Raw genomic sequence first — 58,032 nt, 5'->3', positions numbered from 1 at the left:
CTTAAGTAAATTTTACCAAGTTCAATTTCAGTGGGATGGTTTATTGTTAATCTCATTAAAATCAAAATTCAACAATAGTAATTTGACTCATTAGCTTATTTCAAAGCATCAGACTTTCCCAAGAATGTGCAGCAGCATGTACTGCACAGTTAAATAATAAGAACAAACATGATTGTTGTCTTCTTTCCTGGAATTCTTGTTCAGTTTGGCCAACCACAAACACCTTTTGTTCCTCAGACAGTTTTTTGCACTCTTCTCCTTGATTTGTTATAACTTTTGGCAGTCTGTAGTACTCCAAATGTTTTTTTCCGGTCCGCCCGATTAGTACATTCGATTAGTAATCAGCTAAATATGCAAGATTCGTTCGGTTCAGTGGCATGTTTACATTCAGTGCTGCCAATATGGCCGCTTGATGACGCCTTGTGAAAACACTCTATAATCAAGGAAAATCTGATTTGTTCTGTTGAACGGGTCCACCCTAAACGCTTCTCTCTCTCAAAGTGTAAAAAGACAGAATGAATCGTTTGAATAATTCATTTAAACAAACAATTCACACGAATGATTCATCAATTCAAGTCCCTGCACTATGCTGTGAGATTACGGTGAGACGTCTTTTGAGGGAGCAAAAAGTACACCTAAATTAATCTGCTAAAATGATGAATTATATAATTGAACACTTACATTTTTAATTATTAAATTGATTCCCATTTAACTGTGGTTTAACTATCCAATAAATAAATCAATTCCTTATTTCCCCTGGTGAAAAAACCAGCATATGCTGGTAGGTGTGTTTTGATGCTGGAATGCTGGTTAGGTAGGTTTTGATGCTGGTTTAAGCTGGTCCTTTGCTGGTTTATGCTGGTCCTTAGCTGGTTTAAGATGGTCCTTTGCTGGTTTTTGCTGGTCAAGCTGGTCCTTTGCTGGTTTTTGCTGGTCATGTTGCTGGTCAAGGACCAGCATAAACCAGCAAAGGACCAGCTTAAACCAGCATCAAAACCTACCTAACCAGCATTCCAGCATCAAAACATACCTACCAGCATATGCTGTTTTTTTTTCACCAGGGTCCTCGTTTTAAAAAAACACTGGGATATTGGAAGCAAGACTGAATATATTGTGCCTTTATAAAATTACAAGACATGTTCTTACAATGAATCTCTTAGTCATAATTAGTGTTAAATGCCTTATGTTGCATATAACTCAATTCTGTTTTATTGGTCTAAAAATAGCTCCTTTTATATTCAGTCTGTCTGGCAAAAAATGAGTCTTTAAAATACATTTTCAGGGTAAAGCAGATTTCTTCCGTCACACAGAATCAGTGTTTCTTTTCTTAAATCACCTTAAACAACATTTTATTGAAGTCCAGAGTTGAAAATTTTCCTGACAAACCTGTCTTGCTTTTGTACTTCCCATAGCCTGACAGAAAAGAACAAACAGTCCTTGCTGACAGTATATATTGAAATATATAGAATGAGAGCATCAGGAGGAGTAATCGCACAACAATTTGGCTTCATGGTAGGATTACGCCAGCATTTCGATTTTTGTCTATGGAGGGTTTCCCTTTTTTTGGAGCGTGAAAAAGTACCGAGGGAGACAATGCAGAATTAGGACACTTCCTCCGGTGGAGGATGAGAGAGGGTGCACTGAAGGGAAACAGAGGCTGGTTTTGTCTGAGCCCAGTACCGGCATCCAAACAACACAAAGCCTGCCTAACCAGCCATTCACTTTAACTAGGCCTCTGTGCATAGCTAATGCACTGAGAACAGCCTCCCTCAAACGGCACAAAACAGACAGTGGGGGAAGTGGGGTGAGGAGAATTTGAAGGAGTTAATAACAGTTTCATCATGTGATCAGCTGTGCCCTTCTGTCTTCATGTCTACCTTGTATTCTTCATATAATACCAGGAAACGATAAACTCTTATCTGAGAACTATTTGGGCTTCTGTCTTTCCTTGAACTCTGAAGGATGTGGTAGTTTTCAGGCATATTATACTAAACACTGCTGTTTTAAATGTGGGGTTGATAAGATATTTTTAAACCGAGATTTACCAAGACTGCATTTATATAATCAACAGTATATATTGAATATATTTTATAATTAATATTTATAATGAAAATGTGTATATATTAAAATGTAATTTGTTCCTGTGATGGCAAAGCTGATTTTTTAGCAGCCATTACTCCAGTCTACAGTTTCACATAATCCTTTAGAAATATCATGATACATTTTTAAAAGACTCTTTGTTGTATAGTTCAGAAGAACATCATTTTTAGTTTTAAAGTCTTTCGGAACATTATAAATGCCTTAGTTGTCCCTTTTGACCAATTTAATGTGTCTTTCCTGAATAGAAGTTCTAATTAAAAAAAAAAAAAAAAACTTACTGAACGTTTTGTTTTGACCACTCTTGGTTTGAAGGAGCTCTCTCAAGATAACTTTTTAAGAGCAAGTGATGAACTCGGTTTGCTTGGGGAAGTCCATAACATGCCAGAAAGTATGCACTAATCCGACAATTCAGTCTTGTTCCTCAAAGTGCATATGTGACATTTTCATGACCCTAAGGCTAGAAACATGCTCTCACAAGTACGCAAACAATGCTTGGCCATCACATTCCAATCGCAGAGTTTCTTTTACTGTACATCATTACAGTGAATGAACATAGCTGCCTTTAAAAAAATTTGTCATTATGCATGTTTATAATCAAACTTGCTTAGCAAGATTTTTTCACACGGTTGCTTCACCACAATAGTACTTGACCTGAAAAAGAAAACTGACTGTAGAAGCAGACAACTAATACAATTTATAGCACCCCTAGTGGTAACACTGAGAATGCAACATAAACACATGCATGTGTAGGTACGTTCCAGGTCTAAGAAATAGTAGAAATTGAAAACAAGTATTAAAAAGAGATCTGAACAAGACACAAACAATGAGAGTAAGGGAGAAAGATCTCACCCCTAACATTTATTTAACTCTATTTACAGGTCTGCAGAAATATCAATCCGAGTAGAGATATTGGTCGTCTACAAAAAAGACTGCTACAGAAAACTGAAAGTGATTTCAGTGTCAGAAAGAATTGAATGAAGAACAATTCAACAATGTTGGCAACTCAACATAGCAATAAATCACACAGCTGTAACAGAAACTATGTACACATTTAGTATTTTATCATTCAAGAAGATATACTGAAGTTTCATCTGGGATAAATTAATCCTTTCTTAGGATTATATTACACAATTACATACGTAACATATGATACCGTAGCTTTAAAAAAATGGAAGTGATGTCATGGTGACAAACAGGAAGTCATCTGCGTAGCTACACATTGTTGAATTGCATTTCGTAAGAATACGATGGAAAAAAAGGGAAAAAAACTTTGAGGTCTCCAAGATTGAAATATAGAAATGTGAGGTCATGAGGAGTTACTGAAGACTCTTTGTCAATATGTAGGTTTCATGGACAGGTTCATGGAAGGCACACTACTGTAAGAGGTAAGGCGAGGCCTCTGTCGTACTAAAACCGATTGTGCTTGTTTATGTTTTAATCCAAGTGTGTATTCACATCATTTGAAGAATTTCTGAACTGATAAATATATTCGAATCGAGGGTGCTTCTCACCTCAAACACTCCACGTCTGGTATGTAGTTTATATTTAGTGTCGAAGAATTATCACATGTTTAGTTCAGTCACTTGTGGCTCCTGTTAAGGCCATCCTGTGATCAGCCAGAGGGCAGAGATATGCAGAAGACGAGCAAGATCACTTCAGTTCACTACTGACCTCAAATCAGTCCGACTGGCTACAATAATTCTATTGTTTCTCTCAGTGGAAAAAGAAAAGCTGTGAAAGTTAATGATTGTCAAGATTGTTTGTGGCTAGTTGTTTTAAAACACTTTCAGGGGAACTGTCAAATGCATTGTAGGTAGAAGTCTCTTTTCGATTCTTCATTAAAGTGCTTAAAGGGTGTCAAATGTACATGGGAAGGAGGTGGTTTTGCCAGGGTTTGGCACAGGGCTTACGATGAGGAACACAGCAAATCCACAGCACTCAGAAATCACACACATCTTCAGGAGGTGAGGATAACACATGCGAGCGTAGTTTGTTCACACAGGAGAGGTACCTGATCGAGCCCAGCTGTCCTGGTAAGTGTCCTCCCTCAGGAGGTGCAGTCGGTCTGGGGAGAGAGGGAGAGGCACGGGGGCTGGTGAAGGAGAGAGCTGTTAGGGCTTGTGATGTCGCCTTCGGCGACAAATGTCAGGTCCGTGCCGCTCTCCTCTTCCTCCAGCGCCTGGACCCCTCCGTCACTCCTCCAGTCTGTGATCCCGGACGAGCCCCCTTTTACTGAGTGTGGGATTGGGGATAGTGAGGAACTAAACGGTGCTGGATTTCGGCCTGCTGCGTTTCTGAGAGCGCTATTGGGAGGCATCAGGGCACGTCTAGGCACTGTGCCTTCCACTGCTGAATCTAAGCTCTGCGTTTGGTGGCTGGCACTGAGCGCAGAGCCGTTCTCCTTGGATCGGGGCCGGTTCTTGTGGGAGACAGGGGTGGAGCTGAGGTTGCAGTCGTCTGCTTCCGTGTCGAGGCGCAGGAAGTCAGGTAGGACGAGGTCGGATTTGTTCAGCAAACCCCGCTGGTCGTCAGCTCTGTTGCTCTGTGCTTTGGATATGAGCTCGAAGAATTCTGGTCGAACAACAAACACAGTTTTAAACCATTTTATTCGTTGGAATGCAAATGCACATCTGACATGTTACAGAGGGCGTGAGATAGAAAGCATTCTGGCAAGACATCTGCAAAGTGTGCTTGTGTTAGCATTAGCTACATCAGCCAGTGTTGCTACAGAGAATGGTTAGCGTAAGAACAACTTCGGCGCTTAACTAGGTGAAAGAAAGAGAGATCATTCAAGAAAGTGAATAGGGGAATAGTTTTTTTTACCTTCAGCTTCATCTATATTAAGCTTTTTCTGTTTGCGCTTTTCCACCTGGGCCCTGGTTTTCACAGCCGAAGCCTTTCCTGCCGCTTTGTCCTCCCCCTGGGTAGCGACAATGAGAATGGGGCACATTAAGGGTGCGTGGATGAGAACCGCCTCTTCTACAAGGCTTTCTCTGGGGCGCAGGGCTACAACTACAGGGGCCTCCTAGGGGCACTGAGCGGGCTTCTAGTCACTATCACTAAAGCTAGTGTACATACTCACACTGCTTGTGCAAGCATACTAAAATCAATCTCCATTCAGCACAGCAAGTCATCGCAGAAAAACCACCACCAGCACAGCATGCCACCACAACACCCAACGTCAGTGAACATCCACGCTCGACTTGTTTTTGAACCATTTCTCTCAAGCTACTAGTAACTATTAAGACAAGAGAAACCGTACAAGGGATGAACCCTTGAACCAAGGAACTCATGGCGGACAGAGTCTGCTATCCCCTCACAACGTTGTGGTGTGTTGAAGGAAAGGAAGTGGTAAAGAGGTGGGTTGCTGTGATCCGAGAAGTAGGGTTAGATCATCCACAGGCCCAGAAATGCACAGATACACATAGCCTTCAGACCGGAGAAAAGAATAGGGGAGCCAGCCATGCACAGACTCCCCACACACAGGCCAAAAAACACACAAAGAAAGAAAGAGAGGGAAGGAGATGAATATGAACGATCTTGGAGATCGAGGTCTTACTGTGGTGGACTGGCTTCGCGTAGACAGAGGTGGATTGTGACTTTTAGATGAGACCAGCTTTTGTTTGTCTGTTTAGAGAAGGAGAGAATTAAATCATTCTGTTCAAGAGCAAGCATCTATGTACATTTTACTTTCATAATACAATGTGATGTGTTGACTAACATTCTAAAGCATATGAACTTCATTATATTTTTTACAATAGTGTGACCATATTTCAAAATGAACAGAAGTAATCCTAAAATGTATACATTTTCATTTAATTCATTTAAGTGCCTACAACACTGCTCTTGGCCTCTATGCTATTGTTTCACAGTGGATGAATTCAGAGAATCAGATTGGATAATTGGAATGATGTCTGTCCTGTATGTGTGCGTGCATCTTGCCTTTTCCTGGAACGTGGTCTCCAGCTTCCAGAACCACCCTTAGTCCATCTAGATTAGATATGGGAAGCCCAAGATCCAGCGGTTCTTTCTCTCCACTCTACCCACGCAAAAACAACATATGTAATGAATAGCCAGTTTATAAAATCACAAAAATGCATATAATTCACATTTTATGGTACAGTAGTCCATTTTCCTCCCATACTGTATATCTACATACAGCAAAGTGCTACAAAACCAAACCCGCTAAACAGGCAAGATGATGGAAACTGCATGCACTAATGTGAAACCTGATAACCCAACATGATACTTAACCCAAAAACATATTGTCATCATGTTTTTGGTAAGAATTTTAGAACACAATATTGTGGATAAAACATTTTCTAAGTTTCATGCCAATACATCCAATAAATCCAAGATATTAGAAACTACATTACCCACACTCTTTTTTAAAAAAAAAAAAGTTTGACTCACTATCCTGGCCACCAGGTCTCCTAAGTTCAGGCCATATTTGGCCACCACCGGCCTCAGCACTTCTGTAACCGGCTTAGTGGGTTTGGCTTTCAACCCAACAGAACGGTTTATGGGCACCAGATCCAATCTATGAGGGAGAGATAAAGAAAGAGAGAGAAGTTAAGGAAAATAAACCTTAAGAAACAGAATCCTGATGACTGTTTGATAATGAATGACTTCAGTTAGGTTTAAAAGGTCTAAAATAAACAGAAAAGAGGCCTGATGAATACATAAAGACAGACAAAATGAAATATCGAGGGATGAATGTATGGATAAACAGAGATAAACAGATAAACAGGTGTGTACCGGAATAGCGTACGTTTCTCCAGTCGCAGATCTCTGGAGCACAAGGTCATGCAGTCCTGGTCCAACACTAAAGGCTTTACACAAGGACAGTACATGCTATTATAGTCCATTACAGCACTGCAGTATCAAATGATGCAGATGTGCACACATGCACACACACTCGCACGTAAATGCAGCACTCATCACAAACACACACATACTGAAACCACCTTGTAACCTTTGAAGGTGGACAAGACAAAAACAAAAGCAAAACTGAAGGTGCCTTATTATTCTATAGGTCACTATTATACTATAGTTTTACCACCATACACAGTTCTGAGCTGCACTATGATAGGCAAGTTACCTTTTCTCCTCCTACTAGGAAGAGATCCACAGCAGCCAGATTAATGCCGAGCTTCTCGCACAAGCCTAAGAGCACCTCTCTGATGGAGATGCCAGGCCTGATGGGTACCGAGCAGCATGAGCCATCCGGAAGGTTAATGTTACAGTGACGCACAGCACGCTCAGACAATGACATGGAGTTACGTGATGGCTCACCCTGTTGGACAACCACAAAATAACCACAAAAATGTAATTGAGTTATACTGGAGATAAAATTCTTAAATCAAATGAATAATAACAATAATATTAATAAATATAGCTGCAAGAAGCAAATAAGGGGCCAATTAGGGTTAGGGCTGAAGCTGAACTCTACAGTATGACCCGTAGGTGGCACTGTGGCGAAACTACTAATGTGCCTGGGAGACAATTTTTGTGAAACTCAGACAAACCATCTAGGATGAGTTTGAAAATGTAGACTCGGAACTGAGAGAAATATTGACCGTAGAAATTTACATTTTGCAGTAATATGACTGCAAATCTGGCCTATTGGTGGTGCTAAAGAGTTTGAGATAGAGACTCCAAAATTGCTATGGTTAATATTGAGACTGTTCTCTATCTGTGTGCCAAATTTCATAACTTCCCTGCAAACAGTTCTATGGGCTGCCATAGATTCCCAGAGCCAAAGAAAAAGAAGTAAGTATATGCCTAAACGCCTTCAGTCTTTGGCCCTAATAATAATAACTACATCATATAAATTATTTATTAATATTTCTTATTTAATAATAATATAATCATCATTATTATTAATTGATTGGGTTGTTTTAATACAATATATAATATATAGTAATTATGACAAAATCCTAATAAACCTAGACAGATTAATATCTGCTTGAGTAAGATGTTTTTCACCCACCTCATTTTTTCCAGAACCAGAGGTGGCAAGTTCCAAACTCGCACCAGACGACAAAGAGCCCTGTGATTCTCTTCGTCCGTTACTACCTGTAAAGCCTGTGGTGAGAGACAAACAACATTTGGTACTTACAAACTGGAAAATGGAGGGAATTGGAGAAACAATAAATATATTCAAGGAGACAAGAAGCATGTGAACAAAAATGCAGACATGAAAAGTATCAATCAATGTAAAAAAAAAAAAAAACTAACAAAACTAATTAAAAACAGAATCAACACTGATGTCCTCCACTCACTGTAGTCTCCAAGATCCCTCTTCTTAGATCCTTTTCCAAAACTTCTATTTCTGGACCAGGAGAAGAAAATGCTTTTCTTTTTATCACCATGTTCATCTCTGCTGTCTTCATTCAGTGACCTTCCCGATTTACTCTTCTTGTCATCCTGGACCTTCAAAAAAATTATAGATTATTTTCCATACTCTAAAACAAAGGCATTACACAAAGATCTCTGTGGTGGCCAATGAGCCATTGATATGCAGAATAAAAATGAGATGCATAGCTGGTCAGGAATTTACTGCGTTTAATTAGATTTGACTGGACGGCATGGTGGGATGTTATCTGAGATGACTGTCTCTCTTTTTTGAAAGCTTGTGTGATAACTATGCTAACACTTGACAATGTAAACAAGAACAGAATGCTGACACTTCAGTCTCACCCCAATTAAATACTCAATTGCATTTAAATACTTTGAAGTGTGAAGGCATTTTTACATACATAGGTCCCAAATACCTTTAAAAAACAGTAAAAGTGAGATACTTTAGTCAACTTATTTGAAACATTACATTCTACAATGCTAAACAGATCACATTTCAACAGTTACAAAGGCCAGCAATTCATAATTCATAAACGCTCATACATAATCACATACAAAGGTACATAAACTACTGAAGGTGTTACTAAACCTTCCACTGAGAGGTAATTGGGGATATTGTCCTTTGATGTGCTTCACAGGCTGTTTGCTTTTGTGATTATGTTTCAAAGGAAGTCAATGTGTCAAATACAAATAGACTGTCATCATTCTAATGAAGGGCGTAAGATATAAAGTATACACAACAGTGTGTGTGTGTTACCTTTTTAGGTGTGGAGAGGTTGGAGCGGTCAGAGCTAGTGCTATGTTTGGACGTGGGGCTGCTGGGGACCTGGTAGGGGTCTGGAAGAGGACGCCCCTCAACTTCTGCAAGCATACATTCCTGATACAGGTAGGACTTGAGGAAGCGTGTGTAACTGTCAAACTTCATCAGGTTAAAGATCTATTGAGAAAAAAAAGAAGAGTGGCACTGTTAAACAAGCTGCTTACAAAACTGGCACGAATCTTGATACTGGTCCAGCGTAACCATATTTTTTGTTTTAGTCTCGCTGGTAAAGCAGCTTTAGCAAACCGGTGGGGGCACCAGCATTTCATGCTGGGACCAGCATCCTAACAACAACATATACTGATGACCACCAATGTGGGTCTTATCAGCTGGGATAACATACAATTCCTTTCAAATTGACAGGAGGTCAGTCTTTCTTTCTTTTTTTTTTTTTAAAGAAACAAACACTTTTATTCACTAAGCATGAATAAAGTTACAGTACAAATACAGTGTTACAATTTTTCTCATTTTTTAATATCTTCTGACAAGTAGGTGGCACTGGGCCAAAACTACTCATGTGTCCTCAGGTTATGCTTGTTATAACACATACCAAGCTTGGTCTGTATCCACTAAAGTGTTCGTTAACATGCTTTACAAAAACAGTTTGGTATATGAAAAAGCTTTTGGTAATTTTTGGCCAGCATTGTCTGAAGATGATCTGAGCCAATTTTGGTGAAACTTGGACAAACCATCTAGGACAAGGTAGATTTTTCGCAAAATTCAAAACTGCGAAAAATATTTACCTGTAGAAATGTAAATTTTGCAGTAATATGATTGCAAATTTGGCCTATTGGTGGCGCTAGAGAGTTTGAGATAGAGACTCCAAATTCACGGTTCATGGTTAATATTGAGACGGTTCTCTATCTGTGTGCCAAATTTCATGAACTTCCTGCAAACGGTTCTATGAGCTGGAATAATAATAAAAAAACTGATACAATGATACAACATATAAATTATTTTTTATTATTTATTATTTAATAATAATATGATCATCGTTATTATTAATTGATTGGGTTGTTTTAACACAATAAATAATATTTGCTAAGCATGACTAAATCCTGGGATAATGCAAATAAATGCAACGTTGTTCATCATATGAGACGTCTTTCAACCAATTGTAAACTTGATTAAAAACAGTTTTTATGGCACCAGATACACAGTTTTTGAATGACAGAAATCCAGAAAGATAAAAAATAGGGTTAGGGAAAAAAAGGATTGGCCTGGTTTGGGGGAGTTCTGACAGATTTGCATTACACCACTGATCAGCTACAGTTTTGATATTGTAAAATGTGGCCGACACAATATTTATGTGATTTACACAGATCCTGGATAAGGAAGTGACAGCAAGACAGGAGCCTTCAAATGCAGCTACGTGATTCTCCACCCTAAAAGACACTTTAAAAGAACACATTTTCTGCTGCTACATGCACAAAGGTTGCCTGCAGGTTTCCTCACGGATATCATGGGGTTGGAGTCTACAGGATGCTACATTCATGATCTTATGACGTCACAGAGCTTCAAAATACTTTATTTTTTCACGTCTTGCCTACAGCCCTCAAAGTCAGTGTTTTTATGGTAACCCCTTACAGACAGGAATAGAGGGTACACAGTAATATAAAAATAGCAATTGTTGATGAGTACACAGCCTTTTGGGATCCGTTATTTAATTGTATTTTACTGTCATGAAAAACAACTGAAATAATTTGATTACTCTATATCAATTGGTCTGGGAAAGGTATCAAGTACAACCACATAAATAGACAGGTTAAGGCATGTAAAGAGATTTTCCAACATTTCAAAATCTCTAGGATGGGCCTGACACCGACGCAGCCTGAGGTACGTAGGGAACGTTTAGGCTCTGTTAATTCTGTACTGAATCTTTCTTATTTAGAAATACAGTGCCGTACCCCCAGGGTTACAGTAAACAACTCAGAATTCATATTCGAGCACTTCCTGCCTTACCTGTAGTTGTTGCTCTTTAAACATGTCTGGCCTTGGAGCGTTGAGGATGTCGTCAGCCAGCTGAGCCTGACTATCAATGTTGACGGGTGTGGTGGCCTTACTCGACAGGAAGCTGTTGTAGATCTCTCTAGCCCTCTGGGACAGCTGGGGGCCAAAAGTTATGACAAGGTCACAATCAAACAGCAAATGAAAAACAATGTTTATTTCATCCTGTCCACACAAAGGGTGTATTTACTATACTAAATGGACTGCTTTGAACAAAACAGATCTGTTTTGTGATCAAGTACCCAAGTTTTAAAAATAACCTTAATAAATCAAACTGAATTTACTTAAATTCAGCTGGTAAATATATGGGTTTTATACCTGCTTCTTGTCTGTTTCAGGAACATGACTGAAATATTCACATGCTTGCCAAAATAAAATATTCTCCTCACTGAACTCCTTCTTCAGAAACTCCTGCAGGATGAAGAGAAAAATATATCAATTAAAGATTATTGGTTATTCTGTTTATTTCACCTTTAAACTAGAAAATTACTAACTACTCATTGGCTGAACTAAATTCCCTAGGCATTCTTTGCTTTTACAAATAGCAAAATCCTTTCCAAGAACTTCCTGGTGGTTTTGTTTGAGACCTTGAATTCATTGAGTTCCTCATGCAACCTTGATGAGAAAGCCTTATGCAAGTTCTGATAAAACTAAAAAAGTAATTGAGGTCTTCATATTTTCAATGAAATTGCAATCTCGATCAAGGATACTGTAACAGTGCAGCCGCTGTGCAAACGGATAACTTGGACCGATTCAACATACCGAGAAATATCGGACACCGACGGGATCCTGTAGTAGCCGCTCGAAGCAGACGGCCCATGATGCAACGCGCCGTTCAGTGTGGCGTCTATGGCATTGCACGCTAGGGAGGCTGGCATTGCTGTTCAGACTGTTATCACTGCCGCAGCCTTTTAGGTCCACACTGTTCAACTCTAAGCACAGAAAATGATATAACAAGGTTATTCTTATTCATGCCAAACAGTGTCAGAATTATTTTTGTTAAAGAAGACATTTATAGTAACATGAGCTATTTGTAGTCATTCCATTTATCACGTTGCATATGACAAAATTACACAAAAATCCCTGTGAAACAACTCTTTCAAATCAGGAAATGCCCAACGGGACCTGAATTTTGTAATCCTGATGGCTGATCAAGGAGGATGCTCTAAATTAAAACCAAACTCTTAAAATACACCCGCTTCTGAAAATGAACAACAAAACAGAGCTACAGCACCAGAAATTATACTCAAATTTATTGACAAATTCAAGATGTTTTGCCTTCGTCAGTCCTTAATCTGATTTCTTAAACCATCTGATACTTTTTTCTGCTACTGCTATGGCTGTTAGAAGCTCTTTTTTTTAGCTTCTGGGTGATTCTCATTGGTTGGTGAGCTCTTGTAATCAAATACTATAGATTGAAGTTACAAAGCAAATCCTTCTTTAAAGGCACCGTTCACACAAAAATAAAAATAGTCATTATTTACGTGCCCACATGCTGTTCTAAACTCATATGCTGTATGAAAAATCACAAAGTTCATAGTGAACAGGAGCTGCCAAGCTGCATAAAGGACAAAAATAGCATAAAAGTGGTTGATATGACTATATTTCATGTTACTATGTTGTATGGCAAGAGCAACATAACATTTACTTTTATGTTCTGTGTGTGTTTTGGAACAACATAAGACTAACTATTCCTTAAAGTAATCCTCAAAAACACTCAAATAAACAGAAGACAGATTTACTGCAAAGGCTATGCAAGACAAAAACAACTTTAGCCCAGCTATACACAAAACGCATGCTAAAAACTAGAAATCCAAAGGTTAATGTTCAGATAGACCACCTCTGAAGAACCTCAGCAGACTGTGGGTAACTCAGCACAAGCTCTTACCTGGGTAAAGCTGGTACGAGCCTGTGTGATGCCACTTCACCAGGTATTTCATGCCAATTGGACGCCAGGCTTTGACATCCATCACCCCACATTACAAACACACACTGCCACGGAGCAGAGGGTGAACAGCCATCAAACTGGCTATACAGCTAATATACATGCTGGCCGCAAACATCATAGGCAACTAGAAACTAACTAAACAACACAGACACTGCGACGAGACTACATGCATGTATAGAGGTAAACAGATAGAGTGGCCTGCGCACAAAGCTCTGAACGGGCAGATGATAAATTATTGAAAGTAGAGAGAGGAGGGAAACTTAGACGGTAGAGGTAACAAGAACCTGCAATATTAATGCTGGACCAGCACAGCCATCCAGTAGCACTATAACCAAAGACGAACTGCACACACAAACAGATGGGACGATTTAATTTTGACTGCGTTGCATAAAATGTCCACCTGCCCTGTTGTAATAGGGGTCATCCATTATGAGAATGCACGCATCCTAGTTCATTTTCAAGATAGAAACATTTTTATAACATAAATATAAATTTATGTTATGTATTAAAGGCTTAGTTCACCCAAAAATGAAAATTCTGTCATTAATTACACCCTCATGTCATTCCAAACTGTCTATGCAGGGTCAGAAAGCTTTTGGATTTCATCAAAAATATCTTAATTTGTGTTCTGAAGATAAATTAAGATCTTACGGGTTTGGAACAACATGAAGGTGAGTAATTAATGACAGAATCTTTTTGTAATTATTTTTTTTAGCTATATAATTATATGTTAATATGAAATTTTGTATATATAATATATTATATATATACAAAAGTCACACCACATGACATTTCACAACCTAAACTACCCTTGTCTTGTGATAAAAAGGTCAAATTATCTGAGATGTACAGACTCTGACACATAGTCATAAGGGTCTGGATATGGTCTGGATATGTCCTATGATATAATTTCCTGTTAATGTTTTTACTCTCTCTCTCTACATGATTGTAGGCTGCACCACATGATTTTGATTTAGTAGGCAATTTTTTTGGTTCATGTTTTTTTTTTTTTTTTGCCACTATAATGCCACTTAAGGTTTTCTTTTCAAAAATGTACATTGTTATTTATTGTGATGTCAATCTATCACCTTGACAGTTTTTATTTGCTCCCCAAAAATATAAAAATACATAAAACTTTAATCATAGAAGAGGTGGATTCATGTGACTGCATTTATAATGCATTTTAAATAAATTAATGTATACAGACTGAAAAAAAACAAGCATCATCTTATAGAGGTTCACTTCCAGAACAAATATTTAGAGATAATTTACTCACCCTCTTGTCATCCAAGATGTTCATGTCTTTCTTTCTTTTTATGATTCTTGAGGAAAACATTCCAGATTTTTTCTCCATGTAGTAGACTTCTATATTGGCCGCAAATTTAAACTTCCAAAATACAATTTTAATGCAGCTTCAAAGGGCATTCAAAGGAGAAAATGAGATGGGAGTTTTTCGACATACCCTAACTGTATTGACCCGGATTACACAAAATTCTCATGCGCATCACAGAGCTAGACAAGACGGGCATTTGAGGTTAAAAAGTATATAAATTGTACATTTTTGGGGGAAATAACTGATCGTTTTGCTAGATAAGACCCTTCTCCCTCGACTGGAAGTCCACTATATGGAAAAGAATTCTGGAATGTTTTCCTCACGACTGAAGAAAAAAAGACATGAACATCTTGGATGACAAAGGGGTGAGTAAATTATCTCTAAATATTCGTTCTGGAAGTGAACTTCTCCTTTATGGATCCCAAGATGCAGACGTCCTGTAAACAAACTATTAGACAAAGAGAGGTCCAAACTGTAAAACTCACGCCGAGACGTCTACAAGAACACGGCTCAAGTCTAAAGACAGCAGAATAATGAAGAAAATGAAAGGTTGCTGAGATTTGCACTTTGATCCATGGGTGTTACTAATGTTACAAGTGGTCCTTAACTCACTCTCTCTGCTTTCACAGGCAGATTTACGACATCCTACAATGACTTTAATTGATCCTGGAACAGTTTCTAGGGGATAAAACTGGCTCCGGCATCTGAACACTGATCCAGCTGGGCTGATCTCAATTCAGATACTCTAATGGTGGTTGTGTTTAAAGGGCAACTCGATGAGGCCACAAACTATTGTGTGCCCATTCGCAACACACACATTAAAAATGATACCACAGGATCGTAAAATAAACAGCCTGGTGACACTTTATTTCAATAGTCCAAGTTAAACATTCTACTAACAATTAGATTGCAACTACAAGTCAGCTACCAGTCATTAAGAGTATTAGTGGAAGCATCTGCTAACACTTCATTTTGACTGTACTAACCCTAACCATAACCTAACAGTAATACTCTAATGAGAGATGTCCAAAGTAGACTATCAAAATAACATGTAAGCGTAGGTTCCTCACAATTTTGTATGCATACATTTGTCTCTCCATGCCTTTTGTTATGCATAAGGGTGAAAGATCTATGGCTCTGACTGGCAACGTTAAGCAAACATTCACAGAAACCCTAGCACATTCACACATGTTAATTGAGGGATTGAGGCGGGGGGAGACGGGAGATAGTTAGGGCATGTTCACTCCTAGTGCAGTTGGATTTGAAATACAGAGATTTAGACCAAAACAGTATCTCGCTCTGCCCTGATGAATCAGACAACATATTACTTACTGTACAATCACTGGTGTTCTTCCTCATGAATAGTTTTGTATGAAAAGAGGAAGTTGGACTGAAGGTTTAAAACAGCACAATTTGTTTTGGCACATTATAAGATTATGCAAGAGCAAATTTGTGATTTCAAAGAAAAACTGATGACAAATACTGTTTCAACTGACCTCATAAAGAACCAAATGAACTTAAATTACACAGTTTCCTCCCTCAAAATGACCCAGAGACTTAAAAACGCTAGTCTGTATAGAGCAAAAACTGCTCTATGAGAGCTGGATTTGGAGGGAAGGATGGATGGATGGCAGAAGGAACAGAAAGCCAATCTTATCGAGCGATCAGGCAAATAAAAGACAGCCAAAATGGTGTTTGCTTTCTGCTTAATTTAGGTAGAGCTCTATCCATTTTAGATCTACATATATAAACTACATTAACATTGAAAACACAGCATAGAAACAACATTGAGCCTGATACAAGATATCAGAAACGAGAAGTGAAAAAGGAGTAGAGTAGGAAAAGGACACAAGAAGGTGAAAGTAATGTATATATGAGAAATGTAGACGTAATTAGAGTACAAAAGAAGTGAAACTAATGGAAGAAAACCGTCACAGAAAAACAACTGAGAGGAACAAAAGTAAGACATCATAACAAAGATTTAAACAAGAGGCTCAGATGTGATTTAAGGTTACTTACCACCATCGGAGACAGCCGCAGACTGTAAGAGAACACAGAAAGACATGTGTGAGTGACTCTCTTCACCAACACATACACACACTGAAGTCTGTAACATAGCAGGGTACTCTGGTGGCATGATACACACACCAGCTCTTCCTGTTTTACTGGTACAGTCTTTCACACACACACGCCTCCTAACTCATTCAGAGATAATGAGATGCATCAGGTACATTCCAGCAGTCTTGATACTGCAGACCCCGCCCACTGTGACACATTAGCACCGCCCAGTTTTTGATTTGCCTGTGCATGTCATTTAATGGTTTAGTAAGAGATTAAGGAAGAGGATGACATTTTTATCCCAAATGACAAATATTGAGTCACAGATTTGAAAATATAAAAAAGGGAATGAAAACAGTGTTAAATGCATTAAAACTTTATTTCAAATTCATCAGTGATTTATTCAAAGTGATGACCCATTTATTGCAGGGTCAAATGATGCATGCTACAGTCATAACAGTGGCATTCAGGTGAGTGGATGTGTAAAGTGTTTGTATGGGATGGGTGCCAAATGAGTGATTTCCTTTAAATGTGGGCTCAAAGGTCAGTAAGTGATGAAATTCTCAGGGTGTGAGCTTAAATAGTGTAGTTTTTCTACAAATAGCACTTTTACGCAGTAAAGACTTTAGATTTATGACTTCTAAGTAGTATACACTACTGTTCGAAAGGTTTGGATCAGTAAAATTGTTTTAAAAGAAATTAATACTTTTCTTCAGCAAGAACGCATTTTAATTTAAACGAGACAGTAAAGGCATCTACAATGTTTCAAAAGATTTATATTTAAAAATGAGTGACATCTTTCAAAAACATGACCTCAATGACCTTAAACGATTGAATGGTGACACATACACTGCCGTTCAAAAGTTTTAGATCAGTAAGATATTTCATGTTTTTTTTTTTTTTTTTTTTAAAGATGCTCATCAGTGGCTGCATTTACTTGATCAAAAATACAGAAAAAAATGCAATATTGTGAAATATTATTACAGTTTGAAATAATGTAGTTCTATTTTAATATATTTTAAAAATACTTTATCCCTGTGATGCAAAGCTGAAATTTTATCAGTCATTACTCCAGTCTTCTGTGTCATGTAATCCTTCAGAAATCATTCTACTATGCGGATTTATTACTTTTATTATCAATGCTGGAAACAGCTGTGCTGCCATATTTTTTGGAACCTATGATTATTTTTTCAGAATTCTTTAATTAATAAAATGTTAAAAACAATCTAACAATATAAGTCTTTGCTATCTTTTTTTTTTTTTTATCAATTTAACACATCCTTCCTTAATAAAAATATTAATTTCTTTGAAAAAAAAATGTTTAGGTGGTAGTTTATATTGTTACAAACGATTTCTATTTTAAATAAATGCTGTTTTAAATGTTTAAATGCTTTCAAATTTATATTTTTTTAAATCCTGAAAAAAGCATCACAACAAAACATTAAGCAGCACACATGTTTTCAAAATTGATAATAAAATTTGCATAATATAAAGATTTCTGAAGGATCATGTGACACTGAGAACTGGAGTAATGATGCTGAACATTCAGCTTAAATTACATTTTAAAGTATATTCACAAAGAAAAGAGCTATTATACACTGAAATAATATTACTGGGCTTTTTTTCTAGATTTTTGATCAAATAAATGCAGCCTTGATGAGCAGAATAAGCTTATTTAAAAAAAAAAAATCATACTGATCCCAAACTTTTGAATGGAAGAGTACATTTAAATAAATTCTACGTCATTAATATAAAAATATATTGTACCTCATGTATTGAACTCAGTTAGGTAGAACCCATGAAATAATAACAAAAGTAAGGATTATAATGAATCTATAAAAAAAAAAAAAAAAAATCCACATTTTATATAAAAATGGTGAATGGAAATCTGCTAAATTATAATGAATGGATGTAAATAAGGCTAAAAGTAGTACACAATAGATGAAAAAATTATAAAAGTGACCATAAATATTCCAATTTTATTTTTTATTCAAACAACACAGTTTAAAACACTTTTAAAATGGGCCTAAACAGACTATATTCAAATTACGACCTCAAATCGCAAAGAAAATTGCAGTTCCAAAAGAACTGAATCACACATTGTTTACTTTCTCGAACTATATTTGCAACAAGAATTTTTATTCCACACAGGCCTAGAAATTATTAGTAAAAGCAATAAAAACAGTGAAAGGGGAGTCTGATCATTCACAATCCAGAAACAGTCATGGGGAAAAGAAATAAAAAATAACCACATGTCAGGCGGCTGGTACCAGGACGGATAGAGTTTCCATTGAACAGCCTATACAAACACGCTGGAACTACAACAATTTCTTTCCTTACATGACCTTGTATAAGCCCTAACTGACCCTGATGTTATTCAATACTGCATTTGGAAAAAGGTCTGAAAACTATCAATTGAAACATTTCCAGGAAATGTGAAGTATGTGGAAGACTCTTTATAATGATAATTTGGCTCAAAAGTTGACTATGTCCTTGGTTAGCATGTTTGAGATGACATCAGCACAGCCTATAACTTCATTATATTGGTCCAGTGACATCAGGGACACATTCTACATGGTCCCACATCAACTATATAACCAATCACAGATGACTGTGAGGTGTAAATCATTGACTGACTGACATTGAGGCTTGCTGAAGGCTAGATACCTTTACTATATAAACACAATAGCGTTAAAAGTCTGTATAGGTTCACACTATACAGTTTATCACCTAACATCGATTTATGTCAATGTCAATCCATGATCCTTCTCTCACATAAAGGTCCTATACCACATTCAGGTGAAACTCTTTGTAAAACAAAGAGCCTGTTAATGGTTGAGCTATTTTTAGCATGTTGACAAGAACTACATAAGCCATTTACAATTCCATGAGCAATTTTTAACACAATTTCAAAGGTAATAAAAGTAAAGTCTATTTTTATGCAAATTTAAACAACCCAAAGCCACTGACCAAACAGTTAATTTACATCTGGTGCATTATTGGAAAAATAAAATCAGCTATTTTAACTTGAATATCTGTCAGTGATGTTACGGTCAATGGTGCTTTTGCTTCCCATTATCTCTAAATAGGAAAAACACCACTGAGAAAAGCCACTGGTAAATTCATCCCAAATGCGGTTGTAAACTATCCCAGCCGAGGAAGGGTCTTATCTAGCAAAACGATCGGTTATTCTCATAAAAATAATACAATTTATATATGTTTTAATCTCAAACGCTCGCCTTGTCTTACTCTGCCTGAACTCTGTATTCTGGCTCAAGACAGTTAGGGTATGTCAAAAAACTCCAATCGTATTTTCTCTCTCAACTTTAAAAATGATTTCAAAATCATCCTACATCGCTGCAGAAGTACCGACCCAGTCTTTACAAAGTAAACATGCAAAGAAGATCAAACACCCCTAACAAAAAAGGTAAAACAGCGATATAGGGCAATTTTGAAGTGGAGTGAGAACATGAGATGGGAGTATTTCAACATACCCTAACCGTCATGAACCAGAAAAAATAAACTGCATTATTTTGATGAAAATAACCAATTGTTTCGCTGGATAAGACCCTTCTTCCTTGGCTGGGATTGTTTACAACTGCATTTGGGACTGTTTGAAGCCGCATTTAAACTTCATTTTGGAAGTTTAAACTCAGGGCACCTTAGAAGTCCGCTACATGGAGAAAAATGCTGAAATGTTTTCCTCAAAAACATAATTTCTTTACGACTGAAGAAAGAAAGACATGAACATCTTGGATGACAAGGGGGTGAGTACATTATCTGTAAATCTTTGTTCTGGAAATGAACTTCTTTAATTCTACAATCATGTAGTGTGACCTTGAATGAAATGAGCGAGAAAAATAAAGAATAAATTAAACACTGTTTAACGCATTATTGAAATGTTTAATTCTTGAAAAACTTTCAGATGAGAATGCCACAGCAACTTTAGGAAAGAGCTGCTTCTATACTAACCTGTTAAAAACCACATACTAATTCATGTGGAAAAAAGCAGGCTATACGTCTAGCATTAGGAAGACTATGACTGCAGATTGAGTCAGAATGACGCTGAACATCCAATATATTGATCATTCTTCAAAACCTGACGGAATGAAACGTCTTGAAAGCATTATATGACTTACAGAGAAACCAAAACTCTTTTCTTTTATGTTCTCTCGTCATCTTGCCCCCTCTAACCCCTTCTGTTCCCCTCCTTCCTCTTTTCATTCCAGTGGGTTCCCTGCATTTTTTGGCAGCGGAGCTGCTTGTAACCACATATTGAAATATAAGTGGCCTTTTCCAAGCCCCCATATTCCAACCTCTCCACCTCTCACATTCCTGACTCTTTCTACCCCAAATCCCTTTCTGTCTTCTTAATGTAACATAAAGAAGACTGCAGCACACAAAAGCTGATTTATAGGTAACAGGGCTGATGGCGCTATAGTTTGTTCACTATTGATGAGGTTGATCTGAAACAAAATCTCCGTTTTTGTAAGATTAACATGTATTTATCACTACAAGCTTGGGGCTAATGTGGTTTTTTTCATGACTTTCACATGACATCAGCAGAGAACACAACTGCGTTAAGAAAGTCGAAAAGAACCTAAAGCTAGAATGACAACCGCATTCTACAACTGAATGTACTCAAATTAATGCATTAATTTTGACACAAACTGGAACAGAACAGAAGTGAACTAGTGCTATTCATAACAGAGTCATAACAGAATTCATCTGACTTTTACGTCACTCTACATCAACATTCGTCACAATTCTGTGCTCTAAGGGAGTCACTTCAAAAATTGTACATACCCAAAGTTATCAAGACAGTTGCGATACCTCAGTGGAAGTGTGATGTGTCAGAACGAGGGCTTTCAAACGATTAAAAGCGTAAAACATTATATAAATATAATGTATATATGTAAGAGAAATATGTTGTGTACAAAATATTTTTATTTATATAAAATATAAATTATATAAACATTATAATAAATACATATACTTGTAAATATTTCTTAAATATATACATGAATGTATTTGTATTTATATACATATTATAATTACACACAGTACACACACATATATTAGGCAAATTCAAATTTTTGTATGCAATTAATCGCAATTAATTGTTTGACAGCCCTAGTCAGAACTCATAAGTATTATAGTGACAACACCATATACAAGCAAAATGAGGGCTTGTATCATAAAAGCACATGTTGCCAAGTCCACAATTTTCCTGCGGAATTGGGCTACTTTTTCACTGTTGCTGCAGGTTGTTTTTCAACTCCGTAGGTTGAAGCAATCCCACTAACGCATTACTTACTCCCCCAGAACGCGATTGGGCTAGTTTTGGGCTAGTTTTGAAAAGCAATGTGGTGGATTTGGTCATGAAAATGTGGCAACCCTGTTCGTATTATCTTTTTGCCCATGTGGGTCAGTTCAGAACCATGTTCACAGTGGAAATCTGATATTGGCCACATTTAAAATAACAATGAACAGTTATTCAAAAAAACAGCTCTGAGCAAAAATCGTAATTGAGCACTTAGGCTGGCAGTGTGAACATAGTTGTTAATTACGTATTTATGCGGTATCACAGCTGTGTCTTTCTTCTATACATACAGTGAAGAAAGAAATCACAGGGAGCAAGGTACACCTGGACTTGTCAGCGTTGCCAGATCTCACTAGGAAAAAAAGCAAATAAGAACAAGCTCACAATAAACTTCAATCCAATCGCTTTATCTTAAAAATAGGCCACATATCAAAATATCGAAAGCTACACCTGCATACATTTATTAACTCCATAAATTAGATCGCAATATGAGCCAAGTCCAGACAACAAGCACAAAACAAATAACAAACATTGCTTATAATAAGTGGACATGGCAACACTCTGCGCACTCTGCAAAGCAGTCTTTCAAATATTAAATAAGATATAAGGAATATATATTAGACATATAACAAATAAGAAATAAGTCGCTGTAATAGTACTTAAAATAGCACATACCAAATGTGTGAGATGAACCTTGCTATGATTAACACAGAGTCATCACAATTTTGAGAGTGAGTTCTGTTACATACACATACAAAACAATAATTTAGAGGATTCACTCTCAGTTGTTACTACACTTTGCCCCAAAATAAATTCATTATTTAATTCAATTTAGTTTTCTTATTCAGCCCTTGTCATATGAAAGTCATAATGAAACAGACGTTTCTGCCCTACTGTGACATTTATTGTGTAATGGATTGTCAGGGAATGCAGTGAATTTTCCTTTCATACCGACTTCAATATTTTGCAGGGCTTGGAAATACTGATAAATAATTCACACTAGGTCACCACTTGATGTCCAATGTCAAATCCGAGTCCTGAGGCAAAAAAGCAGTTGAGAAGCACTGCACTGCTATGCACACCACAGTCAAAAAGCCCAGTTAGATATCATATTTTCAGAAAAATAAATTATTTTTTTTTTCAGATGAGTTATCAAAGCATCAGAAACACGCAAGTTCCGCCACATCTTTCATCTCAGCATCTCTCTCAGTCTGCTGACCCTCGTGTGACTTAATGTGTTTTCCTTCTCTTCCCCTCCGCTGTGCATTCTCTAACAGAGCACAGACTGTGGAGAGATCCATAAATACTTCAAGGTTTACATATACTTTCAGTTGCATGCAGCTGGACGGCCTGTGATCTCAAATACATGCAACCAGATGTGTGGATGTATGATGGTGCTGTATGAGGCACATTCCTGATGTTACTGCTGGGCAGCAGCAAAGAACATTATCAGTAAATGATTTTTGGCTGAACTATTGCTTTAAAAACACAGGCCACAAGGTGTAGAACTAAATACATACATACAAAACATCCATTGTTCTTTGTCCAAAAGTGTGTTTGTTTACACAAGGCTCTGGACATCACATACGCAACACCTACGTGCTATGTTTGCAAGGGTAAAATATTCAAATGTGTACTAGCTGATAAAGGGATGACTTCATAACAGAGTGTGAAAGCACAGCTAGCACACACTCACAAAGCCAAGATGTTTATATACATGTAACCTCACAAGGCCAGGCCTGTATTTAATAAGGGTGGAATAATTGTTAAAAGATGAATATTAAGGTCAACATGAAACTGCAATCACAATCAACTTTACAGTATTTGCATAATGTGATGTATTGAATCAGAGCATTCAAATGGGAGCAAGCTGCACTTTTTGCACAGCTCATGCAATTTGTTCTGTTATTAAAAACATGTACACTAGGGCTGAGGAAAAAATACAGATTTCTTGATTTTAATTGATTCTCATTTTTATGAAACAATATCAATTCCTAAATCCCAAGAATCAATTAGTCTAGACTGTTTTTAGTACAAACGTAACACTGTAGCGCTCCTCCCAATAAATCGCAATAAGCTTTGTGCTTTATTACTTCTGATATGAAACAGATGACAAATTATGTCCATTTTCATACAGTATTCAAACAATAAATGCCGTTTTGGTGATTTAATGTGGAGTGAAAGATTGCTGTCAGATCGCTTTGACACAGTTACAGCACGAAATGAACATTAATGAACTTCCGAAGGCATGTTAAAAGAAAGTGCACGACTAACCGAAATCTGTAACCTCCCTCATCATGTAATCACTATATTAGTGTTTCAACCACGGAAAGATGGAAGTATAACAGCTCGTAACAATATGACAAAGGTCCTTGCACAATGAGGCCGAAATTTTTGTACGCGTTTTTTCGTATTCCTCAAAATTCGTCACGCACAGAACTGTCAAAAAACCTTTTTTAACCCAATCAGAATTCTTTTATGACGGACAGAAGTTTCAGAGGCGCTGTGTAAACATGATTGACACAACATGAGGTCGTATTTATCCTTTAACGTGTGAAAATGTCTCAGTGTGCAAGGGCCTTAACCCTTAAATGCATACCTCGGGTCTTGGGTCTAGCGACCCAGGACATCATTTACTACCCTCTCTGTCCTTCATTTTTTTTAAAGTTTGACATCACCTTTCTTAGTATTGTTCAATAAACAATAAAACAAGAAAAAAACAATAAAATATAAAAGAATGTTTGTTTTCTGATTGATTTTTTTTAAAAAAAAGTGTATAGGGTCACTAGAGACCTGAGGTGTGTAATAGCTTAAGTATATTTTTCGTGCACAAAAATATGTAAATATCTGACAACTAAACACATGCAATTCACCTTTAGTCCTCGAGGTGGCACTGTTTGATAGACAATAATGACGTGATGTTTCACTCGTAATTATCACAGGTATAAAACAAAAGAATATCATCAGCAAAAACTGAATTGGTTTGAATGGCTTTACTGCAGAGCAATTACTGTATGCAATAAAATATAAATGACACTGTCATTTGATAGTGGATGTGGTAAATAAGCTGCCAGCAATCAAAATAATGATTTTGAAGTCATTAAAAAGGACAGTTTTGCTAATATGGTTGATATCGCGAATGTGAGCCAGATGCTGAATGTAGTGTGGAAGTGTGCTCTGACGATGACAGTGATGGTAAAATCATCTGCTCAAACAGAACCCTTCTAAGTTTCAAAAGGTAACGAAATATGTTTTATTTTATTCTTCTGTAACTGTTCTTAAAATATCAAGAGAGTTTTTTGCTATTGCAGAAGTTAGAGATCCATCAGTGCTGGATATATAGGTCCGGGTCGCTAAAGACCCGAATATGTAACAATCATTGGCGAAATAGTCATGCATTTAAAGTTTAATGCGACATATCCCTCAAAAAAAAAATAAAATCAATAGTCAGCTATAAAAACAAACTCCAGAGAGCTTTTCTAAATATATGCACCACATAGCATAGTCATTATAATTTTTAAATGTTCTTCAATGTTAAATTTATATTTGAATGAACTGTTTTTATGATAGACATCATTAAATGTTTATATTTCAATACCAAAGAAAAAAAAATGTTGTAGAAATATAATTAATAATGTAACTTATAATTATAAAAATGTAATTGAGTGTAATTTAAGTGTTTGTATACAAATCAGTTCATTTTTATAGTAATGTAGTACCAACTGACTCTCATGAATATTTTACAGAATTAGTTGAATGATTTTTTTCCTTGATAATATTTGGCATGCACTGTACCTGATATATTTCCAAATGCTCAATACTGAATCGAATCGGAAATAGCGAGCTTGTAAATCAGAATCAAAATTAATCCTGAAATTTTGTGTCAAAACCAAGTTTGGGGTCAATAAGAAATTAATATTTATATTAAAATAAATGCTGTTCTTTTGAACTTTCTATGTATCCAATAATAAAATAGGAATAATAGGAAATGTTTCTTTAGCACTGAATTAGCATATTGAAATGATTTCTGCAGGATCATGGGAGTGAAGACTGGAGTAATGGCTGCCAAAAAATTCAGCTTTGCAGTCATAGAAAAAAATATTACTGTTTTATTGCTATTTTTATCAAATAAATGCAGCCTTGGTAAGCATGAGAGACTTTAAAAAAACATTTAAAAAAACTGACTCCACACTTTTGAATGTTTGGTAGCGTAGCCTATTACAATATATATATATATATATATATATATATATATATATATATATATATATATATATATATATATATAGTTTAGTGTCATAATTCCTTTCATATCTCAAATACAAAGTCCAAATTATACAACAAAAGAGAAGACTTTGAAATGTAACTGGGAAAAATTAAGTAACGAGGAGAAAAAAGGATAAAATAAGTGTGTGCACAGAAAGAGAGGGAAAAATGAAGGGAAATGAGGGATGTCCGTTCTCTGTAATGTTGGTCAAAAACATATTTGATGACTGTTTTCCCTCCCACATACACACATTCCAGTAAGGTGTTTGAAAAGTAACAGACAAGGATTTTCCAAACCGAACACACTGTGGTTTGAGAAGAAACAGGAAACTGTGGGACTAACAGCTAACGGACAAACAGATTCCAGTGTTTATATTTGAATCTGAAATGAATAGTCCCTCGCACTGAGTGCTAAATTCCCTAGGATAGAAAGAGTAAGTCTGTGAAACAGTATGAATTCATATACTGTATTTGCCTATTTGCTTTGGCTTTACGAATGCTCAAGCTCACTTGCCACACAAACTCTTTAGGACAGACAGACGAGCTGTAAAAAATATGAGGACATGTGCTATCATGAGAACATGTACTAGGAGCCCAGGTGTGTTCGTCTCTTCCCCCATCAGACAGCGGGAGGATGTTTACAGAGACATTATATGGGGACTAACAAACGAGACGTATCTAGCATCTTACAACGACTCATGCAGAGTCCACTCACAGTCTAGACAGGTAAGAGAAAAATGGAGTATTGAAGCAAAAGAAAACAAGTGAACAACTTTTCGCCACTTACAGATCCAACTCACCGTATTAAAGGAGTAGCAGACCCTTTTAAACGACAGTCTCTTTTTCAGACTCATGCTCTTTTTGCGATGTGCCTCCATTCATATAGCGCAGCTCCCGACGTGTAAAGACCCAACGCTCTGACTGGCGAATCCATTCCTCTCTTACGCCTAGACCGTGCTCATTCCTACAGAGCAAGAGCTGACATGCTCTCCGAGCGCAAGACAGACACTCACTCTTACTGATGAGGAAGTTCCATTCAGATTCTGTGCTGTTACTACAGCAACCCCGATTCTCTGCGGAAAGCACCTGGGTTGCGAGTGAGAAAATTCAGATGGAGAAGAAAACGATGGGATTCTCTCGTTCCTCTCCGTGTAGTAACTAAAAAAACAGATGTCAGACTTTTCTCTCGGTGATCTTTTTCAACGCACACTAGCGAGGAATCAAGAAATGCTTACTCAACCGTTTCACCATCCCTGGCTCTGACACAACTTAAATAAATCCTCTATTCAAGACAAAAGAAAGCACTCACTCCGGGCCTCCAACGGCACAGCCCTGCGCTGCCACTTCAAATAAGCATCTGTCTTAATTTCCCCAACGTCTAAAAAACACAGCCGGGAAACTCGGCTGCAAAGCTCCGCTGAGTTTCTTAGTGCTGTAAAAATCCAAGAGGATGGACAGGCCTCTGGATCGTCCCGCTGACAGGCGTGTTTTTGGAGGAAAGTCAGGCGCGAGGTAGTTGGAGAATGACGTAAGGTGAATGACCGTGCTGTGAGAGTGGACGCTAATGAAAGGCAGGTTCTGGAGCAGGTCATATCAGTACAGAGAGAGAAAGTAATAAAAATATCCCAGAGCTGGACGTACAAAGGCAGTGTTTGATACAAACCTCATGAGCTCGATTCAAAAATATGAGCGTCGCAATTGGCAATTTCCTGAGTAGAATGGTGAAAAAGAATCTTAAAAGTACTTGGCAGACATATTTCAGAGAACAAAAATATTAGGGGACCATTAAAATTATGCTAGTTGGCTGGTGGTTAAAGATCTTTAAGGGAGGTTTGGGAACTTTATTTTTAGTATTTTGTGTGGGCTTTCTTTTCTTTTCTTTTCTTTTCTTTTCTTTTCTTTTCTTTTCTTTTCTCACTCATCACTAAAGCCAATTTTTAATGTGAAATCTACTGTAAATATGGAAAAGCAACATAAAGCAAAGCAATAAAAACAATAAAAATACATAAATAATCAATTAAGCAACTAAAACTGATGTTTAAACATGTTTTATCCAGTTGTCCATGTGAAAACAGTGGCTCAACCTTAATTTTTAAGCTGCAAAAATACTTTTTTGCACAAAAAATCAAACAAAATAATTACTTTATTCTTATTTAGTCTTTGACATGTGTTCATAAGAGTACTGCGATGTGTGTCAAAGACTGACATGGAAGAGAAGAAATAGTTAAATATAGTTACTTTTATTTTCTTTGTGCATCTTCTCGTAGCTTCGTAAAATTAAGGTTGAACCACTGATGTCACATGGACTATTTGAATGATGTCCTTACTACCTTTCTGGGCCTTGAACATGCCAGTTGCATTGCTGTCTATGCAGGGTCAAAAAGCTCTCGAATTTCATCAAAAATATCTTAACCAAAGATGAACGAAGGTCTTACAGGTTTGAAATCTACTGTAAATATGGAAAATGGAATGAAGAAATATGGAAAAGCAATAAAAAGCAAAGAAATAAAAACAATAAAAATAAATAAACAATCAAGCAACTAAAACTGCTTCTCAAACATGTTTTATCCAATTTGCGCCTATTAAATTAAACAGGTTAAAGGGATAGCTCACCCAAAAATGAAGATTCTGTCGTTAATTAGTCACCCTCACGTCGTTCCAAATCTGTAAGACCTTCATTCATCTTCAGAGCACAAATAAAGATATTTTTGATGAAATGCGAGAGCTTTCTGACCCTGCATAAACGGCAACGCAACTGACACGTTTAAGGCTCAGAAAAGTAGTAAGGACATCGTTAAAATAGTCCATGTGAAAACAGTGGCTCAACCTTTTCCATATTTACAGTAGATTTCAAACCTGTAAGACCTTTGTTCATCTTTGGTTAAGATATTTTTGATGAAATTCGAGAGCTTTCTGACCCTGCATAGACAGCAAGCTCTTGAATTTCATCAAAAACATCTTAACCAAAGATGAACGAAGGTCTTACAGGTTTGGAACGACAGGGGGTGATTTATGTAATTTATGACAGTATTTTCATTTTTTGGGTTTAGCACTGAACAGAAGCGTACAGTCTTTCAGATCACCTCTGACAGCACTGCAAGTTCATATTTAAATGCACGGCTTGGCCCAGATCTCCACTCCAGAGATGTGGCACACATTTCAGATGGGGATTAACTCTCTGAATCAGGGGACGTCTTGGTGCTCTCAAGAGAAAACCCATACATAATACTGAGTCAAATCTAAAGTCATTTAAATGCAGATCCACATTCCTGTTGGTTCTCATGACTGTCCTCTCTGCCTGTTCCCAGTGGGCATGAAGGCATTAACAGTGGTTCTCTCTTTCCTCTCGAACCAAGAGCAACAGAGCTTATGTGAGCTCTATATGAAAAGACATCTTATCTGGGAATGTTTATAGCCAATATGAAACCAATGATACAGAAACCAATGATGTAACATATACAATATAATATATATTGCAATAATACACTACCAGTCAAAAGTTTTTGAACAGTAAGATTTTTTATGTTTTTAAAGAAGTATCTTCTGCTCACCAAGCCCACATTTATTTGATCCAAAGTACAGCAAAAACAGTAAAAATGTTTAATAATTTTACTATTTAAAACTATTATGTAATTTATGTAGTTTATTCCTGTGATTTTAAAGCTGAATTTCATCACATGATCCTTCAGAAATATTCTGATTTGCTGCTCAATAAAATGTATTATTATTATTATTGTTATTATTATGTTGACAACAGCTGAGTATTTTTTCAGAAAGTTCGGAATAAAAGCATTTATCTGAAACAGAAATGTTTTGTAACATTATAAATGTCTTTATCATCACTTTTGATTTATTTACAGCATCCTTAAAGTATTCATTTCAATAATTTCCTTCCAAAAAAAAATAAATAAATAAATTATACTGACTCCAAGCTTTTGAATAGTATAGTGTATAATGTTACAAAAGCTTTTTATTTCAGATAAATGCTGGTCTTTGGATCTTTTTATTCATCAAATAATCCTGAAAAAAAAATGTAATCAACTGTTTTAAATATTGATAATAATAATAAATGTTTCTTGAACTGAATATTAGAGATTTTTCTAAAGGATTATGTGACACTTGAGACTGGAGTAATGATGCTGAAAATGTAGCTCTGGTCACAGGAATAAATTACATTTTAAAACATATTCAAATGGAAAGCAGTTATTTTAAATAGTAAAAATATTTCACAATACTACTGTTTTTGCTGTATTTTAGATCAAACATATGCAGGCTTGGTGAGCAGAAGACAATTCTTTAAAACGTTTAAAAATCTTACTGTTCAAAAACTTTTGACTGGTAGTGTATATTTAATATATAACGTTATATTGACCTAACCACTACAATAAAGTGGTGACAAGACTGATCTGCAAAACATAAAACTTAAAACTGGCTAGAAGAGTGATAAATAGAATAAACAATAGCATGGATGATGGTGACACTGTTCAACAATACATTATGTAAATATACTCATTTACATAATATAAAGTTTACAGAAAGAAGTAAGGAGCATAGGATATCAGTCACTCTCACTCTCTCCTAGCTGATGTCTTCAATAAAAGACCAACTTGTCTCAATACTGCCATCTATTGTATCTTCCAACAAAGGAACAAGCACACTCACACAAACTTTTTAAATAATATGAAATTAAATGAATCACCTTTTAAATAATATATTACATAACATTTGCATATTCTTTACGAGGACTCCAAAATACATTAAAATAATATTTAGTGTAATTTAGAAGTTAAATTGTACTTGGAAATAGTAAAGAAAAAAAAATTAAGGTGTAGTCTAATTTCCAGGTGAAATGCTTCTTATAAAAAAAAAAAAAAGTCACTTCACTGCAATACTAAATGAGCTCACTCACAAAGAGTTAGTTTCACAACATTTCACTCAACTTCCTCTGAGAGTTAATTAAATTATTTGAAACTTTTGATTAGTGTTCATCTTTCTTAAAGAGAAATCCAGCTTAAAATAAAACACTCGATCACACTCATGCAAGTTATGAGACTGAAGACAAAGTTGCTTTAAAATTCATAGCTGACGCTGAATAACCACAAAAAAGCCTCTGAACGAAAATACCAAAAGAAGAATGTCAAATAACGTTACAGAAATCTGTCATGAGGAGCTCATAAGAATTCAATAACACCTGATTGGACAAATCAGGTCACATGATTAGAATATGCCAGATGATTCGTGATCAAACCATAAAAGGTAAATTATATAATTACATGTGCCAATATTTTTACTCTTGCTAATTTTAGAATAAAATCAAATATTTAAAATATATATTTAAAGCATATGACATCAATAAATGGCATCAAATGAGCATTGGAGAGGCAGATTAACTTGATTACCGATCCACCAGCACAGTTTATAAACTAATTTGAGGTCTCAACAGACATGAACCTGCATTCCAAAGCAAGATCACACAAGTACTTGTGCAAGCAGTGGTAAAATCCAAAGAGCGCTTTGAGATCACAACCACACTCTTAAATATTAACAGCAGACAGATAGAAAACTGTCGGAGTGCATCCACAACCCCCACCTCAACTAAAACACTCACAACACGACCTGACAGATCAAACCAGCACGCTAGCCCGTGCAAATGCGCCTGTACAGGTACTCACTCCATCAGTATTGACGCTCAAAGTTGACTCCATGTATGGCAGTGTTAGACTCCACAGTCGGCCGTTAAATGACTCCACGCTCTGTAAACACATCCATCCACTGGCTGCGTCCAATACGGCGTGTGCGAGTCCGTATTCACAGTCTGTCCCTGTCACTATCTCTGCGTCTTGTGTTGTTTGATTCTCTCTCTCTCCCCATTTCTCTCTCTCTCTCCCTCTCTCAGTCTTTCCACCCACTCCGCTGTAATTCCTATTCCGCCCACAGAGCCCAGGGCTCACAGACAGAGATGCAGAGACACGCTCGCAAGTGGGAGTGAGTGAGCGTGCGTGCTTGTGCGTTCACACTCATATACTTCACAGAGGCGTGAGAAACAGCCGCACACACACGCACTGAAATGTAAGTGCTTCACAGTGGGATTCTTCATGTTATTTACACAATGCGTTGTGTCACCTACTTAGTATGCCTGGAGCACAGCATCTGCTTAAAGAAGGGAGCGTGAAAGAATCAGAATGAATGTGTGTGTGTGCATTTGAACAATTAAGGGGGTTCAGCTTCCTGGCATGTGTTAATTTCAGTGTGTGAATAATTGCAGTCACTGTGTACAATAAAAAATATCAGGAACATTAAAATGTCCTTCTCAGTGTGTTTGTGTGTGGATTTGTCTTGTTTGATGGGCTCTAATAAAGCTAAACCTGGTATGAAGGGCTACATTCTTCAACAAGTCCCAACTCTGTTCCCTGTAAGCTGTGTTTAAGAATCCATGGGGTCTGTTTTTTAAACCTGGGAGCGAAGTAGAATCATCACTGTAATAAATCTGTCAGAATTTGTGACTGATGTGATGCTACGTGCAGATGAATGTATGTGCCTCCTGTAGCCAGTGGGTTTTTACAGAGTTGTCCCCTAACATGAGATAATACATCCACCTGGACACATGGATAACAGACGAACATTACAGAGAAAAAACACATACATACAGAAAAACAACTAGAAACAAGTGTAATTCTAAGAAACTATTCTACACCAGCCAGTCACAAGAACAAAAGTTGAGACATGTTTCTTCTGGGTTGCATAATTATTAGGATTCTACTTTGTTTTCTAAACTCGCTTTTCAACCACAGGACGTTATTTTCCAGTGCTGTGTCATTAATATTTATTTAAGCCTTGCGGTGCACAACAACAACAACAGTATTTAGGTTCTAATTTGTAGAATTATTATTATTTGCTTCACAATTCTAATGGAAAGGATTCAAATAATGAACAAACAGCGTCTGCTTTTATGATGATAACTATCAAGTTGTTTTCACACATGACTTCATGCATGTCGCAATCTTTTCAAGACTCTCAAAGTTATTCTTAAGAGATCTATGGTTTTCGCAATCATTCAGCACACTGCCTTAAACATACATTGCTCATGCAATTACTCATCCATGATAAAGTCCACATACCATTTTCCCCTGTTGCCAAGTTGTTTAAGCAAAGCCTGCATACAACACATACTTTTTCTTTGTTTTTTTTTTTTGTTCGTTTTGTTTTTGTTTTTTCTGGACAATTGGGCAATTTTATTATCATGCAACCTAAAAACATAATTTACAATCTCAGTAGTTCTAATTAGTTTAAATCCAGGGCATATGCAGGATTTTTTTTTTCAAAAACTTTTTAAATCTGATTTTTTAAAAGATAAAAGTTTTTTTTTTAAGACCTGTACAAATAATTACCATATACGTGGGGTAGGGCAATGTCTGTGGTAACATACTAAACTGTAAAATAACTGTAAAAAGCATGATTTACAGTTCAGATACAGGTTTTCACAAAAAAACGTTTTATAAAATGGTAAACTTCACATTTCAGCCTTTAAACCATTTTTTTTTTAAAAGGCAAAAGTATCATTTATTATATTAAACAATTATTATCAATCAATTATTCTATTAATTAATTAACACAGAAATACATTTTACTGTCTTAATTGTTTAGATTTTTATAATGAATTATCTTCTTATCGATGTAACAGTTTACATTTACAACTCTGCGTGTTTGCAGGGTGAAAGATGGGTTGATTTTTACATTTCATCTGAACAAAAACAGCAGACGGGCTGATTGCAAATTCATTCTCTGCCAGCAGGTGGCACTGTTGGAACGACAGAAATGTAGCAGTTTTCCTGGTAACTGCAGTACACACAGCAGTAGGGGTGGGAAAAAAAAAAAACGATTCACATTTGAATCGCGATTTAGTCTTCTAGTGATTCACATTTCAAAAATCTATTTTCTAGTTAATATAATAATAACAGCCTAATCCTAATAATAATAACATGATGTTGTTGGAACAAAACAGCAACAGCAATGGAGGAAGAAAAACAAATACATCCTGCCCCATTGTCAGTGAGGTCAAGTAATTATTGATCTTTTGTTTTTATGGGAAGCAGGGATGTTGCCGAATTCATATTCGCAAAGGTAGGGAAACAACACGTTCTACGGAGCCAGTAAAGGGACATGGTCGGCTGTCTGCTAGAGGTTGCCTTTTACACTACACTACATTACATAAAATTTCGCTTACCACATAAACAGAGTAAGGAGAGATGACTGACAGGACAATAGCGAATGATTTGCAGATCCTGAGCACCACTGACAAACATCTAATCTTGTAAAATGTGTGGTAAGTACTGCCCTGCTCCGTAGTACAAACAGAGTACATGTGATCGCAATTCTCGAAAGTGAAAGTAAAAAGCGAACATAATAATGGCTCCCTGATGCGTGCAATTTATATACAATATAATTACCCAATGATATAATTGGGACAGAAAGCATCGGAATATATATTTTTCCTCCCATCTCGTATTTATTCACTTTAGGGGTTTCGTAGTAGAAGTCATTTCCTTTTCAAACATGGTATTCGGATTTGGGCACATTCCTAATTGGAGGTAAAAAACTTTCATCGTTTTATAATATGCATTTATTTTTATCTTATTTGCTCAACAACTCCCAAACATTTCGCTCAACGATTAATTTCCTCCTTTGCGTGACGCTAATCTGCGGTGATTGGTCTGATGACCCAGTCTGTTGTGATTGGTCTACTGCGCGCAGCGCATATCGGAAACAAAACGCCCATCACCATTACATTAAACACCCAACCAGCCATGGTATATGCGTAAGCCCAACACAGAAATGTATTGATAAAGCACTGCAGTTTGTACACAAATGTACTGCTTTATTCTTTACCATAACTCCAAGTAATAACAATGACAAACATTCACTATTCATCAACACATTTCTAGATCCGCTAGAGGGCCTCAGCAAACTTCCAAGGGGGCTTAAAATACCTACGATGATTTAATATAAGATAAAATAAACAATAAGCTAAAACAACTAAAAAGCAAACATTTCTTATAGTATTATCAATCCTTTGGGAAAGCTCCATAGGCGTTTTATATTTAATATACACTTTTTAGTTTTTAAAAATATGTATTTTTTTATTTCCTATCCTGTAAATCACAAACTACTGGAACATCCACATAAATCCATTTCAGTTCTTAAAACCTCCTAAAATTTAATTTACAGTAACTAGGAGTATCTGGCCGTTGAATATAGCTGTGAACAAGGGGGGCCTTGGAGTCAAAAAATGTCCCTGCTTTAACGGTTTAAAAGGTTTGATGGCATCAGCCAAAAATACTGAAACAATGTTATTTGTCTCTGATGAAAGATTATGAAGATCAGTTCACTTCCTTTCTAATCATTCAGCATTTATAGGACCAAATATGTTTATTTCAAGTTCTCTTTCGCAATCTGTGTTTATGAAAAAGTCAGCCTCCAGAGTGCCATTCGGTTTAAATTATCCATGAAAATCCGTTTGCATTTAAAAATAAATTGTATTCGTGACTTTCAACGATAGTCACGATCGGTTTTGAGTGGGGGTGGGGTGGAATCTGTTGGCTCAGTGAGCAAACCGAAGGCTCGAAAGGCTGGCATGATGTCACACAGCGTCTGTGGGCATGAAGAGAAATGACATCTCACAGGGTAAACACTCGCTGACAAGATAACTGCATAGCTCGCTTTCTCTTACATGATAGGCCAGCCAGAGGAAATATGTGTGTGTTCTGGAGAAGCCGGTAATTAGTGCCTTTCCTGATGTTGTTTGTGTATGTTCATCTCAGAGCTCCAGAGTGTGTGTCACAGCATTTAAGGACAGTATTCAATTAGCATGTAATTTAAGAGTGCGTATGCACGTTCATGCCTCACTGCAGAGAGTGTGTGAGTTCGTAGCAGAATCCCTGCTAACGAGAAGAATGCTGCTCAATGCTCATTAGCACACACACACTCACTCTCACACTAATTACTGTGCTGCTTCACAAAGCGAGCTCTGTTCACACACAAGTGCCGCCACCCTGCATATGTACAGCTCTGAGAAATGAGACAAAGCTACCGGAGGCAAAGAAATGAGAGGAAACCAAAGTGAGAGACTTCAGGGAAAAAATAAATAAATGAAAGAGTCACATTTAACCTTCTCCTCAATCTATAGCATTATCACAGTTTCTGTATTGACTAGCAAGGCTTTTCTTAGCATTTGTGCAGCACAGATGACAAACTTCCTGCTTCCAAGAGCTTAACACAGTTGTTTTCTTTCTTTTTCACTCAATACAACCCGCTTTATGCAATCAGGCGAGTGTTTGTTCCAGCCACTAACTAGAGGAAGCGTTTCATTCTTTTATCTTATCATCCCTGATCAACAGTGTGACTGTCCCGTCAGAGTGGCACGGAGACTCATTTTCTTGCTGTGTGACTCTGGTAAAGACAGATTTCTGCTCTTTAAAAGAGCAACGTTTTGATCATGAGATGAACACTAAACAAGTCCAAAAGAGTAACAGTTTTGACTAATCATTTATAACAGTGGACAAAGGTATAGGAGTGGGAGGGGCCACATTACATCCACTCTTTGAAAAGCACTGATAACAACAACAAAACATTTTTAGAAGAATGTAATGTACTGAAATGTTTCTTGAGCACCAAATCAGCATATTATAATGATTTTTGAGGAATCATGTGACACTGAAGAGTAACATTCTCTGATCTTCTCTTTCCTCTTATAAATTTTCCATTAAAAAAAAAAAAAAAAAAAAAAAATCACACCATTTAGCTTTGACTGTATTCACAATACAAAATGGCCATGTAAATAATGTAAATAATTTTACGATCCATATAGGGATTCTCAATGTTTTTGTCAGCCAGACCCTCTCACATGAAATAATTACATTAAACATCCCTGAGAAAGTTAATATTTCAAAAATTTAACAACACATTTGCATGTGGTTAATGGACACACTGACATATTGTAAAAAGTACAGTAAAAAAATAAATATTTAAATATCTGTTTTCAAAGGTTAAAATTATTTATTTTAATTTTTTATGATTTAACAAATTCTTACATTAGGACCAGTGTGGGAAGCCCTAATTTAATGTATTTAAAAAAAAAAAAAAAAAAAAAAATTTTATGATGTTGGTATCAAAAAAATTTATATTTTATGGTGTTTTTTTTTTTTTTCCAAGATTTATTTATGGGCTTGTTATGCCTTTATTTGGACAGGACAGTGTAGAGTAGACAGGAAAGCATTGGGTGAAGAGAGAAGGGAGTGGAATTGGCAAAGGACCACGAGCCAGGATTCGAACTCGTGTCGCCGTGAGCGTTGTTGTGCTGTATGTCGGCACATTAACCGCGAGCGACAATATGGTGCATTTAATGGTAAGTTTAAAACAAGTTTGCTAAAAAAAAAAAAATAAAAATAAAGTAATCTAAAAGTAATCTAAATATAGTGAGTACACATTACCTAATATGAGTAATCTAGATTACGTTACTAACTACAGTTTTCATCATGTAATCTACAATCAGTAATGCCCATACCATAACCCCACCGCCACCATGGGCCACTCAATCCACAATGTTGACATCAGCAAACCGCTCACCCACACAATGCCATACATGCTGCCAAACGCCTTTGGAGATGGCTTATGGTAGAGAAATGAACATTCAATTCACGGGCTACAGCTCTGGTGGACATTCCTGCAGTCAGCATGCCAATTGCACACTCCCTCAAAACTTGTGACATCTGTGGCATTGTGCTGTGTGATAAAACTGCACATTTTATAGTGGCCTTTTATTGTAGCCAGCCTAAGGCACACCTGTGCAATAATCATGCTGTCTAATCAGCATCTTGATATGCCACACCTGTAAGGTTGATGGATTATCTCAGGAAAAGAGAAGTTTTCACTAACACAGATTTAGACAGATTTGTGAACAATATTTGAGAGAAATAGGCCATGTGTGTACATAGAAAAAGTCTTAGATCTTTGAGTTCAGCTCATTAAAAATGGGGGCAAAAAACAAAAGTGTTGCGTTTATAATTTTGGTCAGTATAGTATTTGATTTAACTATAATTATTACAGTTGTACTTCAATTTTTATATTTTTTTGCATTTGGAAGATTCAATGAGAAAGTCATGGGTCCAATGTAAGTGGATTTGCACAAAAGCATTTGGCAATTGCATAAATCTTTGCATACGAAAAGGAATTTTCACAGCTTCATAAAATTAGTTGAGTTGCTGTCTATGCAGAGTCAGAAAGCTCTCGGATTTGTATTCTGAAGATGAACAAAGGTTTAGAATGGCATGAGGGTGAGTAATGACAGAATTTTAAAATGGAAGTGTGCAATTTCTGCGCCACTAGATTCACTAAAAGTAACCTCAAAAATAATGATTTTTTTTTTTGAACGGGTTGCCCAATCACTCGTTATCACCATTTGTCAAGCAACGTTTTCATACCACCACAGACCTACAGTGTTTACACTTTTCAGGAAATTCAATGTATGAATGGCTTATGTATTGTTGCCTGCACAAATTAAGCTGGAATAGGAGAAAATATGGCAAAAAAATTATTTCAGCTTAATGTTCCAAATTAAGCCTCTAATTATACACACACAAAAATAGATAAAACTATAATAACCACTGGCATGCTGGCTATCAGGATAGACTGAGATGTGATGTGCTGTCAGTTTTTTTGTGCCCCCAAGCTGTTCCATCTGAAAATTACACCATCCATGTTTTACCGTCTCCTCCGTTGCCATGGCAATCTGCCGTCACCACACTTGTGCGCGCATCACACGACACGTGAATGCACTCTATCTCTTTGACGGCTGGGTCTAAAATTAAACTCACGTGTGTGAGTGTGACCACAGCCATTAATACACTAGAATACCCTCGCTGTGGTGTTAAATCTGCTCTACAGGCACACAGCTGTCGTTTCGTGAATAAGACCCCTAGAGTTCATGTACTCCAGAGGGATGGTTATGTTTGTTTGTTTCAGTGTGCCTGCATGTCTCTGAATTACTGCGTAGATCACTCATTCCTTATGTAATCACTCCCAACCCTCTGAGTGATAGGATCGGAATGCAGGGAAGTTTTGTAAGTAAGAATGTGAGACAGACAGAGACTGAAATGTAGGGACACCTTTCTGAGGAGAAAAAGAAAAGCATTTGGGGAACCTTACCTCAAGGTCATCGAGTGAACGAGCCATGCTGAGACGCTTGGAACGTCCAAAAGATCGTCTGCCAGAGGAACGCTGAGGAAAGCCCATAGTGATGCCTTTAAACCTTCCGCCCTGTGAGCAACCGAGAAAGACATTAGTAACATACAAAAGACATACTCATGGTTGACAAAAATTCTTACAATGCAGATGCAGTGATACAATACATAAAAAGGACAAATTCCATTATGACTAATACCCACAGAAAAAAAATCAGACTTAGTCAGAGTAGATCATGTACCAATGAGTAAGACCTTTATCACTGCTGAGTTTTAGAAAGTTGGCTGAAAGAAGGTGGAGGAAAAGAGCCAGAGGGTTCGGAAGACAGGTAGGCATAGCAGTGAAAATGAATGTCATATTTCCTGAAAATATGGCCAAGATGGAGTAAATAGATGGTGAACAGAAGTGTGCCCAGAACAGAACCCTGAGGGACCCCAGTGGTAACTGTAGATGGTCTTGATTGAAAATGTCTCATTTGGACAAACTGAGTGCAACCAGTGAGATATGACCTAAACCAGGACTGGGGGTGCCAGTGATCCCTATAGAAATAAACCTGTTCAAGAGTATCTTATGTTGCACACAGCAAGAACTGTCAAGTTACTGTAATACTGACAGCTACTTCTAATACTGACTGACTTCAGGAACTCATTATTCTATTACTGTTCATCAAATGTCTGTGAACCTTCAATTTATGGGGCGGTTGCATAAACTGCTTAGACAAGTCCTAAAAAGTTAGTCATGTAATTGTTATTCTTCTAGACTGGTCATAACTAGTTCTTAGGACACAGTCTTAACATAGTGGCTGTGTTTATGCAACTGGCACTATGTCTTAGTTGTTGATCTTTTACAAATATTTACAAATTAAGACATCTGCTGGAAATACAAGCCAAAAACAGCAAATAGTTTGGAATAATTAAGGTTTTATTAAGACTTTGTTACAGTAAAGCTGTATTGTAAAATATTATTATAGTTTAAAATAACTCTTTCTTATTTGAATATATTTTAAAAAGTAATTTATTTGATGGCAACACTGAACACAGCCAGTATTCCAGTCTTCAGAGTCACATGATCCTTCTAAAATCATTCTATTATGCTGTTTTGGTGCTTAATTATTAATTACAGTTCAGTGTTGAAAAATGTTTTTATTTCTTAATGTATTTGTAGCTCACTTCCAGAATAAAAAATTCCTGGTAATTTACTCACCCAATGTCATCCAAGATGTTCATGTCTTTCTTTCTTCAGTCGAAAAGAAATTAAGGTTTTTGAGGAAAAAATTCCAGGATTTTTCTCCATCTAGTTGACTTCAATGGGGTCAATGGGTTGAAGGTCCAAACTGCATTTTCAATGCAGCTTCAGAGGGCTCTACACGATACCAGCCGAGGAATAAGGGTCTTATCTAGTGAAACGATCAGTAATTTTCAAAAAAAAAAAAAAAAAATGTAGATTTATATACTTTTTAACCACAAATGCTCATCATGCACTAACTCGACCTCACGCATTACGTAATAATGTACTTGTGACAAAGGCGGGCATGCCAATCCAGTTTTCACAAAGTGAACGTGCAAAGAAAGTCAAACGCCCTTGACAAAAAAAGGTCAAACATCGGATGATTTTGAATTTGGAGGAGAAAATTGGACTTTTTCACCCTACACTACATTTTTGAAGAACTAACCATGCTTGACTTTTCCAACATGATTATGTAATGTGGTTAAAACCCATATAATTTTTTTTCTTAGAAAATGACAGATTGTTTCGCAAGACCCTTATTCTTCGGCTGGGATCATGTAGAGTCCTTTGAAGCTGCAGTAAAAAGTCCTCTATATGGAGAAAAATCCTGAAACGTTTTCCTCAAAACACATAATTTCTTTTTAGATGAAGAAAGAAAAGCATGAACATCTTGGATGACATGGGCGTAAGTACATTATCAGGATTTTTTATTTATTTTTTTTATTTTGGAAGTGAACTAATCCTTTAAATATAAACTTTTGAATATAGAATTATGAAAAATAAAATAATACTTTTAAACATTAAATACCAGGATATTAACAAATCAGCATATTAGAATGATTTCTGGAGGATCATGTGGCTAAAAAGTAACAGTTGTTGGAAATTCAACTCATCGTCCTCTGCAATTACTATATTAAATTATTATTTAAATTGTTTTAAACCACTTTTAAATATAGTTCACTCATGACCATTCATCAGACTTCTACATTTGCATTCATCCTTAGTTCTGCACAAACACAAGACAGTCTGGTGGTCAGGCTGAATCCCAGCTCATAATCATATCACAGTGTCCATCTACCAAACCTGTCTCCTGAGATATATAAGTGATAAGCACTTCGTCTCATTCTCCTTGTTCTTGAAAAGGATGGCAACATTTCTCCACCACTCCACGTGTGAAATACACAGAGGAGCCAGTAAACAAATCTCCTCTCACTGTTTGATTTTATTATGAGGGGAGCGTTTGGCGATAGCACAGGATCACATGAACAGACACATGGGGAAACGTGTGCTTGTGTATGTGTGGGTGTAAAAACGTACTGCGTAAAGGATACTGTTCTAAAGCTCCTTTTGTCACTGAAGTAGTTTTAAATGATAATTTCCTAACAATATAAGGTTTTTATGTTAAATATGACATTTGTGCCACTGGTTGCACTGTAAAGTATTGCCAGAATAACAAGAATTATATGTTTTTACATACGAAAATTTGTGTACGTAATGCTTGCATGTATAAAACTTGCAACTGCCATGATCTTAAAAAGATAGTTCACCCAAAAATAAAAATTCTGTTGTTAATTCTTCACCCTCATGTTGTTTCAAACACATAAGATCTTTGTTCATCTTCAAAACACAAATTAAGTTATTTTTTAAAAATCTGAGAGCTTTCTGACCCTGCATAGACAGCACATCCAAGCCCAAAATCATGTATATCTGAGACGACATGAAGGTAAGTAAATGATGACAGAATTTTCATTTATGAGTGGAGTATTTCTAGATATTTTTTGCCCATTTTATAGTGTACCAGGTGCAAATAATATGTCTGATTGCTATTGAAACAAAAGCACTCAACAAAGCACAACACTCAAACAAAGCCTCACAGCAACAGTATTTACACATTCTGTACACATTTAACTGGTATAAAATAAAGCATTGCAACAGAAAACAATACATTAGCACTAACCCTAATCGATTCGGTAAATACTTAAAAGCATGACACAATGTTTTGCAGTCAGAGAAAGATCAACAGTGACGCTAGACAGACACAGAAGGACAAACGTACAAAGATGGGAGAACTAGTAGTCAGGCGGTAGACGGACAGAGAGACTGATTAGAGGGATAATTTTCATAGGCTAAAGTTTAGAGACTGATTGTGCAGATGACAAGAGCCGTGTAATCAAATGGCCTCCTGTGTTGCCTAGAAACGCAGTGAACTCTGTGTGTTCAGCCTCATCATTATGACACATCAAGTGATAACAAACATATGCACACACACATACAAATATGCCAACTCAAGTGACTACATGCACATGAGAGTCAGAGCAGTACATACTTTAGCTATGCACATATGTGTCCACATTTAAAAGGATAGTTAGACCAAAAATTATCATTTTGTAGTCATCTACTCACACTAACGTCATCTCAAATGTGTTTGATGTCTTTTCTTCTGCAAACACAAAATAATAAAATGGTGAAGAATGTTGGTAATCAAACAGTTTTGGTGACCATTGACTTTCATTATAGAAAATTTCCAAGATTTCTCAAAATATTTTCTTTCTTCCCCAAGAGAACGATCGGGTGCAGGCCTACACAATGACAGAATTTTCATTTTTGGTGAACTGTCGCTTTAAGGCTAACAAGACAGGACAGTTACATAATATCTCTTTCAATCGCGCGCACACAAAACACTATGAATTTGAAAGCAAGCATGCAAAGGCACCACGAACACACGCACTCACATGACGCATATACCATAAAAAGAAACCTCACCGTATCAAGAGAGAACAAATGATCTGTGTTATGGAAACAAATGAACACAGGTTCCTTAAAGATTAGTTCACTTTCAGAATAAAAATTTCTTGATAATCTACTCACCTCTATGTCAGTCAAAATGTTCTGGAAAACATTCCAGGATTTTTCTCCATATAGTGGACTTCAATGGGGATCAATTGGTTGAAGGTCCAAATTGCAGTTTCAATGCAGCTTCAAAGGGCTCTACACGATCCCAGCTGAGGAATAAGGGTTGTATCTAGTGAAACAATTCGTCATTTTCTAAAAACATTTTTAAATGTATATACTTTTTAACTGCAAATGCTCATCTTCCGCTAGCTCAACCTCACGCATTACATAGTCATGTACATGTGACATAGGCAGACGTACCAACCCAGTGTTTACAGTGTTTACGCCCTTTACAACAACAAAAAAAAAAGGCAAAACAACAATGTTGGACGATTTTCAAGTTGGAGCAGAAAATGAGAAGAGATTTTCGCCCTACCTTTTTGAACCAAAGTACACTGACAAAGAACTAACATGATTACACAATGTGTGAATATGCGCATCGCAGAGGTAGTACAAGATGAGCATTTGTGGTTAAAAAGTATGTAAATTTTTATTTTTTTAGAAAATGACCAATCATTTAGCTAAATAAGACCATTATTCCTCGGCTGGGATCTTGTAGAGTCCTACAAAGCTGCACTGAAACTGCAGTTTGGACCTTCAACCCATTGGCCACCACTGAAGTCCATTATACATAGGCAACTACAAACATCATAAACTTGTCTTTTTAGGAAAGAACCAGACGTAGTTGTCATAAGCTAATAAAATATTTTTAATGGAACTGAATTTGTATTTAACGTGATTACAATTTAATAAAATCATTAGAAATTGATAATTATAATGTTTTATTTCCATGGTTATTCAAACAGAAAGCAACATTATTACTAACTTTGATCTATCGCGAGTTTAAGCACTCTAAAAAAAATAGCGTTATAATCACTGAAGCTGTCTACACTGTGAAATGAATCTCTTACTTACATTGTAAGTACATCTGCGCCTTTATTGTTTATGATGAGATAATTGAAGAGTTGCGCACACTCAACAAAACAGATGAGTTTCAGAGACTCATCTGAATGCCTAAGCGCAACAGAATCTTGTCCCAGATAGCACACATATGTTTGCAAGATGTCTGTTAAAGATCACTTGATCTGGAAAGCATCTGCTGTGAACAAACTTCTGACAGACGTCTGTAAGATGTCAGTTTTACATACATTCTAAATCATAAAAATTAGATGCCATCTAATAGATGTCTATTCAACATCTGATAAGAAACATCCAATAGACATATTGCAGATGAGCAAACACTCTAAAAAAATATGTCTTGCAGAAATAAATGCAGACATCAAATAGATGTCTCCGTGATATACGTGTTCTGTCAGGGGTGTTATTGGTTATAATGCGCAACGCTGTAAAAATGCCTAAAAAGAATTACAGTGCAACATTAGATCTTAATTTAATGCAGCAATCGACACTTAGGGGTGTAACGATACATGTATTCGTATTGAACTGTTCAGTACGAGGCTTTCAGTTCAGTACGCATTACGAACCATACGATTAACCATGGGCTAACCCTGTTACATTTTAAAACATAACAGAGCTTACAGTGTGTGAATATAATGTTCTCAGTGCCACTGTGCTCAACAAGGCAGCTCAATTACGTAACAGGCAATGTGATGTCTGCCTCTCCCATCCCCAAAGAAAAACCACACTTCTCCAGTAGGGTTGTGATGGTGAGGCAGTTCGTTGGAGTTTTCCGTCTTTTCCTCGCTTTTATGTGCTTTTGTTTGCTTTTAAATAGCTTGTAAATGCATGTGCGCATTTTACTTTCACTTTCGAATTAGCGGCAATTCCACGTCAATTGATTGAATTGACAACAACAAAAATATCGTATCAAACCAAACCGTACACCCCTACTTTCCATTAATTTTTACTTTGTTAGCAATAGATAAATACATTTAATTTGTTTGTGCAGAGGCATTTTTGTCCAATTTAGTGGCAATTTTGATAATCCTTCCCCAGCCTTACACACGCTCCACCTATGGAGAACAATTTTGGAATGTTTCCCTCAAAACCCTTATTTCTTTTCAAACGAAGAAAAAAAAGCATGAACATCTTGGACGACATGGTGATGAGTACCGTACTGACCTGAATACAAGAGTACGTTTTTTTTTTGTTGGAAATACATCTGAAAAAACACGGCTGTCTTATATTCAGGGTCTAGACTTTGGCATGTCAATAATACACCCACAAAAATGGTGGCGCCAAATATGCGTAAAACCAGTGTTGTAATGTTAGAACATCCCAAGTGAAAACAAAAGAAAAAGAAAAGCTTACAGCTGCTTGAGCTGTGACTGTCATGTTAGCCTGATGGGACCAAACTTCCTCTGTAAGTAGTTCTAAAATGTAAGGCAGTACCCAGATTTGAAGACTACAATGAGATTTCACTTCTACTTTTAGTCAATATTTTGGTAGGGTACTATGAGATACATAGCCTAATTGTTATATAATTCAGATGGGCTACCTGTTATTTTTAAAGGAGAAGTCCACTTCCAAAACAAAGATTCACATATAATGTACTCACCCCCTTGTCATCCAAGATGTTCATGTCTTTCTTTCCTCAGTCGTAAAGAAATTATGTTTTTTGAGAAAAACATTTCTGCATTTTTCTCCATATAATAAACTGCTATGGTGCCCTGATTTTGAACTTCCAAAAAGTAGTTTAAATGTGGCTTCAAGCTATCCCAAATGCAGTTGTAAACGACTCCAGCCAAGGACGAAGGGTCTTATCTAGGGAAACAATCGGTTGTTTTCATTAAAAAAAAATACAGTTTAAATACTTTTTAATCTCAAATGCTCATCTTGCCTTTTTCTCTCTGAACTCTGTGTATTCTGGCTCAAGACAGTTAGGGTATGTCGAAAAACTCCAATCGTATTTTCTCCCTCAACTTCAAAAATCATTTCAAAATCATCCTACATCGCTGCAGAAGTTCCGACCCAGTCTTTCCAACGTGAACATTCAAAGAAGATCCAAACACCCTTAACAAAAAAGGTAAAACAGTGATATAGGACGACTTCAAAGTTGAGGGAGAACATGAGATGGGAGTTTTTCAACATACCCTAATTGTCACGAACCAGAACAAAAAACAGTCCAAGCAGAGTAAGACAAGATGAGCGTTTGGCATTAAAAAGTATATAAATTGTATTTTTTTTTTTATTTAATGAAAATAACCAATCGTTTCGCCAGACAAGACCCTTCTTCCTCGGCTGGGATCGTTTACAACCACATTTGGGATCATTTGAAGCCACATTTAAACAGCATTTTGGAAGTTCAAACTCAGGCACCATACCAGTCCTTTATATGAAGAAAAATGCAGAAATTTTTTCCTCAAAAAACATAATTTTTTTACGACTGAAGAAAGAAAGACATGAACATCTTGGATGACAAGGGGGTGAGTAAATTATTTGTAAATTGTTGTTCTGGAAGTGGACTTCAAAAAGTATATCAAGTGTATATTTTTTAAATGTGATTGCTGATAGATTTTACCAGTATTTACCATACTTTCAAATAAAAATTCAAATGAGAAAAATACGCAATATGAAAATAATTTTTTTTCTTGATAAAACACAAGACTTTGTTTTCAAAAAGCCTTTTTCCAAAAGGTACGCCTTGAAAAAGGGGATCATCTTATATTCCGAGTCAATAGGGTAAATTACCAGGAAATTTTTATTCTGGAAGTGAACTAATCTTTTAAAGATAAGAAAGTTAAGAACTGTAATGTGGAGGAAAAATCCAGAAGAATCAACCAAAATTCAAAGAACACAAAGGTTTGCCCTTTTAGTGCAGCAAATTATCGTAAATCCTGGATCGAGTGCTGGTGTTTGGATACTAGAGCCATATTGTGTTTCATCGGTCATGTAGCAGAGGAACAGGTTTGCCAGACACGAGTGACCGCCTCTTGATCACTCCAGTGGTTTCCATGGCAATTGTGCACCACAGTGTTGTGAATTAATCTAAAGAAATATCATGGACTAAACTACGTTCCTTGAGTGAATCTTGCGGGTGGCAGCTGAAAAGAAGCATAAAGCTGTCAACATTGGTTTTGGAGAACAACACTAAATGTTCCAGATGTTAGCGGGGGCCGCTCTGGTTTGTGTGTAGCACTTGAATCCTAGGAGGAAAAAATGTTTTATTTATATACTTCAAAAGACTAATGATGAAGGGGAAGGCATAGAAACATGAGGCTCATATGACTATGCTTACATCAGCACAGCCTCAAGCTTTTTTTTAGGTTGCCAAAGAGTGAATGGTACATACATACAAGCTGAAAGGTGTCAAAGTACATTCTATCCTCTTTTTTAATTTCAGTTCATATCATTATTTCACCTTTTGATTTATTCACTCTGTGACTGTAGGATTTACACTTTCCTTCTCTATAGCTCTCTCTCCACTGGGTCAGTCTTGGGGGTGAGATAACATCATGGATTCCTGTGGGGAGCCGGGACGTACTGTGCACTGCATCGACCTCTTAGACTTATCAGGGAGGAGCTGTCTTTGAGGAGCTCTGAGGAGCTTTCTTTCCTGTTTACTTCATCCATGTCGGGATGACCAACCATACTAAGAAATGTCACTAGAAAAACATCTATCTGTTTATCTGTCGCAAAACTATGTTGTACTCTGTGGGAGCATGAAGCAAATCTTCGAATGCAGGAATCTATTTTAGAATAATCCATCACACTAAAACACACACACTGCAAATAAGGATTCTTATAAGCCAGACTGAAAAACAATGCTCAGTATTGATAATAACTGACATGCAACTGTTCTGTACTGCTCTCCTCAAGTCTTGACATGTCTTGTTCTAGCACATGCTCAAGTACATACAGTGGTACAATGTTTTCATTTTTGTCTTTACGTCAAACAGTATATCTAATATAAAATCATTTGAAACAAAAAAATAAGTTTACGCAATAAACGTAAATAAATAAAATAAAATAAATGAACAAATATTAAAAATGCAAATAAAATAACATTTTCGTTAAACAGGATATCTATTGTATAATCATTTGAAACGTGTGTGTGTGTGTGTGTGTGTGTGTGTAAATAATAAGTTAAAATAAATGAAAGTACATTACACATACACATACGTCTAACGATATATATTGTATAATCATTTGAAACAAAAATTATGTTTGTGCAATAAAGGTAAATAATAAGTTAAATAAAATAAATTTAAAAAATATTAAAAATGTAAATAAAAATAAAAGTTTTTTGTCTTTACTTCAAACAATATGTTTGTGCAATAAATGTAAATAATTGGTTTTAATAATAAATTAAATGAAAAAATGTAAATAAAATAATAAGATGAAGCTTTTCGTCTTTACTTCGAACAATATATCTATTGTACAATCATCTGAAACAAAAACATGTTTGTGCAATAAGTATAAATAAGTGAAATAAAAAAAGTAAATAAAATAATACAATTTCATCTTTACTTCAAACAATACATCTATTGTATAATCATAATACAATAATCACAAACAAAAAATGTTTGTGCAATAAATATAAATAAGAAGAAGTTAATTAAAAAATATTAAACATTTAAATAAAATAAAATAAAGCCAACTGGTTAGATATTTTAGTAACAGATTAGGGAACATATATTCCATTAACTAGTTGCTTATTAGCATGCATATTACCAGCACCCATACCTAAACATAAAAACTAAAACAAGAACCTTACTATTAATAAGCAGTAATTAGGAGTTTATTGAGGGGAAAACTCGTATGTGTTCCTTAATCTAAAGCGTTCCTGATATTTTGCTCTATAATCTAAACCGATTCATACATACCACCTTTAAACCACAAACCACTTTAAATCAATAATCATTTGAAACGGCCAATGAATGGCCAAAGGAAAAGACTCATCATCATGAACTGCAACAAGGTATTTGACCTGTAACTGACACACAGACAGTGGAACAGCGCCACCTGTTGGTGATTAAGAGATCAACTTATGACCCCATGTGGACGCTCTTTCATGATCTCACAAAACAGACAGTTTAAACAATGAACTGAACCAATGTGAAAAGATCTAGGAATGTGCAGCTAATGCAGTAAAGAAAATTACAGCATATGCTTTTGACTCCAAAATGACTTCCTATCATTAATTAACATAATTTATCGGCCTGGTTCAGCTTGACTGTACACTATTAAAACTCATGCTGCCATGATACCTCACACCTCTTCATCAGTCATGGCTGCCGCCACCTGTGTGAGACAGATGTGGCATGGTCGCTATGTCAACAGCACTCAACTAGAATGCTCCCATATTAATATACAGCCTAACAGATCCTGGAATCACCTTAGCAACTACATTTATGCCTGCAGTTTTTATTACCTCAATAAATAAGAGACTACATGGAATATTATTCATCTGCAACACTATTCAATTAATTAGTGCAGGCTAAAAGGTGTGGAAAAGTCTTAAAGAAATGCTACAGCGGCCAAAAAATACCACTTTTCCTTATCCAGATATATACATTTAAACAAATTGATGTTAATCTCTACATTACGCAGTGCTAGAATGCAACAAGCAAAGAATGAATTGAAAAACAATTCCTCAAAGCAGTGAACACAGACCAGTGATGTCTGACATGCCTTACTGTTTTTAGTAGACCCTAAAGCTATTGTCACAGATGATGCATATAACAGCTACAATACTATTCTGAGAAATCCAATCAATGTCTGTTTTGTTGCTTTGGGCCTGTGGACATCTTTGGGCCTGTTTGGGCCCGCTGGCTCCTGTGGAGCAGTTCTGGGGATTTACTTTATCTGAGAAACTGTGTTTTTAGAGAACTTAGTACTTTACAAACAGTCCAGCCAACATATTGTAGTTTTATCCTCATGTCAATCCAAACCTGCATGACTTTAATTTCATCCATAGAACACAAGTATCATATGGCTTCTGAAAAAAACTGCAGTACATTGTCATTTGAAACACAAAAAAAGATTTTTTTTAAGTTTCTTCATGCATAGTAACAGTCTTATTTATGACCATTCCAATAACCATTTCGAAATGGTTCTTTCTTTTAGAGCTTAGAGCTGTTTTGTTTTTCAAATCTCTAACTGTCAAATCACCTTATTTTGGATTTTCTAGAGCTTTCATTCTTAAAGGGATAGTTCACCCAAGGGCTGCTTAGTCACTTAGTCGCAGAAAAAAAAAAAAAATTCACGCAGTCCGTGATGGACAGATCGTTAACAGCTGGTCTGTGTGGTAATATAGTATATGGGGCAGGACATACAAACGCTCATCTATCATTCTATCATTCTACTTTTCATCTGAAAGATATATGTAGTACCAACTTTACACGACTGCTCAATCTAATTTTAACCTAGTAAAATGTGCACAATTCAAGTGTATGTGCAGAGTGTAAAAGCTGAACAGTAGCATGACAGATGGAGGCGCCGGTGCGGTCACTTGCTCTTAAAAATACTCCTTCATTCTTGGTCTTACAGATAAAAGTGATACATCTTTCGAATCTGTAAAGACTCTACGTTTATTTGTGTGCACTCACAATAACAACAAAATGTTGCACCTTTGTAAAATAATTAAAGCAGGATGCGTTTTCTGCCGTCTTAAGTGTGAAACTTGAAACTCTGTGTATACTTGCCTAACAGACTTGAAAAATATATCTATATCTATAGAGAGTGAAATGTTTACTTTCAAATGAACCAATTTAAATACAAAACAAATATTCTCAGAATATGTAAGCCATACGAAACACGCATACAGGCGCATCACTACTGCGGATATGACGAGTCAGTGTTGCCAACTTCATCTCTTCTGTACGCTTGAGCGCTTATTAGGCTATGTAGGCAAGGAAAGGCTCGTTATTATGATTTATATGATGTAAATGTGCGACTAATAGTCGACTAATTCTTAAAATGAACGACTACTAGTCGACCAGAAAAATCTTTAGTCGAGATCAGCCCTAGTTTACCCAAAAATGTAAATACTGCCATTAATTACCCTCACGTCATTGCAAACCCGTAAGACATTTGTTTATCTTCAGAACACAAATAAAGACATTTTTGATAAAAATGAGCTTTCTGACCCTGCATAGACAGCAATGCAACTACCATGTTTAAGGCCCAGAAAGGTAGTAAGGACACTGTTAAAATAGTTCATGTGAAATCAGTGGTTCAACTGTAATGTTATGAAGCTACAAGAATGCTATTTGTGCGCAAAGAAAAGAAAATTAACAACTTTATTCAACAATTTCTTCTCTTTCTTGTGAGTCTTCGACCGGCATTCACAAGAGTACCACAACGCATTCATGCTGCATTACCGACTATGCAGGGTCAGAAAGGTCTTGGATTTCAACAAAAATATCTTTATTTGTGTTCCGAAGATGAATGAAGGTCTTGTGGGCTTGGAATGACATAAGGGTGAGTAATTAATGACAGAATTTTCGTTTTTTGACTGAACTATCCCTTTAAATAGTCCATAAATTAGGAAATCTGATTGATTTTAAACATTGTAACTAGTAACTATTTATTACCAATCATGTCTTTTTCTCTTTTTAGGCCCAATCTGTGAAGAGCTCACACTACTTTTGGACTTCAGAAACATACTTGCTTTTACTTAAATGAAAAAGACAGATTGTAAATCTAAACTCATTTGTATCTTTCTGCCCAGATGGTGTCACATCTGCAGAAAGAAACTGCCACTCACAATACAGACATAATGATGGACCAAAAGAACGCTAATCTGGTAACCATTTCTTGAAAATGTAGTTTTATTGCAATTTACTGTCATCATTTTTGGAGGTAAACAGCCCCTGGTCCTTATCTGCTTTCGTTTTATACAAAAGAGTGTATTCATTTTCTATACTAAACTTCTCCTTTGGTGTACCACAGAGGAAAGAACATCAAATGGGTTTGGAGCAACATGAATTGATGGCAGAATACTCATACTTGGATGAACCATTTCTAAAAGTATGTTCATCAGATTAATTTCAGCAGTTTGACATCTACCACCCAGATTCAAGACTTGAATGAATATGAGTGATCTGGTGGCAGCTGCTGGAGGCCCATCAAAGGCAGTCAGATCAGAGCAGGAGCTCACAGCCATCTGAACAGAAAGTTTTCCACTGGGAGAATGATACGAACCCAGCTTTGTACCTCAATCTTCTCATCTCAGGGTCAGTTTTAACATGTTCCCTCCAAGCGAGGAGCAGCAGCTGAAGCAGCAAATGGGAACAGGGTATTTTCAGCCTGGCTACGCATGTCACCTACCTGACAGAATTCGTTTTGACAGTGAAGTGTTTGCGCAGTTTTACTGAGTGACAATGCAAAACTATAAGAGCAACAGAACATTTTAAACATAAAATAAGTGAGAATAGAAGTTGCAGAGAAATTTTGCAATTCATTTTTTCAGAAACTCTGTGGTGGAAAGGATAAAATTCCTAGCGCAATTGAAAACAGCAAAGTAAAGGATCATGCTGTGAATGATAATAAGAACAAGGAAAATGTGATATTCACTCCAGGCACATTAGTTTATGTCTGCAAAACTTTTGCACAAACAACGGTTGTTTGAACACATTCTCTGGCTGATTAACCAGTGTACTTGTATCAAATTTAAATTAATTCTTCCTAATCCTGAGGATCAGTTAATGTTGTAATTCTGAATGCATTTCAATTTCTTGTCAACCACTCTGGAATGAGAGTGCATTGGGGCCTTTTTAATGTTAACTCTCTTACCTTTTTCTCTGAATCTTTCATTCTTCTGCAATCGTTCGATTGCTGCTGATGCTCTCGTAGGTTCTTCTCCCCAAACAGCTTCTTAGCCCACTCGTCCTTCTGCGCATGGAGCCGGTGAGGCTGCGAGGCGATCTCACCTGCGGCACGGTACCGGTCGGCTGGAATCTTACTCATGGGTGGTGGTAGGGTGCTGCAGTTAGCACTGGACCATCCGTCTGTGGACTCTGCATAAGACTCCTGGTCGCTGCTGTGTCCCTGACGCCAGTCTCTCAGAACGTGAACTGGCAGCCAACGCTGGCCTGATGCCCCCGTCACCTTCTTGCCATGGGCGGAATAGTGAGAGCGTGAAGGGAGGCCTGACACATCCAGCCGTGAGGAGGAGTTCAGATGCCTGGCAGAAAGCAGAGGTGGGTCTCCGTGGGAATGTGGATGGGGTTGAGGGTGATCTACAAACTGGTCAGGGCGATAGCCATTGCGATGCGAGATCGGCGGAGGTGGCGGTGGTGGAAGACCTCCTAGGACACTCTGGCTACGAGGCCCTGGTGGGTTTTCCCATAGTCCTGTAGGAACATGGCGACTTGGGTTTGCGCCCAAGTCAACCAAGAGTACTCGGTTGTTCTTCTCCTCCGGCAAGAAGTTGCCGATGCCACTGTCACTGTTGCTGCTCGTGCTGTTGTTCTGCTGAGCATCTAAATCACCATCGAGGAACGCTCGAGCTCGCATACCCTCTATAGATTCTCCCATATCACGGTACAGCACTGACACAAACTGTAGAAGCGGTTGGGAGGTTGGTGGAAACTCCAAGCAGCCACCGGTATCTGGGTCTGGAGTGCAGTCAAAGCCAAATCGTCGGGCTACACCTTGGTGGATCTTATGATGACACAGTTCTGGGTCTACGATAAAGACGTGACAAGACGTCCGCAAGCCTTGCTCCTCTTCACCGTGTCTATTCATGGCGTGGTCGTTTGTGGCTTGCATGGTGACAAGACCAAAGAAGCGGCGGTCGTCTGGACACACAGCACTGAATGCTAACTTCTCTGCGGGGTAAGTGGCTAGAACGGCGCCTCGATCATTGCATAGCTGAACGCAATCATGCATAACTTTAAGCAGAACCAATGAGTGTATTTTTTGTTCTGCGCGTAGACGACGCATACAGCCACGAATCGCCTGCAGACTGTCACTTTCCAAATTGGCACTTGTTGAAGCTAACTCAATAGATCCCAAGTATCCCACAACCATCCCAACGTTGAGTATTCCTGCAGAGTCTGCATTTTGCAACAGGGCAAATTCATCTTGCTGTTCAAACATATCAACAAACACAGAGTCGTCATTTAGCACTTTGGTCATCTCCTCTTCGGTGAGCAAGTTGGGATCACTCCGTCGGGTGCTGGCGTTACCATACGGGAAGTCTGGCTCTGAGAGAGCCCTTGTTTTAGAAGAGGAGGCACAAGCTACAGCTTTCTCCGAGCTGCTAGATGAGTGGCTGGAATTTTCAAAAATCATGTTGAAGATTCCACCAGACTGCATTTCCGCTACAACACGTTCTGCACGGTTTATACCTAGGGTCTTTGAGTCCATCTTTGGCCGCAGCCAGTGGCTCTTGTGGTCATGAAACCCTAATTCTTCATCGCTTGAACATGAATCTAGATGTGCATTGTTATGACTGCCTTCGGCAATGACCAAGTGTAGGACACCTGTGCAGCGGCCAATCAGCTTGACAACATCCTCATGAGATGCTTTGGACACATTGATGTCGTTCACACTCAAGATCTGATCTCCAGAGCGAAGGCCCACATAGTCAGCCGGACTTCCCTTTAGGATGCAATTCAGCACGCATGGAGACTGACCAGATAGTGTGAAGCCATAGCCTGTTCTTCCCCTCGCAACTTCCACACCTCTTATCCGCGCAGTCGGCTGGGCATTCATACGCCTCCTGCCTTGTTCTGATTGCCTGAACATCCTTGTTTTAAATCCCTATTTCACTCTTCTGACTAGGGCTCACAAAAGCAGAGATGGTGAGTTTAGTGGTATCATCCTTCTAGCTCCAGACGCCCAGTCTAAGGCACTAATGTGGTGCATGCCTGAATATTCAAACAGTGCCTTCACAAAGGAGAGAGGGGAAAAGGAGAGAGGTCATTAATGCATAGACAAATTAATCATTATCTACTAACAGAAAATTATATGGTAAATGGATAAGTAGCGAGCAGGTAATTTCAGTTATTAAAATATTCATTTGAATTTGATTAAATTATTAAGGATGCGTTAAAACACTGGCAGTAACACCTATACAGTTGAGGTCAAAAGTTTGCATACACCTTGCAGAATCTGTAAAATTACAGAAGGTTCAAACATTCACTGATGCTCCAGAAGGAAAATCTATGCATTAAGTGCCAGGGGTGTAAACTTTTTAAAAGAATGAAGATGTGTACAATTTTCTTATTTTGCCTAAATATCATATGTATTTTTTCATTTAATACTTGCAAAAGATACTTACACGTTTCCCAAAATAAGTTAAATTTACCCTCATCTTCAAATTCAAAAAGTTTTCACCCTCTGGCTCTTAACGCATTGTTTCTCCTTCTGAAGCATCATTGGGCATTTGCACCTTCTGTAATAGCTGCATATGAGTCCTCAGTGTGAAGAGATGGATCTCAAAAGCATACAAAATGCTGAAAAACCAAAGAATTTGAGAGACCTGTAAATTTTTTTCTTAAGAACAGCAGGCAGTTTAACTGTTCAGGACAAAGAAGGGACTCATGAACAACTATCACTAAATAAAAAAAGTTAACAACACAGTATTAAGAATCAAGTGTATGTAAACTTTAGGGCCATTTTTATAAATTCAACTCTTATTTTCTCTTGCGGACTATATGTAAATATCTTTTATTTGAAATATCTTATTCAGGTCAGTAATAAATAAAAAATAACATGCATTCTGTATGATTCCTCTTATTTTGGTAAAATAATTAACATTTTGCAGATTCTGCAAGGTGTGTGTAAACTTTTGACCTCAACTGTATTACATCTTAGTTGCTTCATTTTACAATATGCTTTCATACAGCCTTTTCATAAACATCTGCATTGATATGTATGGTTAAAGACAAGACTCTCACAAAAAAAAACAAAACATAATTTATACCAAAAATGTATCATTTTACATTTTCCATGATCAACATGTTTTCAACTGTTTTTTATTTATATATTTAGTATATTTTTAGTGTGGCTTCAAATCAGAAATGTCCAGGTGGTGGCCTGATAAACAAACAAACATATGGAAACAACATGACTACAAGGATTTAATTTCTAGATACCTATATTTTCAAAATATCTTTTTGACATGCTGTCATTTGACCCTGACACGCATAACTTAATGTTATATATGTAACAACATAACTTACAATATGCTGAGCAAATAAAAATACAAGCCTTACTGCGCATTCATATAAAAGCGTATATATGCAATATGCATTTTGAAGGTGGGGGAAAGTGTTTTTAAAAAGTGGCGTGGAGTAAGCATTTTATAATAATACACATGAAACCGATAGGATATAAACTTGATAGAATACATAAACTCACAAATTAACTAGTGTTTGCCATCGATATCTTCTCCTTAAGACTCTCCTAAAGTTACAGATGCGAAGAAGACTCATCCACTCTTGCTATCGGTCCCGCCTTCTTTTTCCCATTGTTGGAATGCCCACGCGTCAACATGTGTAACCATGACAATGGAACCGTCTCTAGATATTTCTCATCGCTCATTGGTTTGCACGGTTGTCAATCATCTCCTCAACTACCCAAACCCATTTTGACGGAGACTTGCCAACTGACCACAAAAGTTATGCTACAGGTGTCCAAATCAACACGAGCGAAAAACGACAAAAAGTAAAACACCACCGTACACATCTTTACACTTACTGCCTTCCAGATGAATTTAATATTTAATATCGATAGAGAGCCGAGCTGCCCGGGTATTGGTTTTCGCGAGGAACAGCTGGGCAGTGAGTAACATCTAACGGTGTTGAATTATCGGCATCAGTAGCCAGATACTGACAAGAGTAACATATATTGAGACACAGGTCGTAAAAAGCTACAAAAATATAAGCGTATACAGATACGCATGCAGTTAAAAAACAGTATCTTGTACCTAAAAAGTCTAAAAGTTTTAATATCCGCAGAAGAAACAAGAAATTCTCATGGCTACATTGCTAACATTAGCCGCCACTTCCCAAAAACTTTCCTGTGGGGAACACATAAAAAAATTCGTAGCAGTACAGTACAGATAATACTGAGTCACAGATAATAGTTATATATTAGGTAATTAAGTGTTCTTACTTGTGACGGATGTGTTCCAACCTGATGTGAAGTTTAATGACATGGTAACCTTAGTGCTGCATAAGGAGTAAACAAAAGGAGAGGGCAGCTGGTGTGTGGACAGCAGAAGCAGGAGGAGGAGGAAACTACATCTCAGTTTTTTTCTTTTCTTCTTTAAGGACAGCACCGGCTATAGGGGTTTTCCTTCACGTAATATTGGACTTAGGTCTATAATTAAGTTTATCCTCAGTGTTGTGGTGTTTAAGGGTTATTTGAATGGCATAAAGTAAAATATCCTGCCAAGTTCACACTAGAACCATTTAAAGTAATTAAAAAAATAGTTCTTGCTCTTTTACTAGGTCTGTAGAAAGCGACAGACTTTTCCACTCAAGGTTTTTCCATAACACATAAAGAATGGAATTATCAAGAGATGATTCCAAGATTGATGGTTT

General features: G+C 36.9%; 1 protein-coding gene across 1 annotated transcript; it reads right to left on the bottom strand.

Annotated features, from left to right (window-relative positions):
• Positions 1-2,924: 2,924 nt before the first annotated feature.
• Positions 2,925-57,720, bottom strand: rgs12b (regulator of G protein signaling 12b). Its single transcript, XM_051110747.1, is given in 18 exon segments — positions 2,925-4,192; positions 4,195-4,671; positions 4,924-5,020; positions 5,660-5,727; positions 6,043-6,139; positions 6,514-6,640; positions 6,859-6,932; positions 7,202-7,396; positions 8,093-8,187; positions 8,385-8,535; positions 9,218-9,397; positions 11,243-11,386; positions 11,606-11,698; positions 12,050-12,219; positions 16,588-16,609; positions 39,416-39,526; positions 53,270-55,369; positions 57,602-57,720. Coding segments are annotated over 17 exon segments (4,158 nt in total). The 5' UTR covers positions 55,229-55,369; positions 57,602-57,720; the 3' UTR covers positions 2,925-4,094.
• Between the last annotated feature and the right edge of the window lie 312 nt (positions 57,721-58,032).

The sequence above is a fragment of the Labeo rohita genome, chromosome 1, assembly GCF_022985175.1.
Source record: "Labeo rohita strain BAU-BD-2019 chromosome 1, IGBB_LRoh.1.0, whole genome shotgun sequence".
Taxonomy (NCBI): domain Eukaryota; kingdom Metazoa; phylum Chordata; class Actinopteri; order Cypriniformes; family Cyprinidae; genus Labeo; species Labeo rohita.
Note: the sequence above shows the minus strand (reverse complement) of the source record. Positions and strands in the feature narration are given on the sequence as shown.